Source organism: Oncorhynchus masou, chromosome 12, assembly GCF_036934945.1.
Source record: "Oncorhynchus masou masou isolate Uvic2021 chromosome 12, UVic_Omas_1.1, whole genome shotgun sequence".
In the NCBI taxonomy this organism is placed as follows: Eukaryota; Metazoa; Chordata; class Actinopteri; order Salmoniformes; family Salmonidae; genus Oncorhynchus; species Oncorhynchus masou.
Window position 1 is genome coordinate 63676534 of NC_088223.1, and position 72089 is coordinate 63748622.

The 72089-nt window shown below is 42.5% G+C and overlaps 3 protein-coding genes and 1 pseudogene across 5 annotated transcripts in view; 3 read left to right on the plus strand and 1 right to left on the minus strand.

Annotated features, from left to right (window-relative positions):
• Window positions 1-212: 212 nt before the first annotated feature.
• LOC135550648 (solute carrier organic anion transporter family member 2B1-like) lies at window positions 213-27431 on the minus strand. 3 transcript variants are annotated; one of them, XM_064981651.1, is made up of 15 exons: window positions 27308-27431; window positions 22115-22203; window positions 16333-16470; window positions 15916-16078; window positions 15572-15796; window positions 14963-15061; window positions 10448-10578; window positions 9768-9864; window positions 9352-9516; window positions 7955-8144; window positions 7703-7853; window positions 7085-7242; window positions 3567-3631; window positions 2361-2481; window positions 213-2099 (listed from the first exon to the last, which is right to left on the minus strand). In XM_064981651.1, exons 1-15 carry the CDS (start codon window positions 27357-27359, stop codon window positions 1913-1915), a joined length of 2031 nt encoding a protein of 676 aa, XP_064837723.1. In that variant the 5' UTR covers window positions 27360-27431; the 3' UTR covers window positions 213-1912. The 3 variants fall into 3 exon arrangements, with proteins under 3 accessions (XP_064837723.1, XP_064837724.1, XP_064837725.1); XM_064981652.1 differs by lacking the exon at window positions 22115-22203 and having other exon boundaries at window positions 27308-27414; XM_064981653.1 differs by lacking the exons at window positions 22115-22203; window positions 27308-27431 and having other exon boundaries at window positions 15916-15947; window positions 16333-16464.
• A 6360-nt stretch (window positions 27432-33791) lies between these two features.
• On the plus strand, window positions 33792-35023 carry LOC135549194 (uncharacterized; annotated as a pseudogene).
• Window positions 35024-54813: 19790 nt separating this feature from the next.
• On the plus strand, window positions 54814-55758 carry LOC135549380 (olfactory receptor 5K1-like). Its single transcript, XM_064979366.1, has one exon. It carries the CDS (start codon window positions 54814-54816, stop codon window positions 55756-55758), a length of 945 nt encoding a protein of 314 aa, XP_064835438.1.
• Window positions 55759-71393: 15635 nt separating this feature from the next.
• LOC135549195 (olfactory receptor 8G17-like) overlaps window positions 71394-72089 on the plus strand; it is a 939-nt gene continuing 243 nt past the window's right edge. The window contains exon 1 of the mRNA XM_064979232.1: window positions 71394-72089. This exon is cut by the window's right edge and continues 243 nt beyond it. Within this exon, the coding sequence (XP_064835304.1) occupies window positions 71394-72089 (696 nt within the window).

The following is a 72089-nucleotide window of genomic DNA, read 5'->3' on the forward strand; positions in this document are numbered from 1 at the left end:
ACATGAATTAGGCCTCTTTGCTCCGTGCCTTTGTAGGACATGGCAGAATTCTCTGGTGTTAAGTCAGATATTGTGAGATTAAGGTGCATATCACAAAATCTTAGGTAGGTCTGGGCAGGTCCCAGTTGAGCAACTCCACACAGTACATCAGCAAGAGACGGTTGCTCTCCTGGCATGATTCATTTACACAAAGTATGAGGCCTGAACATGTCTGTCTGCTGATAGACTTTATTAACCTGGGGTGTCATCACTCATGATGGCAGTTAGAAAATCATGGTTCAGTTATCACAACATCCTCCCTCCACTTTTAACTCCCTCCTCTAACTCCTCTCTGAGAGAACAATAACCTCTTCCATGTCACAAGGGTTCACATTAGTTTATAACATGCATGATTTCTTCCCTGTTTGGAAAGGAACTTTAAACTCACAATAGACGCGATAAAGAGGTCAATTGACCTCAACCAAAACAATGTAATTACCATGGAAATGCGTGGGGGAAAGATCTCGAGTCTCCTCATTGCCCCACAGCAAAATGATCCTACACTTAGGCTATTGTTTATATGTGTATTTCACACTGTTGAGGTCAAAATCAGAGTATAACGCTGGTATGGATGTCAACCCCAACACATGTTCATATCTTCATTGGCACCAATCAAATGCATTACAGTTGTAAACGACTTTGACTACCATCAACAATTTCTGTATGCTAACCAGCTTATACAAATAGCAGTTAGCATTTAGCAGTCACTTTATCTAAACCTGAAAAGATTTGCAACGAAAACAACCAAATATATCAAAATCGGACATAAGTAACCACATTGTGGGTCTGTTACAACACAAAAATCATGACAGATTTGACAAATATCCACTTTGTTAGATCAGATTTGTTGAATGTGCATCAATCTGGTGAATGGAACATCTGTGTTACCACATCTATGCTTGCCTACCATAACTCATTACATGACAAGAGCAATGGAGAAACAGATGCATTGTGCATAAATGTCCATCAAATAAAAATCCCACTGACAAGAATTGTAAGAATACTGTAAACTGTACGTAAAAATAGTTACATTGTTTCACATGATAAGATTCAAAGCATTATATCGTATTAGAGTTGTATAAATGTAAGGCGCTTGCTTACTGAATCTATAATGATTATTTTCTTTGAAAGTATACATTTTATATTGTTTACAAAGGCCCCAAAAACATTTTAAAAAACAAAGAAAAATATATGGTATATACATGTTTTCTAAAAACAACCAACACCTGAAGAGTATTGGCTTAGTGGGAGTTTGGTTTTCTAATGCTGTCTTTGGTCTGATTGCTTTGGTCTGGTGGCTCGAGTTGACAAGGTGAAAATTCTGTCAATGTGCCCTTTAGAAAGGCACCTGAATTTGCTCCAGGGGCGGCGTACTAATATGGCTGACCCTGTAAAACAACACATTTCACTGCACCTAATCGGTGGATGTGACAATAAAATTCCACTATAAAAAATGTCTAGAGATCTAGGATCAGTTTACAGCTTACCCTCCCCGTGTCCTAACCTTAAGCATAAGAGAGATGGAAAAAGATTTGACCATGTATCAGTGGAAAGGGGAGCCCTCAGACTGGTTCCAGAGAATGACACGCTATGTTACCATGGCTCAGATACAGCACTGGCAATTTGGGAGCAGTAATAGTGTAGAGATATTTAAACACTCCTCATTGGCAATGGGAGGAGAGAGAGAAACAGGTCCTCCCATGGACAAAATAGAGGACATAAAGTAAGAGATGGACTCTCCCTGAGAAAGATGCCCACGGAGCGCTTCTCATCTCTGTAGTCTTCATGATTCTCTAGAGAATTAGATTGATACATTTTTCTTCTCTGTCTACCCAGCTTGTAATTTAGTTCAATTATCTTTCTCAGTCCTCTCTCATGCTGGCATCCTCTGCAGTTCTTTGGAGGCGGTGTTGTTGTCTGGACTCTTTACTCCGTTTACCACAGTGTATCTCTGTTCTGCCTGCTGGCCTTGTTGTCCTGCCCTATGTCTCAGGATGAGGAGAGAGAGCAGGAAGCAGATGAACGCTCCGCAAACAAACAACACCTGCAGTCCCAGGAACCTGGCCATAAAAGAGATGGAAACTGTAAATATCATACATCCAAGATATTCTGTATTCTCTATAACAGACCCGCGTTTAATACATACTGTATGGCAAATACTTTTAAAAAATGGAGCTGCGCTTGATTTAGTTTGCCTGGTAAAATGGTCCCAAACGTGCAATGGAATGGTCCCAAAAGTGCAAACTCTAAGTATGGCTGAAATGGCTGACATGGAGGCATGAGTCATTGGGCAGGGGGAGGGTATATCTGCTGGTGCTTGCCTCTGTCTGAAGAGGTCCATGTTGTAGTAGTGACATGATGTGTTCCTCCCACACTTCTTCCCCCAGAGGATACAGGTGGTGTCTATGGCAATGCCATACAGGACTGGGGCTGGCAGGAATGCTGGAGACACACACATACACCAATTACAAATACACATCCACGTGAACACGCACACACAGACATGCATGCACGTACGCACGTGCACACACATACACAATTGTCTGAGAGGCTGTGAGATGATTCTTCTTGAGTGGCAGTGTTGATATGTGTCATTATCCCTCTAGAGATGTGTTTTCTGAGTTCACATGGTCCTGCTTCACGTCACCTAACAGGACAGCCAGAGAGGAATTTTGGGGATGGATTTTTGAAAAGGCACTTTTTCCAAGACGTTTGCTGTTAAAACCGTGGATGTCAAGCAGAAAGGTTGATAACTGTGAAAGTGAATCACTGTGCATTGGTCGTTTATCTACATTTCTCGGCTGGCCCTCGCTACATATTCGTCGCCATACCCACTGGCTCCAGGTCATCTACAAGTCCATGCTAGGTAAAGCTCCGCCTTATCTCAGTTCACTGGTCACGATGGCAACACCCACCTGTAGCACATGCTCCAGCAGGTGTATCTCACTGATCATCCCTAAAGCCAACACCTCATTTGGCCGCCTTTCGTTCCAGTTCTCTGCTGCCTGTGACTGGAACGAATTGCAAAAATCGCTGAAGTTGGAGACTTTTATCTCCCTCACCAACTTCAAACATCTGCTATCTGAGCAGCTAACCGATCGCTGCAGCTGTACATAGTCTATCGGTAAATAGCCCACCCATTTTTACCTACCTCATCCCCATACTGTTTTTTATTTATTTACTTTTCTGCTCTTTTGCACACCAATATCTCTACCTGTACATGACCATCTGATCATTTATCACTCCAGTGTTAATCTGCAAAATTGTAATTATTCGCCTACCTCCTCATGCCTTTTGCACACAATGTATATAGACTCTCTTTTTTTTCTACTGTGTTATTGCCTTGTTAATTGTTTACTCCATGTGTAACTCTTGTGTTGTCTGTTCACACTGCTATCTTGGCCAGGTCGCAGTTGCAAATGAGAACTTGTTCTCAACTAGCCTACCTGGTTAAATAAAGGTGAAATAAAAAATAAAAAATAAAAATGTGATAGTGTGGCTGTCTGTGAAATGTTGATCTAACTCACCCAGCATTCTGAAGAGCATGTACTGAACTCCCACAGCAAAAGACTTATCCTCTGTTCTCACTGTTCTGCAGGGTAGAGAGAGGGAGAGAGCGAGAAAGATGGAAAAAGTGAAGGAGAGGGTAAAGGGGATGAAGAGGGAAAGGATGGGAGCGGGTCAACATCAGTCACAGTAACCAGTTCTGGCGTGAAGAAGTTACTGACCAGCTGGATGGAGTTTGCGGTTAGCTCAGCGTGAAACAGAACAGCTGAACGGATGCAGTAAATTATGTCAGACGCATCATACACACACACACACACACACACACATCCTACACACACACACACACACACACACACACACACACACACACACACACACACACACACACACACACACACACACACACACACACACACACACACACACACACACACACACACACACACAAGCACAATTGTACACACACTGCGTTGCTTAAATATCAATATGCAAAAACTACCCCCATCCAATTTATCTTGAAATATTTGTTGTTGCATGTACAGTTGCTGTCTGATAAATGAGTCATCTTTAGCGGACTGTCTAAGTGTTACCCAGTGAGGAAGCAGAAAGCTCTGTTCTTTATTCTCTTATTATGTTTGCTATCATCCCCACAGGCCCAGTCATGCTGATCATAGACCAACCAACAGACACACACAGTGCTGACGTGTGTGTGTGTGTGTGATACCTCAGGCTTTACCATGGGGACACGACTGCACATGACTCTCTCTCTATCCCTGTAGGTAGGTGATTAGTGTGTGTTCAGATGTGTGTGTGTGTGTGTGTGTGTGTGTGTGTGTGTGTGTGTGTGTGTGTGTGTGTGTGTGTGTGTGTGTGTGTGTGTGTGTGTGTGTGTGTGTGTGTGTGTGTGGGCTCATACATGCTGAAACGAAGGAGGACTGTGTTAGAACCAACTGAGCCATCATGACGGATGATGATGTTATGATACAGTGGCAACTACTGCCTCGGGGCAAAGCAATAGAACGAGTGTCAGTTATTACAGTTTTTTTCGATTGCTAAACGACAGTGGACACAACTGGAGTCACATGTACAAAACTCTAACTACAGTCTGCACAGCAGCAGTTCATGTGGACCAAACTCTAGTTCGTTTTTCATTGCTTGAACACAGTTTTCAAAACTCTACACACTTATCCCATGACTTTAACCACAACCTGCACAACACTGTGGATTTACAGCACTTTGTTCAAATGCTAACACACTGCTGTCAAAACTGTGAACCACACATTCAAAACGGAATAGATTTCAGCCTTGTGCCTTTCAAACACTGCTGATTGCAATTTCAGCTGAAAGGCTAAGCAGGTGTCTTGTTTTAGACTTGTTAGTGAACACACACACATATTACAGTATATATAGGTAGAGCTCAGAAAGACTCATTTTGGAAATGGAACAAGGAAGATGGGTTCGTGGAGGGAGAAGGGTGGCAGGGAGAGGGCGGATGCGTGGAGGAAGACAAAGAAGACAAAGAGCTGTTATTTCAGATGAAATAAGGGCTACACTTATAGACCATGTCGTGAACCATGGTCTCTCATTGAGAGAGGCAGGGTTGAGAGTGCAACCCAATCTGCAAAGATCCACAGTGGCATCTGTAATGTGAATTTTCCATCATACAAACAGGTGAGAGTTACATCCTTACAGTAAATGAAAACATTACAGGAATCTATTTTGTATTGCAATTATAGAATATTTACACAGATATATATTACAGTAAGTTTGACTGTAAAATATATTTTTACAACAGGACCCAAAGGCTGCCCCCAACAGGGGAAGAGGAAAAGTATTTTCAGATGCGCAGGAAAATGCTACTGTTGACATGGTTGTTGTCAACAATGCAATAAAACAGCGGGAGATTCAAGATAGTGCTGGCTGATAATGATATATTTGAAAATGTTAATTCTGTCAGCACAACAACTATTGCTCGAGTCCTAAAGAAACACCAAGTTACAATGAAACAGTTATACACTGTACCGTTCGAGAGAAACAGTGAATGGGTAAAAGAGCAAAGACACCAATATGTCCAGGTAAGACGTCTGAGGTTACGTACACAGCTATACAAAATATTTACAGTCAAAAAAACACTAGCATTTCTACAGTAAAACTGTGCACTTACTGTTTTTCAGAGAGTAATGGAGGTGGAAGCACTGGAAAGACCACATTCATTTGTATTTATCGATGAAGCTGGATTTAACCTTGCCAAAACACGGCGCAGAGGAAGGAATATTATAGGTCAAAGGGCCACTGTGGAGGTTCCAGGCCAAAGGGGGGGAAATATCACCATGTGTGCTGCAATGGCCAATGATGGTTTGCTTCTCAACACACCACTCATTGGCCCATACAACACAGAAAGGCTTATAGCTTTCCTAGAACAGCTCTATGCTCAGCTAGTGCCAGCAGAACAGGGGGAGCCAGTAAGAATCCCCCAAGTTTTTGTCATAGTTTGCGATAATGTTGCTTTTCACCACTCTGCAGCTGTCACAGATTGGTTTGCAGCACATCACAGATTTATGGTTTTGTACCTGCCTGCATATTCACCCTTCCTCAACCCAATAGAGGAGTTTTTCTCTGCCTGGAGGTGGAAAGTGTTTGGTCACCACCCACATGACCAAATGTCTCTTTTGGAAGCCATGCGTGCCGGATGTGAGGACACTAGTCCAGAGGACTGCCAGGCACTCCAGAAGGTTCTTCCCCAGGTGCATGGCAAGAGAAAAGCTGTGGCCTGATGCTAGAGAGAGGCAGGATTAGCCCCTCAATTATTTGTTCGAATTACAGTATGTACTTTTAGTTTCTACCTTTTTTTTCTCATTACTGTAATTCCGTAAATTACTACAGACTATTGAAGCAAACTGTTAATTTTCATTTACCTTAAAGAATTGTTATGTTCTAAAAATTTTAATAAATCATGTGAAAGAATGTCACTCTTTTCTTTGAAGAAAATATTACTTTGTATGAAGTCACTGAAATTGTTCAAACTGTAAAGATGAAAAGTTTGTATTTTCTGTATTGGTGTTTGATGCTAGTGTTTTTACTCTCAGTGTGTTCTGAGTGACAGTGTGTGTTATCTCAGTAAGGGTTGTGCATAGTGTTTGGCTGCACTGAGCGTGTTTTTAGCCATGTGTTAAGAGTTGTGTTGCTTGGAATGAGTTTTGCCGGTGATGTGAGCTGTTTAGCTCAGGTGACTGTTGGTAGTGCAGACTGTAGTTCGAGTTTTGCACATGTGACTCCAGTTGTCGTTTAGCAATCGAAAAAAAACTGTATTGCAGGGACACAAAGGGAGAGCGTGAGAGAACTCAGATACCTCAGGCTTTACCATGGGGACACGACTGCACATGACTCTCTCTCTATCCCTGTAGGTAGGTGATTTGTGTGTGTGTGTGTGTGTGTGTGTGTGTGTGTGTGTGTGTGTGTGTGTGTGTGTGTGTGTGTGTGTGTGTGTGTGTGTGTGTGTGTGTGTGTGTGTGTGTGTGTGTGTGTGTGTGTGCTGTACCTCAGTATCATCATGTATGATGGCGTCTGTGAGAAGGATGCGATGAAGCAGGTGAGGGCAGAGAGAACCATAAAGGGCAAGAGGAGGTGTTCACAGTTGCTACCGCATGTCCCCGGCAACGCATGGGACCCGTTGATACAGCCACAGTTTGTGTAGTTCTGTCAGAGAAAGAGTCACATGATATTAACCACCAGCCAATCACCATTGCATCTGGCAGTAATTGTTGGCATAGTAAGTGTGAATGAGAATTACTCATCTCACAAAATAAAAGTACATTATCAAGAAACTGGCTTGATAGTCTCTCTGGCTTCAAGGAAAGGGAATATTCTTCTGCTGAGCTTTGTATGGTGGTGCAGTGTGTGTGAGTTTTCAGTCTAAATAATACTGGGTCTGGCTGTAAACCCTGTTTTCCATTGAGTAGACATCTGACAGTAAAGCAGAAGTGAGGCCCCTTTAGAGCTGTCTATATCTATGTATATATCCTGGAAATTCATAATTGTTGGTTTCTGCATGTTATGTGATTTAGTTTTCTCTCTGTGTTCTCTTTAACCTCAATATGATTGGCCTGGGAAAGTTAGGATTCAGCCTATTCATGAACAGGCAGGTGCAGTGGTTTACCAGGACTTTGATGGTGTTGTTGTCCTGTACTTTGGTCATGCAACCTGCATGACAAGGTGATATGAACTCCACCCCGTCTGAGCCACACACTGGGTTAAAAGTCTCGGTCGGACAGGAGCACCCAGCGCTACACCCCAAGGAACCATTCTGTCTGAGAACAGAGGAAGAAGAAAGAGGAATGGTACCAGGTGGAGTACACAATGGCAACTTAAGGCTTCAGTGCTGTTTTAAGGATAGGTGATGGTAACATACGTGGTGGGGTAGACGCCAGTGACACTCTGTGTGGAGCAGCCGAGGAGGAGGAGAGGCAGAGCGGTGAGCATACACATCAAGATGGCTGCCGTGCACATGAGGGCGGAGCCTCTAGTAGAAATACTCAACCTCCTCATCAGAGCCCCACCTAGCACGATGCCCAGCACCGCTAGAGGGATGCTCACCCCACCTACAGGCACACAGAGGTTAAGGATCCTTTTTTTCAATTTTTTGAGGATCCTTTTTTACCAATTTTTGCCTAAAATGACATACCCAAATCTAACTGCCTGTAGTTCAGGCCCTGGTACCATTTGGAAGGAAACGCTTTGTAGTTTGTGGAAATGAGAAAGGAGTGTAGGATAATATAACATAACAGATCTGGTAAAAGATAATACAAAGAAAAAAACAACCATTCTTTTGTATTTTTTTTTAACCATCATCTTTGAAATGCAAGAGAAAGGCCATAATGTATTAGTCCAGCTCAGGTGTAATTTAGATTTTGTCCACTAGATGGCATCAGTGCACGAGGATCGTTTTAGATTGATCCAATGAACCATTGCATTTCTGTAACAAAATGTCGTATCAAGACTGCCCAAATGTGCCTAATTTGTTTATTAAGAAAGCATAACAGTCACTCCGATTAAAGTTGTGAACACGTTCCAGGTCGTGTTTTTTTGCAGTCACCCTCTACACCTCAGAAGATAGATCTCAGAAGACAACATGGTTCCGGAGACATGAGCTCTGTGCTGCCTGCCTTTGAAAAAGAACCTGGAACGCAACCAGTGTTTCCCCTTACATAGGCGGGGTGGTTCCCCTCAGCCTAGCTCTGTTAACCCCCTCCTAATAATAGTTGGCCTTATTTTGTAGTCATGTAAAATGTTGATATTGGCAGCTTCAGGTGCTGACACAGGAGATTCTGCACCCTACCAAAGAACTAAAAAAAAAAAAAAAAGTAAATCCCATCCAGATGTTACCCTGCTATAAACAGTAGTGTGCGGCAGGGTTTTGATTGCCTGTGCTCTCACATACAATGGGGTCTTTGTCTTCTGGAATGATTACCTCCAGTTGCTCAATAGCTTCTGTTTCTGTGGTAAAATTCCATGCTCTCTGTGCTATTCATAGACCCCTGGAGAGTTGGAGCATTATCTATTATTAATCTCAGCTAGTATTAAGTGTGTATATGATGTGATATTACCCATTTTCTTATTCCCATCAGATCTGAGTCAAATACACATGCCAAATGTTTGAGTTTTGCAGATTTGATTTTAAAGTAATAACTCTCCATTGAGTGGAATTTTAACTTGGTCCATTGGTTCTATTTTTTCTTTATTAGACAAATTGTCTAACCTTAATCTAAATCAAGATGTTTCACAGAGATAACGAATAATGTCTCTCACCGATCATCATGTTGGAGAAGGAGGCAGTCTGGGTGAACTGGCGCTCTATGAACTTGGCCATAAAGGTGGCGAGGCCGGCTACCATCGCTGCCAGGTGGACCTGTGCCAGCACCACCAACAGGTAGATGGGGTTCCGCAGCGTCCGCAGGGCGATACGGGGGAAACCTGGGAGAAAGAGGGGGAGGGAGGGAGAGGGGGGCTAATGGCTGATGACCTCACTGCTTAAGACAATATTTACCACGGTGGTTGCAACAATAGAGGAAGAGAGAGGACACAATGTGACCACTTCTACGTTGTATATACTTTCAGTATGTATATCAGTGTCTGTCACCCTTAATGCCCTGTAATCACCCGTAGACACAGTGAAGATTAATGGAAATAAAACAGACGGATGTGGTTTTATAAAAGTGCCTCACTTCTGAGAAACTGTGTGAGGGTGAGTTCCAGGACGGGGTCTGGCAGTGGTTTCTTTTCCTCTTCTGCTCTGGGTTCTGTGGCATCGCTTCCAGTTTCCTAACCAGGGGAGAGAAAGAAGCACACCGTAATTATGCGCTGTACCTGTATTACAACAGATTAGAATTTGATCACGGCACAGCAAACACATAATCCTGTCAATATTGCATTAACTCTCTAATAGCCTTTGTCAGGTCTAGAGAACATGATGTGGGAAAGAGAGAGTTTTGCCTACAAATCTCTGATTGCGAAATGGTAACATTTAAAGTGTATGAAACACTGCAGTGCACTCAAGTTACACGCCAAGCTTCAGAGCTTTTAAAGCCTTGGCCAGCGTTCAAGAGGCTGTGTGTGTTTGTGTGTGTGTACGGCTATGCTATGCTATGCTATTGAGCAAGACCTGGCACAATGATTCTTCTTTGTGCCAGATGACTGATGAGAGAAACATGAAACAAAGACTCAACCTCTTTCGTAACATTCCCTTACAGAATGATAAATATCAGCCAGGACCTTATTCAACAAGGTCACTCTTTCTCTGAACCTGTTTTTCTATATGAGAAGATTGTTCAACTTTCATTACATTTTTTTAGTTCATGCTTAATTAGACATGTGACAACGTGTCAGCTTGTATCCCATACTACACCTCTTTGGGCATCTGCCGGGGGAAGAAGAGGTAGGGCAGGGAGGTGAGGAAGAGGAAGGAGGCTGCCACCAAGAAGCCTAGCCACCAGGCTCCCACCCAGCGAGGGTCTCTTCGCTCCAGACCTATCTGATCTGCAGTTAGGAGAAAGACATGTTACTGTATTAGTGGCAAAGTAAAGTATTCAAAAATAATAAAATAACAATATTCAATCAACTATTCAATTCAATAACCAATGCAATCAAAGGTACTGTATGTATTGAAGTGCACCCTGGGAAAGGTAAGTAAGTGAGTAAGTAAGTAAGTGAGTAAGACATTCACAAGGATGCGGGGCCAGATGGATTACCAGGACGTGTGCTTCGGGCATGTGCTGACCACCTGGCAGGTGTCTTCACTGACATTTTCAACACGTCCCTGATTGAGTCTGTAATAGCAACATGCTTCAAGCAGACCACCATAGTCCCTGTGCCCAAGAACACAAAGGCAACCTGCCTAAATAACTACAAACCCATGGCACTCATGTCCGTAGCCATGAAGTGCTTTGAAAGGCTAGTAATGGCTCACATCAACACCATTATCCCAGAAACCCTAGACCCACTCCAATTTGCATACCGCCCAAACAGATCCACAGATGATGCAATCTCTATTGCACTCCACACTGCCCTTTCCCACCTGGACAAAAGGAACACCTACAGTGGGGCAAAAAAGTATTTAGTCAGCCACCAATTGTACAAGTTCTCCCACTTAAAAAGATGAGAGAGGCCTGTAATTTGATTTGATTTTAGAACACTTCCTGGTTTAAAACGTTATAACCTTTTGAAAAAATGTTGATATTAAGAAAGAAAGTACATTTTTTTTCCCATGGCATTTTTCAACAGAACATTAAATCTCTTTCTAACTGACAGCAGCTTCCAGGAAGAAGTCATTTTCTTTTTCACTGTGAGAAACTCCACATTCATTCTGAATGACTAAAGTGAAAGACTGAGTGAATGAGGTCATACCAGCTGTTCAGAGAGACCGAGATTCCAGTCAAGAACATATTTTCCTCCAAAAAGAGAAGAAGCTAATTTCTATCACAGAAATTCATCTGATATCATGCACTTTTCTACAGAAGTAAATAACTATAGATATGCACCAACATACCCCCACACACGCCACACACACACACACGCACACACACACACACACGCACACACACACACACGCACACACACACACACGCACACACACATACATACTTCAGCAGGCGTTTGAACAGTTTGAACATGTCCCCAATCACTAACGATGCTCTCACACCTTGATAAATGAGATGCATCAAACTGGAAGGACGAGATCAATTACATGAAACTGGAAAGACAGGACAATGGTCCATGACCATGACTGGGCTAAATCCAGTTTCTGAGGTGTCTGAAGCATTGCAGGGAAAGCTGTGGTTCACACAGAATGAGGTGGATTGGAAAAGTCCTTGATGAAAACCTGCTCCAGACTGCTCAGGTCCTTATGACTGGGGCGAAGGTTCACCTTCAAATAGGACAACGACCCTAAGCACACAGCCAAGACAACACAGGAGTGACTTCCAGACAAGTCTCTGAATGTCCTTGAGTGGCCCAGCCAGACCTGAAAATAGCTGCAGCAACGCTCCCCATCCAACCTGGCAGAGCTTGAGAGGATCTGCAGAGAAGAATGGGAGAAATACCCCAAATACAGGTGTGCCAAGCTTGTAGCATCATAGCCAAGAAGACTCAAGGCTGTAATCGCTGCCAAAGGTGCTTCAACAAAGTACTTTTACTGAGTAAAGTGTGTGTGTGTGTGTGTGTGTGCGTGTGTGTGTGTGTGTGTGTGTGTGTGTGTGTGTTTGTGTGTGTGTGTGTGTGAGAGAGAGAGAGAGAGAGAGAGAGAAGAGGAGAGTGAGTCAGTCAGTGAGTGAATAAGTAAGAGACCTGGCACATTTGGTTCCTTGGAAGTTGTGGGAACGTGTTTTTTGGTTCCGGGAACGAAGCCCTAAGTTTCCTGACCGGTAAAACGGAACGTTTTTTAAACATTCTGAGAATTTAAGCTGTTTTTAAGTTGTAGTGAGGTTTTCCTGGGAGGTTTAAAAGCTCTGAGAATGGAAATTATCATATTTAAAGGTAAATACAGTTCCTTCAGAAAATATTTACCAACCTCGGCTTTTTCCTAATTTTGTTGTGTTACAGCCTACACCCAATACCCCATGTCAATGTGAAAGTGGAATTATGTTTTTCCAAATGTTTACAAATTCATTAAAAATGAAAAGCTTACATGTCTTGAGTCAATAAGTTTTCAACCCCTTTGTTATGGAAAACCTAAACAAGTTGAGGGTTAAACATCTCTACTTAACAAGTTAATAAGTAGCTTGGACTCACTCTGTGCAATTATAGTGTTTAACATTATTTTTGAATGACTGACTACCTCACCTCTGTATACCTCATAGATTGCAGTTACTCTGCAATACTAACGAAACCACAGATTGAAAAGAAGGAAACCCGTACAAAATATTCCAAAACATGCATCCTGTTTGCAAACAGGATGCATGTTTTGGAATATTTTTTATTCTGTACAGGCTTCCTTCTTTTCACTCTGTCATTTAGGTTAGTATTGTGGAGTAACTACAATGAGGTTGATCCATCCTCAGTTTTTTCCTATCAGGGCCATTAAACTGTTTTAAAGTCACCATTGGCCTCATGGTGAAATCCATGAGCGGTTTCCTTCCTCTCCGGCAACTGAGTTAGGAAGGATGTCTGTATCATTGTAGTGACTGGCTGTATCGATACGTCATCCAAAGTGTAATTGATAACTTCACCATGCTCTAAGGGATTGTTACGGATACAGTTATCCTGTGTGTGTGTGTATCCTGTGTGTGTGTTTCTTTTCTCTCCTTCTCCCCTCACAGGTGAAAATCATCACTCCCCAATCAGTCAACAACCAATCATCAATCAGAAGACACACCTCCTCATATTTCCTAAACCTATCACAGTTCCTTCCCCATGGTTTAAAAACCCCATTTGTTTGTTCTAGAGCCCAGCTCAGCTCAGCTCAATCTCTCTGTAAATGCCATGTCTGTAGGTCTCTGTGTTTCACTCTCGCTTTGTGTCGTAACCTCTCTTTTGTTTAAGCACCTCATAGCACTTTGTCATCACCTGTGAGTATTATTTTTGGTTATGGTGTTTGTGTTTGATTGCTGGTGGAAAAGGGGGAAACCAAGACAAGTCGCCCATGGGCATACACTACCCGTAGGTGAACTTTGTTAAATACACTAGTTAGAACTGGGCGGACCACCCACTGTATTTTTGGTTAGTTAGTTAGCTGTTGTTAAAGTAGGCTAGTCTAGCTTAGGGGTGTTTTTGAATACTTATTGTTTCTTTCCTTGGGTCCAGCTCAGCCCCTTTTCCTGCTCCCCCCATTACCGTGTGTTTATAAATAAACCTAGAGTTTGACGGTAGATTTCAGTTGTCGTGCTTATTTCGTTCACACTTTTCCTTTGTCACAATAATAATTTGCATGAGTTATGTTACGAGTCTCATTACCATCCCCCCTAGACTGTCGGGCCAAAAGGGATTCGTAACAGGGATATTCAATGTGTGATTTTTTTTACCAATAGGTGCCCTTCTTCACGAGGCATTGGTAAACCTCGCTGGTCTTTGTGGTTGAATCTGTGTTTGAAATTCTCTGCTCAACTAAAGGACCTTACAAGTAATTGTATGTTTGGGGTACAGAGATGAGGTAGTCATTCAAAAATCATTCTAAAAACACTATTACTGCATATTATTGCATATATACATGTATAGAGTGAGTCCATGCAATTTATTTTGTGACTTGTAAAGCATATTTTTACTCCTGAACTTATTTAAGCTTGCTATATCCCTTATTTAACATTTTTATTTAACCTTTATTTAATGAGGCAAGTCAGTTAAGAACAAATTCTTATTCAGCAACACTACATAAAGAGAGACCTTAGACAACAACATAGGATGGCAGCAACACATGACAACACAGCATGGTAGCAACACAACATGACAACAACATGGTAGCAGAACAGCATGGCAGCAGCACAACATGATAGCAGCACAAAACATGGTTCAAACATTATTGGGCACAGACAACAGCACAAAGGGTAAGAAGGTGGAGACAATAATACATCACGTGAATCAGCCACAACTGTCAGTAAGAGTGTCCATGATTGAGTCTTTGAATGAAGAGACGGAGATAAAACTGTACAGTTTGAGTGTTTTTTTGCAGCTCGTTTCATTCATACTGTATCAAAGTGGTTGAATATCTATTGACAAGACATTTCAGCTTTTCAATTTTAATGAATTTCAAGCAGAGTTCCACTTTGACATTATGGGGTATCATATCTCAAATCTCAATTTCATCCATTTTAAATTCAGGCTATAACACAACAACACGTGGGAAAAAGTCAAGGGGTGTGAGTACTTTCTGAAGGCACTGTAGAACTTACGGAAAGTGTCACAGTATGATGCATTTTGTGTATGTGCTCACCTTTGGACATCTTGTCGATGTCGACATAAAAGCGCAACATGAAGGAGCCCATCATGAAGCCAAAAGCAGGACCAATAGATGTGACAGCCAGGAGGATGCCTGCCGGGGGAACCACAGTCAGACATGTCACCCCAGTTGCGGGATCAATACAGTGGCATGGAAAATGATACTTATCGTTTGGTTTCTCCCCCAGATCATACTTCGAAGTTGATGAAAAGAAAATGAAAGATTGCCCATTGTTTGCTGATCTCAAGTATAATTTCATCAAAAAGATTACACACATGACACAGCCTTGAGACCAGCAAAACAATGAGTGGATACATAACATTCACTTTAGTTACTATTTTTCCACATCCTGCACCAGGGTTATGTGTGAAATTCTGAATCTAACTCCTTCTAATGTCCCTGCAAGTATTCTCAGAATTGGAGGGGATTGAGTGGAGCCCAAAATTGCGGGATCATTAGAGAAGAATGATGCAACTCTCCATTTAAAAAAAACAACAATGATACTATTGATTCCTAGTTAAAAACCCAAAAGACCTGCATCAGAATGTGTATTTCCTGTATTCCAAGAATTCCCTGTTTCCCAGTCACTCCCAGTGCTTATACCGAGGTAGAGAGGAGAGTTCCTCTTGCTGGCATAGTCATCAATGTAGGAGATTCCGAAGGGTTGGATGGGAACACCGCCGATTCCCAGGAGTAGCTGTCCTAGGAGCAGGAGTGGGTATACTCCCTGCTGGGAGTGACTCTCCTGCTGAGTGCAGCTATGATTGGACAAGGGTGATTGGAAAGAGCTCTCTAATTGGCAGAGGCCAGAGTCGTCATCCTTGGATTCTATGGAACACAGGTAGAGGTAGGAAGGAGTTAAGAGTTTGGTGATAACTACTATTTTTGTTTTGAGATTCAAAGAAATATATGTATGTACTGTATGTGTGTGTGTGTATGTGACTTACCACTGATGTGGTCTGTGTACTGGTAGGGGCCACTGATGAAATGAGACATGGCCATTATCAGAGCAGCCAGACTGACCAACAGTGCCCCTCCACCAATGAACCGTGGTCTGTGGACACGGCTACCAAAGAAACTAACAAACACTATCAGGACTATGTTCCCCACCTACACACACACATAAACACACACACACACACACACAGAATCAGGAGCACAACACACTCACGCAAACACAACCATTAACACACTCATGTGCCCACTCTCACATGTAAACATTTAAAGTATACCATTTTTTTCATATATAAATAAAAATAATAATCTGAACCGATATGGATCTGGAATTTATCAGTCAATCTTCCTGTTATCTTGATCAGCCCAAAATAGTGTTGGGATAGGGTCAGGGTTAGGTTTAGGCTTACCTCATTGAAGGATGCCAAGATGCCAGACTTCTGGCTAGAGAAGCCATAGCGTCTCTCTATGGTGGAGATGGAGCTCTTCAGATATCCAGACACCAACAGCTGGGCCAGCTGGAGCATGCCATGGCACAGCACAAATAACTAAAGGAGAGACAGGAGAGAGAGGACAGAGAGGGAAGGGAGAGAGAGTTTGAAAACCATGGTAGATCCTTTGTTTATGGTTTCATCATTATGCAGACAGACTGTATATACATGAAGTGTATAAAACATATTGTTCCCAGCTTACTCTAAGTAGAAAAAAAATATGATCTGATCAATTAACTACGGAGAGCTCAAAAGCCTGATTTAAATATTCAGAACTTCTTGTTCCACACGGGTCACTATGTCTGGCTGCACATTTGACACCTTTAAAACTTCGTAGTGATCCCTTCCCGCTCAGATCCTGGTAACGGGATTGATTTGACAACATCCAGTGAAATTGCAGCGTTCCAAATTCAAAAACAAAAATATTCATAATAGAAATTCACAAAACATTAATGTATAATACATCAAAATGAAGCTTAACTTCTTGTTAACCGAGCCTCAGTGTCAGATTTCAAAAAGGCTTTACAGCGAAAGCAGACCATGCGGTTATCTGAGGAGAGCATCCCGCATACAAACACATGAAAATCATATTTCAACCAGCCAGGTGCGACACAAAACTCAGAAATAACGATAGAATTCATGCCTTATCTTTGAAGATCATCTTCTGTTGGCTGTAAAAAATGTCCCAGAAACATCACAAATGGTCCTTTTGTTCGATAAATTCCTTCTTATATCCCCAAAATGCCCATTTATTTGGCGCGTTCAATTCAGAAAATACACTGGTTCTAACAAAGTATCTAATAAGTTACCTGTAAACTTGGTCCAAACGTTTCAAACAACGTTCCTAATCCAAACTTAGGTATCGTAAAACGTAAATAATCGATCAAATTTAAGACGGGATAAACTGTGTTCAATACCGGACGAAAACAAAGTGAAGCGCATTCCAGGTTGTGCGCACCAAACAACTAGAGTCCACCTGGAGTGACACATGGAAAGAACAGGGCTATGTCTTAATTTCTCAAAAGAAAAACATCAACCAATTTCTGAGACTGTTGCCATCTAGTGTATGCCATAGGAACTGCAACCAGATTCCTATTAAAAAGGGCGTACCATAGAAAAATAATGGAAAACAGATTGACCTCAATTTATTTTCTTCCCTGGATGGATTATGCTCGGGGTTTCGCCTGGCAAATCAGTTCTGTTATACTCACAGACATTATTCAAAAAGTTTTATAAACTTCAGAGGGCTTTCTATCCAAGTCTACTAATAATGTGCATATCCTAGCTTCTGGGCCTGAGTAGCAGGCAGTTTACTTTGGGCACACTTTTCATCCGGACGTGAAAATACTGCCCTCTATCCCTAAGAAGTTTGTAAAGAAAATATGTAATGCAACAAAACATATTGCTGCAGTAGTCAAGAGGGTCTGGAGGCCTATGAGTAACTTTATGAGGATTTTCACAACCAGAGCAAAATCTGTTACATACAGTACCAGTCAAAGGTTTGGACACAGCTATTCTTTTTCTTTATTTTTACTATTTTCTACATTGTAGAATAATAGTGAAGACATCGCAACTATGAAATAACACATGGAATCATATTGTAACCAAAAAAGTGTTAAACAAATCAAAATACATTTTAGATTTTAGATTTTTTACAAAGAGTGTGCACAGCTATCATCAAGGCAAAGGGTGGCTACTGTAAGAAATCTAAAATATATTTTGATTTGTTTAACAGTTTTTTGGTTACTACATGATTCCACGTGTGTTATTTTATAGTTTTGATGTCTTCACTATTATTCTACAATGTAGAAAATAGTACAAATAAATAAAAACCCTTGAATGAGTAGGTGTCACACACTGATCTGATTCACCTGTCTTTGTTTTTGTCTCCACCCCCCTCCAGGTGTCGCCCATCTTCCTCATTATCCCCAGTGTACTTATACCTGTGTTCTCTGTTAGTCTGTTGCCAGTTCGTTTTCTTTAGTCAAGCCTATCAGCGTCTTCTCCGTGCTCCTGGCTGGCTCTAGGTCATGGTTTCCTAGCTTTGACCATTCTGCCTGCCCTGACCCTGACCCTGACCCTGGATTTACTGAACTCTGCCTACCCTGAGCCTGCTTGCTGTTCTGTACCTTTCGGACTCTGCTCTGGACTACTGACCTCTGCCTGCCCTTGACCTGTTGCTCACCTGCCCCCTTGTTTGAGTAATAAACTTTTGTTACTTCAAAACTGTCTGCATCTGGGTCTCCTGAGCCTTGCCAGTAGGTGTGTCAATTTTTGACTGGTACTGCACCTGTAGTACAAGCTTCCTATCCCTCAACTTTAAAAAAAGTAATTCTTAATTTGCTGAGGTACAGTTTTCTTGTAATACAAGTGCATTCATGTGACAGTAGACTCATAAAACAGTGTAGTTAAACGAAACACAAAGAAGCATTTATGTGGTGTTATGATATGGGGGAAGGTTAGTGTTAGGACAGACTTTCCCTGGTTTAACGTTGCGTTATGCTAATGAGCTTGAGGCTATAAATAGGATCCCGGATCTGGGATTGCTCATCGCATTAAGTTAAGGAAAGGGAGATACCTTGTCAGTTGTACAACTGAATATCTTCAACTGAAAAATGTCTTCTGCATTTAATCCAACCCCTCTGAATCAGAGGTGTGGGTGTCTGCCTTAATCAAAATCCAAATCTTCAGCGCCCAGGGAGTTAACTGCCTTGCTCAGAATAACAGATTTTTAACTTGTCGGATCTGGGATTCTATCCAGCAACGTTTTGTTTACTGGCGCAATGCTCTAACCACTAGGCTATATATAAGCACATGTGCTGCCAGTACAGGTTAATGTCAGAGTACCAGCTTGGAGTCGTGAGGCTGTTGGTTGGTTTGGTGGCCATGAGGCCTTTAGTTTGGTTTTGTTTCTTTACTTTGGGCATGCTGTTTGTTTTCTTTTTGTATTTATTGTCAACATCTGTGCAAATCGAAAATCTGTTTTACTGCCCAACCAAGAGGTCAAGAGAGACAGAGCTGGCCCTAGACCAAGGTAAGGTTGCTGTCCCCCTGGGCACATGTACATTCAACAACTACGCACATAAACTGATTTCTCAAAAACAAACATCCTCTCACTGTCAACTGTGTTTATTTTCAGCAAACTTAACATATGTAAATATTTGTATGAACATAACAAGATTTAACAACTGAGACATAAACTGAACAAATTCCACAGACATGTGACCAACAGAAATGGAATAATGTGTCCCTGAACAAAGGGGGGGTTCAAAATGAAAAGTAACAGTCAGTATCTGGTGTGGCCACCAGCTGCATTAAGTACTAAATTGCATCATCTTCTCATGGACTGCACCAGATTAGCCAGTTCTTGCTGTGATATGTTACCGCACTCTTCCACCAAGGCACCTGCAAGTTCCCGGACATTTCTGGGGTGAATGGCCCTAGCCCTCACCCTCCAATCCAACAGGTCCCAGACGTGCTCAATGGATTTGAGATCTGGGTTCTTTGCTGGCCATGGCAGAACACTGACATTCCTGTCTTGCAGGAAATCACACACAGAATGAGCAGTATGGCTGGTGGCATTGTCATGCTTGAGGGTCATGTCAGGATGAGCTTGCAGGAAGGGTACCACATGAGGGAGGAGGATGTCTTCCCTGTAACGTACAGCGTTGAGATTGCCTCCAATGACAACAAGCTCAGCCCGATGATGCTGTGACACACCGCCCCAGACCATGATGGACCCTCCACCTCCAAATCGATCCCGCTCCAGAGTACAGGCCTCAGTGTAATGCTCATTCCTTCAACGATTAACGCGAATCCGACCATCACCCCTCGTGAGACAAAATCGTGACTCGTCAGTGAAGAGCACTTTTTGCCAGTCCTGTCTGGTCCAGTGGGTTTGTACCCACTGGGTTTGTGCCCATAGGCAATGTTGTTGCCGGTGATGTCTGGGGAGGACTGGTTTTACAGCAGGCCTACAAGCCCTCAGTCCAGCCTCTCTCAGTCTATTGCAGACAGTCTGAGCACTGATGGAGGGTTTGTGTGTTCCTGGTATAACTCGGGCAGTTGTTGTTGCCATCCTGTACCTGCCCAAAAGGTGTGATGTTCGGATGTACCGACTCTGTGCAGGTGTTGGTGCACGTGGTCTGCCACTGCGAGGTCGATCAGCTGTCCTTCCTGTCTCCCCGTAGCGCTGTCTTAGGCGTCTCACAGTATGGGCATTGCAATGTATTGCCCTGGCCACATCTGCAGTCCTCATGCCTCCTTGCAGCATGCCTAAGGAACGTTCACGCAGATGAGCAGGGACCCTGGGCATCTTTCTTTTGGTGTTTTTCAGCTTCAGTAGAAAGGCCTCTTTAGTGTCCTAAGTTTTCATAACAGTGACCGTAATTGCCTACCGTCTAAGCTGCTAGTGTCTTAACGAATGTTCCACAGGTGCATGTTCATTAATTGTTTAGGATTCATTTAACAAGCATGGGAAACAGTGTTTAAACCCTTGACAATGAAGATCTGTGAAGTTATTTGGATTTTTACTAATTATCTTTGAAAGACAAGGTCCTGAAAAAGGGACGTTTCTTTTCTTGCAGACCAGAGTTTTCTTGCAGACCAGTTAACTAGGCCTAAGACCCCTACACTTAGCGAGTGCAACAATATTAGCATGCTAGTTAATCGGTTTCATAAGTGTCTAGAAGCTTTCCCATGCATACCCCATTCCGAGGACATGTTTATGTGTTTCTAAATCTGGAAACAACACAAGGATGTGCTAAAAACACCAGGAAACACAACCCCACCTGGGACTATAGAGGAAAATAACAGTACAGGATGCCAAAACATCAATGTTTTCACTACAGTAAGAAATAAACTAAATTACAGATGGTAAAATAAGGAAGATTCACTCCCTTTCCTCTCTGAATATTTTTTTTCTCCAGTCCCAAAACATATCCTGTCAATGAAGGTAGGTTCATTTCCTTAATGTTAGCATGCTAGCATGCTCCTCTTACCCCATGAGGTCATCATGTCTGGATTCCTGAACAGCAATCTGTAGACACAGATTTTACCTCACTTCCTAGTATTGTCTCAGTTCTGTGACAACACAACCCATAAATCAGACCGATACATTACTTGGGCTTATTCTACATTACAGACTATCCTCAAATCAGCTTGCAACCAAAATAGCTACTCATTATTGTTTGTAGATCAATCAGTCAGTCAGTCACAATTTACCCACAAATTTTTGCAGATTTGATGCTCTCTAACATGGCCACTCACTGAGAGTTGGGAGTGATGATGTGAGGTGAGACAGGTAGATGAGGTGATAGACAGGAGCAGTATGTAATATTTAAGACATATATTAGATTTCTTGGTGTTTTTTTGAAAGACCCTGCTTAGAAACACCTAAAATTGCCTAGTACTGCTTTTTACCTTTTCATAATCCAAATAGCATCAGTTGCAGCAAGGATGTGAAGAGGTTTTGTCTTGTTAATGTTTTTGCTATTGTCAACCTCACAAACGAGAACCAATCATTTAGGAAGTTGTGCACAACAGCAACAGCCAGACGGTAAAATGCTAATTAGCAGCATCATGTGGCGTTCTAAAGAGTATGTTACTCTCATGGATTTCTATTCTGATGCTACTTCTGGTATTGAATTGACATTTGGAGCTAGTTACAGGTGAAAATGATACATGTAACTTTTGAGCCTACCTTGATGCTGTTGAAGGGGCCCCTGCATCTTGAGGGAGGCGTCGACCTCTGTGAATCAGAGTTCAGCTGGAGGTCGCTGGCTGTCATATCTGCAGAGACGGAAGAGGAAGCAAGACTTCACACTCACTATTTTTTTCGGGTTCATATACTGCCAATAAACTAAGCAGACCAGACCCAGCTGCTAACGCATTGGTACCTATGGAAGAGTCACCCCCTTAATAACTCCACCTACATATTACCTCAACTAAACTGTAAACCTGCACATTGACTCTGTACCCCCCTGTATATAGTCTCGCTATTGTTATTTTACTGCTGCTCTTTAATTACTTGTTACTTTTATTTCTTATTCTTAGTCATATTTGTTTTTAAACTGCATTGTTGCTTAGGGGTTCGTAAGTAAGCATTTCACTGTAAGGACCTGTTGCATTTGGTGCAATTGACTAATACAATTTGATTTGATGCCTACATATAACTACATCTAAAGTATGAACATACTGTATGAATAAGGTCTGACATTTCCCCACTGGACATTGACCATGTTAACATGAGCACAGCAGTCTGGATTGTAGCTCATATCCCACATAAGGTCTTTACATGCTCTTTACATGCACTTTTAATATCCCGCTCATGAGTATCCCTGTATCTATGAATAAACAGAATATTCCTCATTTAAGTGTATGGGTTAAATGGAATAGTAACAGAAATATGGACACTGACGGCAGGACTATAACCTCACATGTAATAAACTCAGCAATTAAAAGAAATGGCCCTTTTTCAGGACCCTGTCTTTCAAAGATCATTCGTAAAAATCCAAATAACTTCACAGATCTTCATTGTAAAGGGTTTAAACACATGCTTGTTCACTGAACCATAAACAATTAATGAACATGCACCTGTTGAACGGTCGTTAAGCAGACCGAATGTCAGGATTTGGCCAGGGTTGTTCCGGGTTTTGGTCACTAGATGCCCCCATTGTGCTTTTTGACCTTGTGTTTTTTCCCTTGTTCCCCATTATTATTTGCACCTGTGCCTCGTTTTCCCCTGATTGTATTTAAACCCTTAGTTTCCCTCAGTTCTGTGCTCTGTGTTTGTATGTTAACACCCAGCCCTAGTGTTCTGTGTTTTCTTGTCGATTCCAGTGGATGCTCTTGTGGAATTCTGTTTTTGTTTTTGAGTATCTCTTGAGGCTTTTTTGTGCTATTCCTACCACCTTTTGGATTTGCCATTTTTGTATTGAAGGACTTCTCCTTTTTACTTTATTAAATACACCGTCTTAAGTACTGCTGTGTCTGCCTCATCTTCTGGGTTCTGCTGACTATTCGTGGCTCAGTTGGTTAAGTGACTGTTTCTCACTCCGGAGACCCAGGTTCGTAACCGGGTCCTGACAGAAACACAGAGCCAAAAATGAACCCAGAGGCAGCCAGTTCCCAGGACCTTTTTGCCATGCTGTCCCACCACCAGGAGACTGTCCAACACCACGAAGCCGCCCTGGTTCAGCAAGAGGCCTTAATGGCTAGACATTCTCATCTTCTGTCGGAGATGCTGACTTCCATTAAGCAAATATCTGATCTTCTTACCCCGGCAACAGTTCCCGTCCCAGTACCTCAGATTCACGTACCCATGGCAGTTAACCCCCTGGCTGAACCTCGTCTTCCACCTCCCCAACGGTTCCCAGGTGATCCAAGTGCTTGTAAAGGGTTTCTCACCCAATGTTCTCTCTCCTTTGAGCTACAACCCTCGTCGTTTCCCACCGACCGGTCTAAGATCGCTTATATCATCACCCTGCTGTCGGAAAAAGCCCTGGCCTGGGCTACTGCTGTGTGGGATGCCCATAGTTCCTGCTGTGCCAGCTACTCTGCCTTTGCTGAGGAATTCAAACGAGTGTTTCAAGGCCCAAGCAGTGGTCCTGACTCAGCCAAACAGCTCCTGACTCTCCACCAAGGTTGGCGCAGCGTGACGGACTATGCCATCCAGTTCCGCACGGTGGCAGCAGCAAGTGGCTGGAACAACGAGGCGCTCACGGTGTGCTTTCTGAAAGGCCTTTCCGACACTATCCAAGATGAACTGGCCACTCGGGAACCACCGGACAATCTCGAGTCCCTGATCAAGTTGGCCTCACGCATTGACCAGCGTCTGAGAGAGAGAGAACTCAACCGTAGACCTCTAGCCCCTATCAGTCCCAGCTCCGAGTCCCCACCTTTATCCTCGCTGGCTCCATCGGAACCCATGCAGATTGGACGCATCTCCCAGGCTGAGAGAGACCGCCGGATGAGGGAGCGACGCTGTCTTTATTGCGGCAAACCGGGCCATTTCCGTTCCACGTGTCCCGGGCTCCAGGGAAACGCTCTGTCCCGTACAGACCGGGGGGAACTGTAACGGGAAACATAACCTCCTCCCATCCGTCCAACTCCCGTCTGCTCATTCCAGTCACCCTCTCCTGGGACAACCACAAGCTTCATCTTCAAGCCCTGGTTGACTCTGGAGCCGCAGGTAACTTCATGGATGGTGTCTGGGCGAAGGAGAATGGCGTTCCCTCTGAACCTCTAAGTGAACCCATGAGGGTCACTACATTGGATGGAAGCCCTTTGGGATCTGGACTTGTCACTCATGTCACTACCTCCTTGCGACTTTCAGTTTCACAACACCAGGAATTGATGAACTTTCATTTGATCTCCTGTTCCGAGTTCCCTCTCGTCCTTGGATACCCCTGGCTTCACAGCCATAACCCTCACATCGACTGGTCTGTGGGCACTATCAAGCAGTGGGGTCCTACGTGCCAAGCTACTTGTATTTTCCAGAATTCCCCGAGTTCTACTCCCGAGTCTTTAGAATCCATCGACCTGACCCGAGTTCCCGAGTGTTACCATGACCTCAAACTGGTGTTTAGCAAACAGAGGGCCACCATGCTACCACCCCATAGACCTTACGATTGCCCCATCGACCTGTATGTGAGGATGTGGGAGGCATGCTGAGAGAGAGTTTTTGGGAAGCCATTTAGTGCACCTAGCTGCACAATCTGTTCATCCAAATAAAATGCAACTTGATTATTTCATGGTAAATCAGTGTACTAGACTGTTTACGCTAGTCAACAAACAATGTGCGAATTCCAGTGGCCTTCATTAAAATACTATAGAAATTACACAAGAATTCCAGTCAGACTATATTCCTTGTACTCTGGTTACTGTGTATCCTCAATCTTTATACTCACTTTGTATCTCTATACTTTGAACTCCTGCTTACTTTAATCTCTGCTGGTGTTATGTATCTACTGCTGTTTAATGCAGATGTGCTTTTCATTTAAATCATATTGAGACACGATGCTTTGTGTTAGTATTCAGATTGAAGAGAAATTATCTGCATTTACATTAGAAAGGGAAAAAGAGCTGTGTTTCCCTGTGCGTGGTCAGGTTTCCTGTATACCCAGGCAGGCGTGTTATATGACTTGAGATGGGGAGTTTTAGGCCCTGTCAAAGTGCACGTCTGCAGCTACATGGTGTTTAACAGAAACAGCTGGAGATCGTCCGGGACTACAGATATAGGATTTTAATCTGCACCAGTTTTCTACATCATGTGCGCATGAGTTGCATGTGGTTGACTGTGTAGGAGAGAAATATCTCTGAATTACAGATATTAAGATAACCCTGACTCCCAAGTAACTCTCACTCACTCATATTGCAATGTGTGTGTGTATGTTTGTGTGTGTGTGTGGTTGTACATGTGTGAGATAAAATTAACACACCATTTTGATAGCCTTGACTCTAAGAAAATCCCCACTCCAACATATTGAATCATATTGAAATATGTGTGTGTATGGTACAGCATACTATTAAGGGGTAAATCCCCTTTGGACTGACTCTGCTAGTTTAGTTTTCCTGTCCAGGGAGATTCCTGGAATGTGGGATGTAGTGTGGTTGTCCATTCTCCCCCACAAATTGCACAATGCTGAGGAAGAGAGGGGGAGTGAGAGAGAAAGAACAAGAAAAAGAGAGAGGAGGGGGGACAGACAGACAGATAGATAGATACAGTAGGAGATAGTCAATTTGAAAGTCAATGAAAGGCATCACTCCTCCCCTCAAGACTCCCAAGCTGTAATGACATGCTTTCCTCTGAACTGTAACAGTTTGGTAAACAGTTTGGTAAAAGAGCAGAGGTTGCATAGCACTGGCCACTGAAACACACTATGGAGAAGCATTTCCAGATGTGTAACCTTCATTTAACTAGGCAAGTCAGATGCATGGTATCATCAACTAGATTCAGCCACGAGTCAATAATTACATATAATTTGTAAACTGGAAATTGACTGCAAGTAGCCCAAACATATATAATGTTTGACTAAAACATGATAATTTCAAACCTTGCTTACATTTGTATACGATCACATTGTGTTATGAGTGGGAATACTTGGGAACAGATTTTGTAAATTAAAATCACTTGGAGCTGATTTCCTGGTGTTTTTTTAATGTCCACCAATGAACATTTCAAACACAAAAAAAACATATACAGTACCAGTCAGAAGTTTGGACACACATAATCAATCAAGGGGTTTTCTTTATTTTACTATTTTCTACATTGTAGAATAGTAGTGAAGACATCAAAACGATGAAATAACACATATGGAATAATGTAGTAACCAAAAAAGTGTTTGAGAGAATGCCAAGAATGTGCAATGCTGTCATCAAGGCAAAGGGTAGATACTTTGAAGAATCTCAAATATAAAATATATTTAGATTTGTTTAACACTTTTTTTGGTTACTACATGTAACAGGAGTTGTTGCATCTGCTGTCAGCAGAGATAAGATGAGCGGGAGATAACTACCAATCAGATGTGGAATGTCATCAAAAACAAATTCTGAACCACGATAGCAGCATAGCAGCATAGCATAACAGCGGGATTGGAATTACAGGTCATGGAAATAACAACCTTCCTTTCAGACTCCTCAAATACATACGCACAAAAGCAATACCTTTAAGATGAGGTATTACTAACCCCCTGGTGTTAATTGTTAGGCGCATGCCCTAAATGCCAGAAGGACAGTTCATCCAAACACAAGCTCCAAACAGCAACCTTTCCTTTCACACATACGTTCTACACACTGCACACTAAATGAGATAACAGTGTCTGAGTCCTCACTACTAGAGTTAGTGGATCACAGTTAAAAGCAGCAGTACAGAACAGTACAGTTGTTCACTTACTCTGTAGATGGAGCTGTGGTGTAGGGGTGTTCTCTGTGTCCAATCCTGTCATAGAGCTATGATGTAGTGTTGCGTTTAGTATCCACTCCTCATTCACACAGAACACTACTGAGCTTGGAATCCCAGGAGGTAGCTCTCACTTGATGAAATAGGCGTGCTCACTGTTAAGGAATTCCATGACCAGAGGTGAGTGTGGCTGGGAGTGGGAATTCTATAGTAAACTGTAGTATCCCTCAATCATGTGTAGTACTTACTATTGAATGTTGTAATATACTATAGAATACTATAGTAAATGCTACAGTATTATCCACAAAAAAACACTGTTGTAAATACTACGGTAATGTTCGCAGAAACACTACAGTCTGCAAAAGCACTAGACTTTTTTAACTATAGTAAAAACTAAAGTATTTAATTTGCATGTACCCTGCCCATTCCCCTCTCCATTACCCAATATATGCCACCCATAAGTCAGAAACCTACATGCCAAGTATATGTCGTATATTGTGTTCACTAAAGGTTATAGAAAAGAGCAAAAGCTCTGAACTATCCTTTCAGACCTCAGTCCTACCTACAGGTTAAAGCAAATTTGCTCTTTTAGTATACCCCAGTAGGTTTCCTGAAGGAAAAAGCCTCCACTTCTATGTCAAAGATAATAAAACCAAAACACTATAGTAAATACTACAGTAATGTCCGCAAAAACACTACAGTAAATACTACAGTATACTACCGTTTGCACAAACACCACAGTAAATACTACAGTATACTAAAATCTGCAAAAACACTACATTAATTACTATATCCAATCAATCGCATTTTATTGGTCACATGCACATGGTTAGCAGATGTAAATGCGAGTGTAGCGAAACGCTTGTGCTTCTAGTTCTGACAGTGCAGTAATATCTAACAAGTAATCTAACAATTCCACAACAACTACCTAATATACACAATTCTAAATACCAGCAGGATACCACCCTGCATAACACAGCTGGTTTGCTTCTGAAGCTAAGCAGGGTTGGTCCTGGTCAGTCTCATGATGGGAGACCAGATACTGCTGGATGTGGTGTTGGAGGCCCTCTTTCCTCTGTTCTAAATATTATCTCAATACTGCAGTGCACTGATTAGGAACACTGCCCTGTGTAGGGTGCTTTCTTTTGGATGTGATGTTGAATGGGTGTCCTGGCTCTCTGAGGTCATTAAAGATCCCATGGCACTTATCGTAAGAGGAGGGGTGTTAACCCTGGTGTCCTGGCTAAATTCCCAATCTTCCCTCAAACCATCATTGTTACCTAAGAATCCCCAGTTTACAATTGGCTCATTCATCCCCCTCCTCTCCCCTGTAACTATTCCCCAGGTTGTTGCTGTTAATGAGAATGTGTTCTCAGTCAACTTACCTGCTAAAATAATGGATAAATAAATAAAATAAAGGAATGGAATAAGAATATGTACAAATGGATGTGTGATGACTGAGTGTCACAGGCAAGATGCAGTAGATGATATAAAATACAGTATATACATATGACTAATGTAAGATATGTAAATGTTATTAAAGTGGCATTATTTAAAGTGATTAGGGATCCATTTATTAAAGTATTAAAATTATTTGAGTCTGTATGTTGGCAGCAGCCTCTGTGTCAGTGATGGCTGTTTAACAGTCTGATGTCCTTGAGATAAGAAGCTGTATTTCAGTCTCTCTGTCCCAGCTTTGATGCACCTGTACTGACCTCGCCTTCTGGATGGTAGCGGGGTGAACAAGGTAGGGGCTCGGGTGGTTGTTGTCCTTGATTATCTTTTTGGCCTTCCTGTGACATCGGGTGCTGTAAGTGTCCTGAAGGGCAGGTAGTTTGCCCCCGGTGATGCGTTGTGCAGACCACGCTACCCTCTGGAGAGCCTTGCGGTTGGGGCCAGTGCAGTAGCCGTACCAGGCGGTGATACAACCCGACAGGATGCTCTCTATTGTGCATTTGTAAAAGTTTGTGAGGGTTTTAGGTGACAAGGCAAATTTCTTCAGCCACCTGAGGTTGAAGAGGCGCTGTTGCGTCTTCTTCACCACACTGTCTGTGTGGGTGGACCATTTCAGTTTGTCCGTGGATAGGGGACTGCTACCTCTGCTGTTTCCTGAAGTCCACGATCATCTCTTTTGTTTAGTTGACATTGAGTAAGAGGTTGTTTTCCTAATACCACACTCCAAGTGCCTTCACCTCCTCCCTGTAGGCTGTCTCGTCATTGTTGGTAATCAAGCCCACTACTGTTGTGTCGTCTGTAAACTTGATGATTTAGTTGAAGGCGTGCATGGCCACGCAGTCATGGGTGAACAGGGTACAGGAGGGGGCTGAAAACGCACCTTTGTGGGGCCCCAGTGTTGAGGATCAACGAAGTGGAGATGTTGTTTCCTACCTTCACCACCTGGGGGCGGTCCATCAGAAAGTCCCGGACCCAGTTGCACAGGGCGGGGTTGAGACCCAGGGCCTCAAGCTTAATGATGAGCTTGGAGGGTACCATCTAATAGTATATACTACAGTTGAATTTTACTATGGTATTTATTCTATAGTTAAGTGTAAATACTACAGTATACTACAGTCAATACCACAGTTCATACTGTAGTCCCGAAAAAACACTACAGTGAATACCACAATAAAGTCTACAAAGCAATACAGTGAGTACTGTATTGTTTGTGTGGGATGTGGGTATGTGAGTGTCTAAACATAACATCCTGTACTGGTTGTTAGACAGCTATGCACATTGTTTATCTGGCTTACAGTAAAGACTGAGCAGACTGAGTAAAGACTGAGCACAACCATTACATGGTTAATTCGGTGTGATATGTGTTCTGATATTGGCCTCTAGCGGTTTCATTGAATATCCCTAGGACTCTCGGCTACAATGGCATCATATTTCCAGCAGGTGGGGATACTGTGCTTTGTGGTAGCAGAGAGAACAGTCTATGACTAGGGTGGCTCGAGTCTTTGGCAATTTTTAGGGCCTTCCTCTGACACCGTCTGGTATAGAGGTCCTGGATGGCAGGAAGCTTGGCCCCAGTGATGTACTGGGCTGTACGCACTACCCTCTGTTTCCATACAAGGCGGTGATGCAAACGGTCAGGATGCTCTCGATGGTGCCGCTGTAGAACTTTTTCATGATCTTTGGACCCACAACAAATATTTTCTGAAGGGGAGCACACTACAGAAAATCCCAGAGAGAACCTGTACTAAACAACCAACAGCAAGACAAAACTATTTTGTCAGCAGTCTTCAAACATGACATTCCAGGCTTTGAGAAACAAAGAGGATTCTCTTGGTCTGAAGTGTTACATCTCGCTTATCTCAATATCTCAAGTGCTGCTCGTGGCAACATCATTTCATTGAGTCTACCTTTAATACAGTATAACTCAAGTAAAGGTGAAAGTCACTCAGTAAAATAATACACGAGTAAAAGTATAAAATATTTGGTTTTAAATATACGGAAGTATCAAACATAAATGCTATAAAATACTTTCAAATTCTTTATATTAAGAAAACCAGATGGCACAATTTTCTTGTTTTTCAAATTTACAGATAGCCAGGGGCACACCTCCAACCACTCCAACCACGTGTTCTCCTGAATTGGAAAATGTTCCTGTCCCGCTAAGCATTCGACATTTCGCCACTACATTTGTGTGTCAGGGAAATGTAAAAAAGTTAATACTGGGTGTAAATAGTTAATATTTTCTTTAGGAATGTAGTGGAGTAAAAGTTGTCAAAAATATAAATAGTAAGGTACCGGTTCCGGGTTGGAGCGAGTGGTCGCATCTACACTTCGGTCCGCAGGTAGTATAACTTTTCATTACATTTTCATTATAGTACAACGGTTTGATTTGTCTAATCTTAGCAATTTCTTCTTAGCTAGCTACATAGCCGTCTTTGCATCAAAGATAATTGCGTAATTATCGTATTTCGTCGTCCTAACGTAGTCTACACTGCTATCTGCCCAGCAGCTAGCTAACGTCCACTAGCACTGTAGAAACTATTACACTCAACTGAACGACTCGATTAGTGTAGTGTTAGCTAGCTACATAGTTGTCTTTGCTGTCTTCGTATCCAAGATAATTGTGTAGTTTAGAGTGTGTAGACTTAGAGTGATTATCTTAATTTACCGAGGTTAGCTAGCCAGCTATTTGTCGTCCTTAACGTAGGAGATACTGCGAGCTAGCTAGCCAACAGCTAGCCAACGTCTACCGAATTGAACCTAGCAACCCGGCCAACATTCCGCTTCGCTCCACAGGTAGTATCACATTTTCATTTCACTTCATTACAGTACAACTGTTTGATTTGTTTGATCGTAGCTAGCTAGCTACATAGCCGTCTTTGTATCTAAGACAATTGTGTAGTCTAGAGCGATTTTCTAGGTTAGCTAGCCAGCTATTGTCGTTCTTTTAATGTAACGTTACGTAATCAACACTGCTAGCTAGCCAGCTAGCCCCCGAATAGCAGCACTGTAGAAACTATTACACTCGACGGAACGACTTGATTAGTGTAGTGTCAACAACGCAGCCACTCCCAGCTAGCCTACTCCAGCAGTACTGCATCATTTCAATAATTTTAGTCAATAAGATTCTTGCTACGTAAGCTTAACTTTCTGAACATTAGAGACGTGTAGTCCACTTGTCATTCCAATCTCCTTTGCATTAGCGTAGCCTCTTCTGTAGCCTGTCAACTATGTGTCTATCTATCCCTGTTCTCTCCTCTCTGCACAGACCATACAAACGATCCACACCGCGTGGCCGCGGCCACCCTAATCTGGTGGTCCCAGCGCGCACGACCCACGTGGAGTTCCAGGTCTCCGGTAGCCTCTGGAACTGCCGATCAGCGGCCAACAAGGCAGAGTTCATCTCAGCCTATGCCTCCCTCCAGTCCCTCGACTTCTTGGCACTGACGGAAACATGGATCACCACAGATAACACTGCTACTCCTACTGCCCTCTCTTTGTCCGCCCACGTGTTCTCGCACACCCCGAGAGCTTCTGGTCAGCGGGGTGGTGGCACCGGGATCCTCATCTCTCCCAAGTGGTCATTCTCTCTTTCTCCCCTTACCCATCTGTCTATCGCCTCCTTTGAATTCCATGCTGTCACAGTTACCAGCCCTTTCAAGCTTAACATCCTTATCATTTATCGCCCTCCAGGTTCCCTCGGAGAGTTCATCAATGAGCTTGATGCCTTGATAAGCTCCTTTCCTGAGGACGGCTCACCTCTCACAGTCCTGGGCGACTTTAACCTCCCCACGTCTACCTTTGACTCATTCCTCTCTGCCTCCTTCTTTCCACTCCTCTCCTCTTTTGACCTCACCCTCTCACCTTCCCCCCTACTCACAAGGCAGGCAATACGCTCGACCTCATCTTTACTAGATGCTGTTCTTCCACTAACCTCATTGCAACTCCCCTCCAAGTCTCCGACCACTACCTTGTATCCTTTTCCCTCTCGCTCTCATCCAACACTTCCCACACTGCCCCTACTCGGATGGTATCGCGCCGTCCCAACCTTCGCTCTCTCTCCCCCGCTACTCTCTCCTCTTCCATCCTATCATCTCTTCCCTCTGCTCATACCTTCTCCAACCTATCTCCTGATTCTGCCTCCTCAACCCCTATCCTCCAGGCCGGCTCGGTCCTCCCCTCCCGCTCCGTGGCTCGACGACTCATTGCGAGCTCACAGAACAGTGCTCCGGGCAGCCGAGCGGAAATGGAGGAAAACTCGCCTCCCTGCGGACCTGGCATCCTTTCACTCCCTCCTCTCTACATTTTCCTCCTCTGTCTCTGCTGCTAAAGCCACTTTCTACCACTCTAAATTCCAAGCATCTGCCTCTAACCCTAGGAAGCTCTTTGCCACCTTCTCCTCCCTCCTGAATCCTCCTCCCCCTCCCCCCCCCTCCTCCCTCTCTGCAGATGACTTCGTCAACCATTTTGAAAAGAAGGTCGACGACATCCGATCCTCGTTTGCTAAGTCAAACGACACCGCTGGTTCTGCTCACACTGCCCTACCCTGTGCTCTGACCTCTTTCTCCCTCTCTCTCCAGATGAAATCTCGCTTCTTGTGACGGCCGGCCGCCCAACAACCTGCCCGCTTGACCCTATCCCCTCCTCTCTTCTCCAGACCATTTCCGGAGACCTTCTCCCTTACCTCACCTCGCTCATCAACTCATCCCTGACCGCTGGCTACGTCCCTTCCGTCTTCAAGAGAGCGAGAGTTGCACCCCTTCTGAAAAAACCTACACTCGATCCCTCCGATGTCAACAACTACAGACCAGTATCCCTTCTTTCTTTTCTCTCCAAAACTCTTGAACGTGCCGTCCTTGGCCAGCTCTCCCGCTATCTCTCTCAGAATGACCTTCTTGATCCAAATCAGTCAGGTTTCAAGACTAGTCATTCAACTGAGACTGCTCTTCTCTGTATCACGGAGGCGCTCCGCACTGCTAAAGCTAACTCTCTCTCCTCTGCTCTCATCCTTCTAGACCTATCGGCTGCCTTCGATACTGTGAACCATCAGATCCTCCTCTCCACCCTCTCCGAGTTGGGCATCTCCGGTGCGGCCCACGCTTGGATTGCGTCCTACCTGACAGGTCGCTCCTACCAGGTGGCGTGGCTCCTACCAGGTGACGCGCTCTCACCACTGGTGTCCCCCAGGGCTCTGTTCTAGGCCCTCTCCTATTCTCGCTATACACCAAGTCACTTGGCTCTGTCATAACCTCACATGGTCTCTCCTATCATTGCTATGCAGACGACACACAATTAATCTTCTCCTTTCCCCCTTCTGATGACCAGGTGGCGAATCGCATCTCTGCATGTCTGGCAGACATATCAGTGTGGATGACGGATCACCACCTCAAGCTGAACCTTGGCAAGACGGAGCTGCTCTTCCTCCCGGGAAGGACTGCCCGTTCCATGATCTCGCCATCACGGTTGACAACTCCATTGTGTCCTCCTCCCAGAGCGCTAAGAACCTTGGCGTGATCCTGGACAACACCCTGTCGTTCTCAACCAACATCATGGCGGTGGCCCGTTCCTGTAGGTTCATGCTCTACAACATCCGCAGAGTACGACCCTGCCTCACACAGGAAGCGGCGCAGGTCCTAATCCAGGCACTTGTCATCTCCCGTCTGGATTACTGCAACTCGCTGTTGGCTGGGCTCCCTGCCTGTGCCATTAAACCCCTACAACTCATCCAGAACGCCGCAGCCCGTCTGGTGTTCAACCTTCCCAAGTTCTCTCACGTCACCCCGCTCCTCCGCTCTCTCCACTGGCTTCCAGTTGAAGCTCGCATCCGCTACAAGACCATGGTGCTTGCCTACGGAGCTGTGAGGGGAACGGCACCGCAGTACCTCCAGGCTCTGATCAGGCCCTACACCCAAACAAGGGCACTGCGTTCATCCACCTCTGGCCTGCTCGCCTCCCTACCACTGAGGAAGTACAGTTCCCGCTCAGCCCAGTCAAAACTGTTCGCTGCTCTGGCCCCCCAATGGTGGAACAAACTCCCTCACGACGCCAGGACAGTGGAGTCAATCACCACCTTCCGGAGACACCTGAAACCCCACCTCTTCAAGGAATACCTAGGATAGGATAAGTAATCCTTCTCACCCCCCCCCCCCTTAAATGATTTAGATGCACTATTGTAAAGTGGCTGTTCCACTGGATGTCAGAAGGTGAATTCACCAATTTGTAAGTCGCTCTGGATAAGAGCGTCTGCTAAATGACTTAAATGTAAATGTAAATGTAATGTACAGATACCCCCCAAAATACACCACTGGACCCCCTTAGTATAACTTCTTTCAAAAATTCCTTCTGCAAAATCCAGCAGCATATTGTGTTGGGTAAAAGGTGACATTCTAATTCCAATATGGTCTGCAGATTCCCTAGCAAAGAGAAGAGGCTGCCACACACTGCTGACAAAAATGTCTAGTTTCATATTTGCTACCAGAACAAAGACATTGCATGTGATACTGACTGCATTTCCTATTCACCACTACGACCTCCAATCTAACCCTATAGTGGAACCAGCTCTACTCGTCAGCTTGTTTATTCTATTAGCATCACATTTGTGGATGTTTCCAGCCCACAGCAGCATAGAAAATTGAGAGAGAGAAGCAGTGGAAGAAGAGGGAAAAAAGCAAGAATGTTATAAGATAACCATACAGTACATTTACCTGTGTAGGAGATAGTGGGGTATGACATTTTGTTACATTCAGCGTCATTAGGTCAAGGGAAATATAGTATTCTTTCTGACAAAGATATCTACACATATTTCAGGATGTTGTGTATCTCTGGAAATAATCAGAATTCATGTAAACATAACAGTTTTGAAAACATAGCTTGTCTAAAAAAAGTGATCTCTTGACTCAACTTATCCCGGGTATGGGGTCAGTTGAGCATAGGGACAGGGGAAGTTGAGCCCCCTTGGGGTAAGTGGGTGTTAGTGTCCTGTGACGGTGGGTTTAATTCATGAATTGACGGTGTGGTATAATGTATATCTTAAATGTATGCCTACAATATCACTTACCCTTCCATTTCTTGACCAGTTGTCTGGGACAGGGATGTTGTTTAGATGTGCCAATTCGTTGGCAAGTTCTCTGCATTTGAGACTCCACGAGATTCTTGATATGGTTAGCAAGCTCAGACTCCATGTCATCAGATAAGAACCTATGTGCCTCTGCTACTCCATCTCAGTCTCTCTTTCACACAGTTATATGTTTATTTAGTTTTTTGTCAAAGTAACTCTTCACTGTCATTCAGTCTATTTTTCATCCCTTGCTGCTGTTCTTCCCTTTAATCACTTCCTTGGCTGCTCTCTCGAGAACATCAAGGGGGGCTAGACCCCTGCTTGTTTTCCGTTTCTATATACGGACACAGTCTGCTCTATCTAGAGTTCCTATGCATGACATAGTACACAAATACTATACATATTATACATAAAACTGACTAAATGTAATCATCATTTGTATGGGGTATGGTGGCCATGGGCTCAACTTACCTCAAGGCAAACATTTTGACTATATTAGCCCACACAGCTACAAGGATGCACTTTCATGCTAGGTTTAGGACCTCATATTGTAGCTTATAGAGACCCCAACTGATGTGGAAAACTATCTTAGCACAATCTACTTTGGTTTAGATACAAGCATCATGCAACCTATAAACAATACATTTATTTTACTTTGTGAAAATCTGTTTTTGGACCTAATTTGTCACTTTTTTCAAGTGGTTTCTTCCTTCACAGGACTCCATGAAATTATGACCTCTTGCTAAGTATTTGGTCACATGATTCATTTTGTGTATGATTTCCTAGAAACAAGTCGTGGCTCAATGAACCCTTTGGCTCAACCATTCCCCACTCTCCCCTACAGATTCCCAGCAGATGTGGCAAAATTGGCTACATTATGGACTTATTTTCAGATGGTCAAATTCTTGAGTTATGTTAAATTCTTATTCTCATGTGTTTGAGTTTCTATGACAACTAAGTATCACAAACACTTTGTTATTCACAATGGGCTCACGGAAACAGCTGACTCCCCTAATGCCTAATGCCATTTCATCACCCCTGACCCAGTCGCAACACCACCCATTTTAATAGCCATAGGCGCGACTGGAGGATCCATAATGAGGGGAGACTGTTGCACTGTCATTAATGAGCTCCACTGTGGGATTCAGCAAACACCTATTAACAGTGTCTGATTGTAATTAGTCCTTTGGGAGCCAGAGATTCACCAGGTAATTTGTGTTTATCCGATGGCTATGTTCACACTAATGAGATGAGGCCATAATGATGTCTCCTGGTATTTGAGGCCCAACGGTCACTAGACTGCTTGCTGTTTGGCCTTTGGGCATTAGGTTTTTCTGTATAATCTACTAAGGTGACATAGTTTAGACAATAGTTCAAACTTAGATTTTTGCTCAGTCAGTATTATATGTTTTCATAATGAATCCTACTCCTATTTCCGACAATAATAGGCCTACATAAAGTTGCATTATGTAAACTGACTTGCATTTCCTGTTTTCATTTTTTGTCTGTAGGTTTCTGTGTGACACGATTGTCTGTGTCCTCATTAGTATGCTGTATAACCCTGCAGAAGTGTCCAGTGGATATCCAGGCTGACAGAGGGCGAGAAAGGGGTATGTGCAGGGGAACAATGAGAGAGGGGGAGAGGGACAGGCCAAACTGAACAGTCCGTCCAGAGGGGCCAATCTATTCCCTGTCCCAAGCCTTGGAGGGTCATCACAGGGTGCATCACTTCACCTCCTCTAATTCAATTATCTCTGGGTCATCGTCAACACCTCTGAGGCCAAAGGGACTGCTCACTTCCTGCAAAACCACACACACCACCTCCTTCACACATATATACACACACACTCACACTGAACACATCAACCATAGTGCCTAAATTGGTACAGTGCAGTCAATTTATGAAGTAAAACTTTAGTTTGTTAGTCTAATTGACTGGACATTGAGTGAGTCTCTGCACAGTGCCATCACTACTGACTGTATGGAGGGGATAAATTAGAATTTTTACTGGGTTCCAACACATAACTAAAAAAAAACCATTTCAAACAATTAAAATACCTGACTGGTCATTTAACATTCAGTAAATGCTCTCTGGGAACAGAATCTGTCCAGTCATACGGTCGATCACATTAGATGTTCTCTTATTGTTTTCTTGAAGGTAGATTTACTTTTGAGGTGGTAAAGAATTCCATTCAGTGATTGCTCTGTATAAAACTGTAGATTTGAGGAGATTTGTCCTTGGCCTGTGGGATGTCAAATGCCCAGAATTTGCCTGTTTGGTTTAATGGTTATGTTTTCTGCTCGTATACACTTATTGGTCTGAAAAATACTGTGCTTCCTTGAAAAATATAGCATTTCTAAAGAAAACCCAAAGACTGGATTGTAAAATGTTTTCAACAGGAAGCCATGAGAGATTATGATGCATTTGGCTGACATTCATAGAAGAATGAAGAGCCAATCTGGCAGCCCTGTTTTGAGTGAGTTGGAGCTTTTTGTATATTGTTTTGCTGCAGATTACCATATGACTGGACAGTACTCTAGGTCTCATAGAACCAAAGATTGAATTACCTGATTCAGAGTGTTAGATGTTACATACTCAGAATATTTTCTTGAGGCTGTGTCCCTATAGAGGCCTCATTAACCCCCTGGTATTACATGGTGTGATTAGTGGCTTTGTGACTGTGATTGGGGTATTCATTAGTCAGACATGGCCTCTCTACTGTAGAAAAAAGTTGCAACACTGACAAACAAACAAACATGTGTGATGAAACAGCAGAGTCACTCTTACACACCAATATGCCTACACAGAGTTAGGGACAATTCCAATATAACCAATCAAGTAAACTGAAATTCAAATTTCTGTTGGCACTAATATCACTCCATAATCTTTCCTTTATTAAATTAAAATCTCTTCCTGAATTGAGTGAGCTTAATTTGAAATGACCCCTACCCTGCTTCGAACAACAAGAATATTAAGGAACACACAGAGCTGCATACACAGACATTTCTGGTATGTATTTGACATACTGTACAAACACAGACATTTCTGGTATGTATTTGACGTACTGTACACACACAGACATTTCTGATATGTATTTGACATACTGTACACACACAGACATTTCTGGTATGTATTTGACATACTGTACAAACACAGACATTTCTGGTATGTATTTGATGTACTGTACACACACAGACATTTCTGATATGTATTTGACATACTGTACACACACAGACACTTCTGGTATGTATTTGACATACTGTACACACACAGACATTTCTGATATGTATTTGACATACTGTACACACACAGACACTTCTGGTATGTATTTGACATACTGTACACACACAGACATTTCTGATATGTATTTGACATACTGTACACACACAGACACTTCTGGTATGTATTTGACATACTGTACACACACAGACACTTCTGGTATGTATTTGACATACTGTACATACACTGACATTTCTGGTATGTATTTGACATACTGTACACACACAGACATTTCCGATATGTATTTGACATATTGTACACACACAGACATTTCTGGTATGTATTTGACATACTGTACACACACAGACATTTCTGATATGTATTTGACATATTGTACACACACAGACATTTCTGATATGTATTTGACATATTGTACACACACAGACATTTCTGGTATGTATTTGACATACTGTACACACACAGACATTTCTGATATGTATTTGACATATTGTACACACACAGACATTTCTGATATGTATTTGACGTACTGTACACACACAGACATTTCTGATATGTATTTGACATACTGTACACACACAGACACGTCTGGTATGTATTTGACATACTGTACACACACAGACATTTCTGATATGTATTTGACATATTGTACACACACAGACATTTCTGATATGTATTTGACATATTGTACACACACAGACATTTCTGATATGTATTTGACATATTGTACACACACAGACATTTCTGGTATGTATTTGATGTACTGTACACACACAGACATTTCTGATATGTATTTGACATATTGTACACACACAGACATTTCTGATATGTATTTGACATATTGTACACACACAGACATTTCTGATATGTATTTGACATATTGTACACACACAGACATTTCTGATATATATTTGACATACTGTACACACACAGACATTTCTGATATATATTTGACATACTGTACACACACAGAGACATTTCTGATATGTATTTGACATACTGTACACACACAGACATTTCTGATATGTATTTGACATACTGTACACACACAGACATTTCTGATATGTATTTGACATACTGTACACACACAGATATTTCTGATATGTATTTGTAAATCGAGACACAATAATGGGGTTTCAGTTATTAAATCTGGGATCCGCAGTTTCTACATACATTTTTGGACTTGAATGATATACAAGCTCCATGAGCTCCACCAGAAGCCAAAATATAAGCTTGTTTTACTCCAATGTTTAAACACTGTAAACACTGTAAATGTAAACAAACACTGTCCCAGTGAGCCCTGTCTCACTCAGACGTCCGTGGACATTGAACATACAGGGCATTTGGGAAGTATTCAGACACCTTCCCTTTTCCACATTCCTTTATGTTACAGCCTTATTCTAAAATGGATCAAATAAAACATGTTCCTCATCGATTTCCACACAATAGCCCATAATGACAAAGCTGTCACGGCTCCTCCCGAATGTCGTCGTCACCGGCCTACAAGCTGCCACTGATTTTTTTCCTCCCCCCTCCTTGTCTGTTTATTGGTTACACCTGTTGTTAATTTGGTTATTAGTTGGGCTTTATTAGCCAGCCGGCCCGCCTGCTCTTTGTGCGGGATTGTTCTATGTGTACTTGTCGTGCACACATGTATGTCACGGCTGTTTCGTGTAGGTGAGCTGTTTTTTGGATATAGTTTAGTTCCCCTGTGGTTTGGGGTATTTGTGTTGAGTGGCGTCTGCTTTTTCACCTGGTCAGTGTATTAAAGATGTGCCTACTCTGAACTCTCTGTCTCCTGCGTCTGACTCCCTTCTCCACTAAACCCCGGACATTACAAAAGCGAAACAGGTTTCTAGACATTTTGGAAAATGTATAATTAAATAAATATGTAATACCTTATTTACATAAGTACAGTGCATTCGGAAAGTATTCAGACCCTTTGACTTTTTCCACATTTTGTTATGTTACAGCCTAATTCTAAAATGGATTAAGTTAAAAACATTCCTCATTAATCTACACACAATACCCCATAATGACAAAGCAAAAACAGGTTTTTAGAAATGATCACATTTTTATACGAGCCCCTTTAAAAAGAAATTCAAGTAGATCTATAAAGACATTTTATTGATCTGCCAGGATTTTCATTTAGAGATTCTGGTAAACTCTTTGATGTTTCCTTTCATATGTCCTAACAATTATTATTGGATTATTCACCATGGCAACAACTTGTTAGTATATTAAACACATCTTATTTCTCAGATGGTTGGCTCTACGTGGAGATCTGACCATTTTCATTTGCAGGGATATTTGTGCGTTTTTGTCCAAATATCAAATGTATACTCTGTTTCATCAATAAACTCCTAGACTAGGCTTCTGTGTCTGTCATCAGACAGGATAGGCAACCGGACTGCACTTGACCAGAGTGCAGTCCGGTTGCCTATCCACACATTAGAGAGCACCAGACTTCGTTTTAAATGTTTTAAAAATAAAACACAAAATCACCTTATTAACACAGGTATTCAGACCCTTTGCTATAAGACTTGAAATTGAGCTCAGGAGCATCCTGTTTCCGTTGATCATCCTTGAGATGTTTTCTACAACTTGATTGAAGTCCACCTGTGGTTATTGAAATTGATTGGACATGATTTGGAAAGACACACACCTGTCTATACAAGGTACCACAGTTGACAGTGCATGTCAGAGCAAAAACCAAGCCATGAGGTCGAAAGGAATTGTCTGTAGAGCTCCGAGACAGGATTGTGTCGAGGCACAGATCTGGGGAAGGATACCAATTTTTTTGGTTCAGCATTGAAGGTCCCCAAGAATACAGTGGCTTCCATCATTCTTAAATGGAAGAAGTTTGGAACCATCAAGACTCTTTCTAGAGCTGGCCACCCGGTCAAACTGAGCAATCGGGGGAGAAGGTCCTTGGTCAGTGAGGTGACCAAGAACCCAATGGTCACTCTGACAGAGCTCCAGTTCCTCTATGGAGATGGGAGAACCTTCCAGAAGCACTCCACCAATCAAGCCTTTATGGTAGAGTGGCCAGACGGGAGCCATTCTTCAGTAAAAGGCACATGAGTTTGCCAAAAGGCACCTAAAGGACTATCAGACCGTGAGAAACAACATTATCTGGTCTGATGAAACCAAGATTGAACTGTTTGGCCTGAATGCCAAGCATCACGTCTGCTCCAGAGTGCTCAGACTGCCAAGACAACACAGGAGTGGTTTCTGGACAAATCTTTGAATGACCTTGAGTGGCCCAGCTATAGCCGGACTTGAACCCGATCTAACATCTCTGGAGACACCTGAAAATAGCTATTCAGCGATGCTCCCCATCCCACCACAAAGTGAAAACGTGTTTCAAAATATTGGCATATTTATTGAAAATTAAATACAGAAATATTTACATTACGTGTGTATTCACACCCCTGAGTCAATACTTTGTAGAAGCACCTTTGGCGGAGATCGCAGCTCTGAATCATCTTGGTATGTCTCTATCAGCTTCGCACATCTGGATTTGGGGATTTTCTCTAATTCTTCCTTGCAGATTTTCTCAAGCTCTTTTAGATGGGTAGCGGGGGTGAACAGCAGTCTCCAAGTTTTAACACAGATTTTCAATGGGTTTCAAGTCTGGGCTTTGGCTGGGCCACTTACTGAGATTTACATACATTATTGTACTGAAGCCATTCCAGCATTGCTTTGGCTATATGCTTGGAGTCAATGTCCTGATGGAACGTAACTCTTCACTCCAGTCTAAGGTCATTTGCACTCTGAAGCAGGTTCTCATCAAGGACCTGGCTCCATTCATTGTTCTCTGTAAAAAGTGCAGCACAGGAGGTGCCTACTCAGAACACACATGCTTTAGAGACAGGGATTGAGAGAGAGAACTATGTACTGTCCACTAGTTACATAAAAACTATAAGATGATATCATGACGGACATTAAAGATCACATATATCACCTTTGACTTTATTTCACTTTTACTGTGATCTCAGTTGAGTTTGCCCAATGCCTTGCCGATCCATCGAGGTGTGTATCTGTCCGTCGAGGTGTGTATCTCTTCCTGTCTTCGCAGATGTCTTTGTTGGGGAAGATGCGACTGTCCTTTATACAATTATTGCCCCCTTTAGTAGGAGTTAATCCATCCTTATATCCTTCTATGTATCAGAGGTCACTCTGAGAGTTATGTAGAGCAAACTTTAAAATAATTCCAGATATTCACTATTCTGGTTTTGCCTTCTAGTGGAAAAGGGATATAAGCCACAAGAAAGGTCATGTAAATTGAGGTCTTGTGGTAGGTAGGACAAGTAGGCCCATATTCCTTCCTCCAGGGTTCCCTGCAAGCACTTACCCTCTCCATTTGCTTAGGAGTAGTACACATGTCTCATTTCCTTGATGGATCTCTGTCCGTAGGTACACAGTGAATTATATGGCCAACTGTAGGCCAAAGTCTGATTTTATGGTGTCTGGAGAACCCTTCTGGCAAAGTGTTGCAAAGCAGTGGAATAGCTTTGCTTATTATAAATGTGGGTCTTTAACGACCAGTATGGATAATGCTCTCTGTGATCAGCCAGGCAAAAACAATGTAATCTCAATATTGACACCCTGGGAATCCCTGTCAGGAGAATAATCATAATCTTCCGCCTCCTGCATGTTACTGGATTATAGCCACCGATTTGCTTAGGATCGTAGCATCAGCTCAATGGATTCCTATGGACACTCACATTATCACATTATGAGACCAGAAGTATTGGCTCAGCTTAAAAGAGAAAAGGTACCGATTGTTTTCCTACAGGAGACCCATCTGACTGACTTGGAACATGTGAAATTAAAGCGAGACTGGATAGTGTTTTCCTCGTCCTATCCCCTCAGCTATCTATAGGTTAGGCCTACTATATTTGTTTCTCAACTTTCCTAGTGTTAAGCACATTGCTTATCTTTACAACAGGGGCACCACAAAATAATATTTATAGAGTGGTTATTTTCCGAATAAACTCTTAAAGTCCTAGTAACATTTTACATCAATAGCAGTCAATATTAATCGTCACCTTAATTCAGTCTCATCTGAAAGTTGTAAATTCTTGGTTATCTTCATAAACCCTGGCTAACAAGTTGAATCAGCAATACAAAATTGGTTTTAATTATTTATTTACTAAATACGTAACTAATCACACAGAATTACACATACACATAATTAATCATACCTTGATTACAAATGACATCATAAAGGAAAACGTCAGCTGGTTACACAAAAGAAAAGGGTCTGGATTTGAGTGAAAGAAAGGGACAAAGGGAGAAGCTGTGCTATTGTTCATACAGTATCTTATGCATTCTAAATTACCGCCCATTTGGAAAAGGAAAATGCAATAAATATTTACTCTGAGCTGCGCTTCGGTAGGTTGGTGGTAGATGTAAAGCCGTGTTACCAAACCGAGTCCTTTGTCCTTTGGAGAATGTCTCTGGTGGTCAATTAGATACGTAGTAGTAACGTCATTGTGTGGTAGACGGGATACTCTGTCTGTTCTTTCCTAGCCCGCGTTTGCAGCTGCTGTGGCTAACTCAACGGCTAGAAGGTATCACTTATGTAGTGAATAAGAGTTCAACGTTCATATCATTCGAAACCAAAGCTCACGCTGAGGTTGGCTTAGTTCTGTAGTTGACATGTTAGTCCTTTTTACGCAGAGGCTGCAGACCTCACGTACTTGGAACAGGAGGTTATATTGTCGTCAAGGCTTTATATAGGAAGGGAGAGGAGGGCGTGTTTGAAAAGTTTTATTACCCATGTCCCTTCACAGGGGTGGGCCACTGATTGAGCAGAGCCCTAACCTTATGAAAACCCAAATCTCTCATTTGGAAGCTAAAATTACAGTTCCCTGTGAATCCAATAACTACAATGTGCAGACTTTCCACTGTAGAGTTTATGTAATCTTATCATTGATGAGAATGTCTCAGATGACAACCGAACTGACGTCATATTCATTAAGTACCACTGCATATGTTCAATTGGTCGGATTACCAGAATATAGTTAATTTCTCCCCAACTTCTGATGTTCCCAGAATCTCTATGTTACCCAAGGGGTTTTCAAACGTCACATCAGTAGGGTAGAGAGAGGAAACAGGGGGGAGAGGTATTTATGACTGTCATAAACCTACCACCCAGGCCAACAACATGACACTACCCCATACCTGGGTACCAGTCTGTTTCTGCTTCATCCATTATGCATTATCTTGTTTCCTGCGTCCTGGTGCAGTCACAATAACCTGGAGCTGAACACTCAAAACTGTGAAGGTACTTGACTTCAGGAAGCGTCACTCACGACCTCTCCCCCTTGAAATCAATGGCACAGCTGTAAGCATTGTGAGACATTTTAATTTTAATTCCTGGGGACCATCATCTCCCACAACCTCAAGTGGGAGGATAACTTCACAGCCATCAAGAAGGTACACCAGTGGATGTACTTACATCAGCTGAAGAAATTAAAATTCTCATTGACAATACTGATTCAATTCTACACTACCATCATCAAGTCCATCTTCACCTCCTCGATCACTGTGTGGTTCAGGAATAGGTCTGCCTGGTCCATGGGCAAACTGCAACATATTGTCCGTTCTGCTGAGAGGGTTATCGGCTGCCACCTACCCTCCATCGAGGTCCTGCATGACTCCAGCGCAAGGAAGCGTGTGGGAAAGATCATCGCCTCCCTCTTCCATCCTGGATACCCCCTCTTCCAAAGACTTGCCTCTGGCATACAGTTTAGGTAAATTACGATCAAAACCTCCTGCCACCTCTTCTTCTTCACCATGGCCCCCACAAACCGGCCACCTGATCCACAATGATCTTCTCATCAACGGACTATGCACCCTGCACCAGTGGTGTAAAGTACTTAGGTAAAAATACTTTAAAGTACTACTTAAGTAGTTTTCTTTGGTATCTTTTACTTTTACTTCACTATATTCCTAAAGAAAATAATGTACTTTTTACTCCAAAAATGTTCCCTGACACACATAAGTACTCGTTACATTTTGACAGGAAAATTATCTGCTGTGGAAATTCATACCAAGGAACACTCAAAGTCAATCTTAAATTAATCATTGTTCATTGTCAAAGCTCTGGAGAGGTTCCAACCAACTCAATGCACCAAGTACACATGTCGATCAGGATCTCCAACGGGACAGTCCCATTAGTTTTCTTACATACGTACACAGAAAGTAATATTTGCATGATTTAGTGTATTAATCAGTCATAATTAATTAATCATTAACGTTTGGTTCATGCATGTGACTGACCAATACTGGTTCATGCATGGCAGACCAATACCTGACAAGGCTTCTTCTCTCCAAGCTGAGACCTTGAAACTGAGATATCCCTTTCATTCTCAAAACAAGTTTCTTGGCATACTGCCAAATTGCAGATACTGATAGTGAGGTGTTCAATCGGTCACTTGCATGAACACAGAAATTGGTTATTATAAAAGCATAAACAGAACACAGAAATTCTTTATTACAAAAGCACAAACGTAAAAATGTCCATTACATTCCATCCTCTTATCAGTTGTAGTTTCTGGCGCCGACTGAGATGGCCGCCTCTTTTTGCGTTCCTAGGAAACTATGCCGTATTTTTTTAATGTATTAATTCTTACATTGTTACCCCAGGAAATCGTAAGTTTTATTACATACAGCTGGGAGGAACTATTGAATATAAGAGCAACGTAAACTTACCAACATTACGACCAGAAATACGACTTTCCTGAAGTGGATCCTCTGTTTGGTCCACCACCCAGGACAATGGATCGAATCACAGCCAGCGACCCAAAACAATGGCGCCGCAGAAGGGACAGACGGAGCGGTCTTCTGGTCAGGCTCCATAGACACCACATCGCGCACCGCTCCCGAGTATACTACTCGCCAATGTCCAGTCTCTTGACAACAAGGTAGACAAAATCCGAGCAAGGGTTGCCTTCCAGAGGGACATCAGAGATTGTAACGTCCTTTGTTTCCCGGAAACATGGCTCACTCGGGATACATTATCAGAGTCGGTACAGCCACCTGGTTTCTTCACGCATTTCGCAGACAGAAACAAACATCTCTTTGGTAAGAAGAAGGGCGGGGGTGTATGTCTTATGATTAACGAGACGTGGTGAGATCATAACAAAATACAGGAACTCAAGTCCTTTTGTTCACCTGACCTAGAATTCCTTACAATCAAATGCCAACCTCATTATCTACCGAGAGAATTCTCTTCGATTATAATCACAGTCGTGTATATCCCCCCCCAAGCAGTCACATCGACGGCGCTGAAAGAACTTCATTGGACTCTATCTAAACTGGAAACCACATATCCTGAGGCTGCATTTATTGTAGCTGGGGATTTTAACTTAGGGCTGCAATCCCGTTAACAACAGAAATCTCATAATTAAAATTCCTCAAACATACATGTATCTTATACCGTTTTAAAGGTAATCTTGTTGTTAATCCCACACAGTGTCCGATTTTAAATAGGCTTTACAGCGAAACCACCACAAACGATTATGTTAGGGTACCACCAACTCACAGAATACTTTTTCTGTGGCGCCATTTTTCCAGCCAAAGAGAGGAGTCACAAAAAGCACAAATAGAGATAAAATGAATTACTAACCTTTGATGATCTTCATCAGATGACACTCATGTCAGGACCCGGTTACAAACCCGGGTCTCCGGAGTGAGAAACAGTCACTTAACCAACTGAGCCACGAATAGTCAGCAGAACCCAGAAGATGAGGCAGACACAGCAGTACTTGAGACGGTGTATTTAATAAAGTAAAAAGTGAAGTCCTTCAGGAAAACATGCAACTCCACAACCTCAAAAGGAATTCCACAAGAACAAGGTAATCCACAAGGTGGACAAAAGGTAAAAAGGTAAATCCACAAGGTGGTAGGAATAGCATAAAAATCCTTAAAAGATACTCAAAAATAAATAAACAAGAACAACAAAAACAGAATTCCACAAGAGCGTCCACCGGGATCAACAAGAGTTCACAGAATACTAGGGCTGGGTGCTAACATACAAACACAGAGCAAAGAACTGAGAGAAACTAAGGGTTTAAATACAATCAGGGGAAACGAGGCACAGGTGCAAATAATAATGGGGATCAAGGGAAAGCAAAAGGTCAAAAAGCACAATGGGGGCATCTAGTGACCAAAAACCGGAACAACCCTGGCCAAATCCTGACAACTCATAGGACTTCATGTTACACAATACATGTATGTTTGTTTGATAAAGTTCATATTTATATAAAAAATCTCAGTATACATTGGCGTGTTACGTTCACTAGTTCCAAAAACATCCAGAAATATTGCAGAGAGCCACATCATTTTACAGAAATACTCATTATAAATGTCGATAAATACTATTGTTAAACATGGAAATATAGATATACCTCTCCTTAACCTCTAGCGTCGAGCAATCCCGTATCCGTTAGCGTAATCATAGCCTCAAGCGCATTACCATAACGCAACGTTTCCTATTCATGAAAATCGCAAATGAAATGAAATAAATATATTGAAACACAAGCTTAGCCTTTTGTTAACAACACTGTCATCTCAGATTTTCAAAATATGCTTGTCTAGCGTTGGCTGTAACACATTTGTGTAAGTTTAGCATGGCATAATGCTATGCTAGGTTGTGCTGGCAGCAGGCAACATTTTCACAAAAATAAGAAAAGCAACCAAATTAAATCATTTACCTTTGAAGAACTTTAAATGCTTTCACTCAGGAGACTCCCAGTTAGATAGCAAATGTTCCTTTTTTCCAAAAATAATATTTTTGGAGGCGAAAAACGTCACGTTTGTTCATCCTGCTTGGCTGAGAAATCGACCGAAAATACTTCAACTATAACGCCAAACTTTTTTAAAAATTTGCTCCATAATATCGACAGAAACACGGCAAACGTTGTTTAGGATCCATCCTCAAAGTGCTTTTAACATATGTATTCATTAATATATCCGTGGAGGGAGTTGGTTTCTCATAAGAAACTATTGGAAAAATGGCTACCTCAGTATTTTACGCAATGTTTTCTCCGGGAGACACCATGCGTCCACTCGCCCTATATGGTCTCTTACAGCCATTCTCCAATGGAAATGCCTAAAAAGACGTCACAATGCTGCAACACTTTGGGGAAAACATGGAAAACATAAGCTGACTCCTAGCTTCTTCACAGCCATATAAGGAGTCATTGGCATGAGGCTGTTTCAAAAAATGTGGCACTTCCTGATTGGATCTTTATCTGGGTTTCGCCTGTAACATCAGTTCTGTGGCACTCACAGACAATATCTTTGCAGTTTCGGAAACGTCAGAGTGTTTTCTTTCCAAAGCTGTCAATTATATCCATAGTCGAGCATCTTTTCATGACAAAATATCTTGTTTAAAACGGGAACGTTTTTCATCCAAAAATTAAAATAGCGCCCCCTATATCCAAGAAGTTAATGCAACCACTGTGTCAGATTTTAAAAAAACTTTACGGAAAAAGCATACCATGCAATAATCTGAGACGGCACTCAGAAAATAAATTATCCGCCATGTTAGAGTCAACAGAAATCAGACATCACATTATAAATATTCCCTTACCTTTGACCATCTTCATCAGAATGCACTCCCAGGAATCCTAGTTCCACAATAAATGCTTGATTTGTTCGATAATGTCCATTATCCTTTCATCCAAGCTACTCAATACTGCCCCTGCAGCCATAAGAAGTTAATAAGGCTAATCTGAAAACAAGGCCCCCTAAAATTTTATCAGCATTAAGAATGTGCGACCCGGGCTGGCAAAACCCTGGATCAGTGTTACTCTAACTTTTGTGACGCATTAAAAGCCCTACCCCTCCCTCCTTTTGGAAAATCTGACCACGACTCCGTCTTGTTGCTCCCAGCCTATAGACAGAAACTAAAACAGGAAACGACCATGCTCAGGTCTGTTCAACGCTGGTCCAACCAATCGGATTCCACACTTCAAAATTGCTTCGATGACGTGGACTGGGATATGTTCCGCATAGCATTGGACAATAACATTGATGAATATGCTGATTCGGTGAGTGAGTTTATTAGCAAGTGCATCGGTGATGTTGTACCCACAGCAACTATTAAAACCTTCCCCAACCAAAATGATGGCAGCATATGCACAAAACTGAAAGCGCGTACCACTGCTTTTAATCAGGGCAAGGCGACCGGAAACATGACCGAATACAAACAGTGTAGCTATTCCCTCCACAAGGCAATCAAACAAGCTAAGCGTCAGTATAGAGACAAAGTAGAGTCGCAATTCAACGGCTCAGACACGAGAGGTATGTGGCAGGGACTACAGTCAATCATGGACTACAAAAAGACAACCAGCCCTGTCGCGGACCACGATGTCTTACTCCCAGACAAACTAAACAACTTCTTTGCTCGCTTTGAGCACAATACAGTGCCACCGACACGGTCTGCTACCAAAACCTGCAGGCTCTCCTTCACTGCAGCCAGCATGACCAAAACATTTAACCTCTCTGGGATCGTTCGGGACATGAGCGTCCCACCTCTCAACAGCCAGTGAAACTGCAGGGCTCCAAATTCAAACAACAGAAATCCCATAATTAACATTCCTCAAACATGGAAGTATTTCACACCATTTAAACTTCTCGTTAATCCAATCACAGTGTTCGATTTCAAAAACGCTTTTCCGCGAAAGCACAACATGTTAGGTCAGCAACTGGTCACAGAAAGCATTCAGCCATTTTCCAACCAAAGAGAGGAGTCACAAAAAGCAGAAATATAGATAAAATTAATCACTAACCTTTGATGATCTTCATCATATGACACTCATAGGACTTCATGTTACACAATATTTGTATATTTTGTTCGGTAAAGTTCATATTTATATCCATAAATCTGAGTTTACATTGGTGCGTTACGTTCAGTAGTTCCAAAACATCCGGTGATTTTGCAGAGAGCCACATCAATTCACAGAAATACTCATAATAAACATTGATAAAATATACAACTACTATGCACGGAATTATAGATACACTTTGTAGCGGTCTTCTTACTCCTCTGATGAGGAGTAGTAGGAAGGATCGGAGGAACAATGCACAGTGTGGTAAGTGTTCATGATATTTTTAGTAGAACACAGAAAAATACAAAATAACAACGTGAAATAACAAAAACCGAAACAGTTCTGTGTGCAACACACAGACACAGAAAATAGGAAACAATCACCCACAACTCAAGGGTGAAAACAGGCTACCTAAATATAGTTCTCAATCAGTGACAACGATTGACAGCTGCATCTGACTGAGAACCATACCAGGCCGAACACAGAAATCCCAAATCATAGAAAAAAGAACATAGACTGCCGACCCCAACTCACGCCCTGACCATACTAAAACAAAGACAAAACAAAGGAACTAAGGTCAGAACGTGACACACTTCTCCTTAATGCAACCGCTGTGTCAGATTTCAAAAAAACTTTACAGAAAAAGCACACCATGCTATAATCTGAGTACAGCGCTCAGAGCCCATACATATATCCTCCATGTTGTGGAGTCAACATTAGTCAGAATAGCATTATAAATATTCACTTACCTTTGATGATCTTCATCAGAATGCACTCCCAGGAATCCCAGTTCCACAATAAATGTTTGTTTTGTTCGATGATGTCCATCATTTATGTCAAAATAGCTCCTTTAGTTAGCGCGTTCAGTCCAGTAATCCACATTCATGAGGTGCGTTCACTAGTTTCAGACGAAAAGTCAAAAAAGTTCTGTTACAGTCCATAGAAACATGTCAGACGATATATGGAATCAATCTTTAGGATGTTTAATAATAATCCAACCGGAGAATTCCTTTGTCTTCAGAAATGAAGCGGAACGCAGCGCTCGAGACTGAGCTTGTGGCTGCTGGCAGACCTCTGACTCAATCCCCTCTCATTCCTCCCTCCTTTATAGTAAAAGCATCAAACAACTTTCAAAAGGCTGTTGACATCTAGTGGAAGCCTTAGGAAGTGCAAAATGACCAATATCCCACTGTGCATTCGATAGGGGCACGATAGTTAAAAAACTACAAACCTCAGATTTCACAGGGTTTTGCCTGCCATATGAGTTCTGTTATACTCACAGACATCATTCAAACAGTTTTAGAAACCTATACTAACTATGCATTTGCATATTCTAGCTTTTATGGCTGAGTAGCAGGCAGCTTAATTTGGGCACGCTTTTCATCCAAAATTCCCAATTCTGCCCCCTACCCCAAAGAAGTTAAAAGTGTTAACCCTCGGCATCCCTAGCCGTGTCCTCAGAGCATGCGCAGACCAGCTGGCTGGTGTGTTTACGGACATATTCAATCAATTCTTATCCCAGTCTGCTGTTCCCACATGCTTCAAGATTGTTTCTGTACCCAAGAAATCTAAGGTAACTGAGCTAAATGACTATCGCCCCGTAGCACTCACTTCCGTCATCATGAAGTGCTTTGAGAGACTAGTCATGGACCATATCCTCTCCACCCTACCTGGCACCCTAGACCCACTCCAATTTGCTTACCGCCCCAATAGGTCCACAGACGACGCAATCGCAATCACATTGCGCACTGCCCTAACCCATCTGAACAAGAGGAGTACCTATGTAAGAATGCTGTTCATTGACTACAGCTCAGCATTTAACACTATAGTACCCCCCAACCTGTGCAACTGGGTCCTGGACTTCCTGACGGGCCGCTCCAGGTGGCGAGGGTAGGAAACAACATCTCCACCCCGCTGATTCTCAACACTGGGGCCCCACAAGGGAGCGTTCTCAGCCCTCTCCTGTATTCCCTGTTCACCCATGACTGCGAGGCCATGCACGCATCCAACTCAATCATCAAGTTTGCAGATGACACTACAGTGGTATGCATGATTAACAACAACGACGAGTTGGCCTACAGGGAGGAGGTGAGGGCCCTCAGAGTGTGGTGTCAGGAAATTAACCTCACATTCAATGTCAACATAACAAAGGAGATGATTGTGGACTTGAGGGAGCAGCCCTCTATTCACACATCGACTGGACAGTAGTGGAGAAGATGGAAAGTTTTGTACACATCACGGACAAACTGAAATTGTCCACCCTCACAGATAGCGTGGTGAAGAAGGCGCAGCAGAGCCTCTTCAACCTAGGGAGGCTGAAGAAATTCGGCTTGTCACCAAAAACACTCAAACTTTTACAGGCCTCCATCATTCTTAAATGGAAGAATTTTAGAACCACCAAGACTTATCCTAGAGCTGGCCACCCGGCCAAATTAACCAATCAGGGGAGAAGGCCCTTGATCAGGGAGGTGACCAAGAACCCGATGGTCACTCTGACAGAGCTCTAGAGTTCATCTGTGAAAATGTGAGAACCTTCCAGAAGAACACCAATCTCTGCCGCACTCCACCATTCAGGCCTTTATGGTAGAGTGGCCAAATGGAAGCCACTCCTCATTAAAAGGCACATGACAGCCTGCTTGGAGTTTGCCAAAAAAGCACCTAAAGACTCTCAAACCATGTGAAACAATATTCTCTGGTCTGATGAAACGAAGATTGAACTCTTTGGCCGTCTGGAGGAAACCTGGCACCATAATAAATATATAAAAAGATCCTTGATGAACACCTGCTCCAGAGTCCTTAGGACCTCAGACTGGGGGGAAGGTTCACCTTCCAACAGGACAACGACACTAAGCAGACAACCAAGACAACCCAGGAGTGGCTTCGGGACAAGTCTCTGAATGTCATTGAGTGGCCCAGCCAGAGCCTGGGCTTGAACCCGATCGAACATCTCTGGAGAAACCTGAAAATATATGAAATAGAAGTAAAGAATTAATTAAAGAATTAAGAAAATAGCTGTGCAGCAATTCTCCCCATCCAACCTGATAGAGCTTGAGAGGATCTGCAGAGAAGAATGGGAGAAACTCCCCAAATACAGGCGTACGAAGCTTGTAGCGTCATACCTAAGAAGACACGAGGCTGTAATCGCTGCCAAAGGTGTTTCAACAAAGTACTGTAAATGTAACATTTTAGTTGTATTATTTTTATAAATTCGCAAAAATTTGTAATAAACAGTTTTTGCTTTGTCATTAGGGGGTAATGCACCCAGATTGTCGAGGGAAAAAACAATGTAATACATTTTAGAATAAGGCTGTAATCTAACAAAATGTGGAAAAAGCTAAAGGGTCTGAATACTTTTCAAATACACTGTATACTGGCACTAGGCCAGTGCGTTAATGTTGAACCCTGGCAGGTTAGGGTTATAGACTGTAGGTGAGTTACTGAACCTGAGAGATGAGACAAATTTAGAGCCTGTTGCTTGGCAACGGTTTCCCCACGGAGTACTGTGACCGAACCTACGGTACATACCCCAGCATTAGAGATACGACTCCTAACCTAATAAAAGGTGGTGGTGTTGCTTTTTCTGGCTGGTGTTTCAGATAGGGTGAACTGGACACAGAGGAATCTAGTGAATAACTTCTCACTCTCTCTCTGTCAATGTTATGAGATGTTAGAATAACGCCTGTATGTTTATGTAGCAGGGGCCGTTTATTAAATTAAGTGAGTGGCGTCTATGTATACACATTTTCTTTAACTTTGACTAAGTCATTCCATGTTTCACATGAAATTGGTGGCAGTGTCGGGATTTGATCATAATATAATACATTTTTTGATTGATTGGAACTGTATTTTATGTGTTTTTCTATTAATTATCTTCTCTGTTTCAGGTCTCTCTGCCCCTCAGATGGAGAACCATACATACAATGAAAATGTTCTCCTCCTAGAGGGGTTAAACATCACCCACCAGTCCTCCTACCCTGCCTTCATCATCCTCTTTGTTATCTACATCTTCTCAGTGGTGGCCAACACCAGCCTCGCAGTGGTGATCTGCATGGAGAGGAGCCTGCACCAGCCCATGTACTTCCTCCTTTGCAACATGTTTTTCAACGATGCTCTCAGTATCACCACCTTCATACCTCGAGTGCTGAGTGATCTTTTCAAAGCAAGTGCAGAAAGAGATATTACCTATGTTGAGTGTGCCATACAAGCGTTCTGCGGTCACATGTTTGCTACGACCGGACATACAATACTAATGATCATGGCTTTTGACAGGTATATGGCCATCTGCAACCCTTTGCGATACGCCACCATCATGAACAACAAAATGCTGGTAAAACTGTGTGTGTTTGCCTGGGGTGTGGCATTTCTCTTTGTGGCGGTCCTTATAGGTCTCTCAGTCCGCTTATCACGCTGCCGGTCAAAAGTTTTCAACCCTTTCTGCGACAACGCTTCGTTATTCAAGCTCTCCTGTGAGAGTGTGTTTATAAATGACATATACGGACTCTTTTTCACTGCGCTCCTTTTTATCGCCTCCATTGTGAGTATGTCTCTGACATACATTAGGATCACCATGGTGTGTGTGCGGAGTAAGAGCAAGTCGCTGAACAGCAAAGCCCTGAACACTTGCTTCACACACCTGGCTGTATACCTCATTATGCTGATGACAGGTTTCATCATTGTCTTTCTTCATCGGTACCCACAGTGGTCAAATCACAGGAAAGTGGCGTTCATTATATTTCCTCTGGTTTCTCCTTGTCTTAACCCAATTATCTATGGGCTTCAGTCCAAAGAGATTTACAAAGTGGTAAAGAATATATTCCAGTCCAAGATTATGTCTCTTCGATTGTAATATACTTTTTAATGTGTAAAAGTGAATAAAAGGTGTTTGTCCCTATTGAAATGCCCCACTAGTAATGCTGTCTTTGTAAACTAGGGTCAATGTTAATAAGGATCACCTTTTTTTCAATTTTTGCCTAAAATGACATACCCAAATCTAACTGCCTGTAGCTCAGGACCTGAAGCAAGGATATGCATATTCTTCATACCATTTGAAAGGAAACCCTTTGAAGTTTGTGGAAATGTGAAATTAATGTAGGAGAATATATCACATTAGATCTGGTAAAAGAAAATACAAACAAAAAAACATGAATTAGTTTAATGCATTTTTTGTTATATCATTTTTGAAATGCAAGAGAAAGGCCATAATAAAAAAAAAATCAGTTTAGACGCAATTTAGATTTTGTCCACTAGATGTCAGCAGTATATGTGCAAAGTTTCAGACTGATCCAGTGAAGCGTTGCAATACATCAGAAAATGTTGTATCAAGTGTGCGCAAATGGTCAATTGATACATTTCCAAGTACATAACTATAGAGAACATACAAAAATGATATGGTAATAAAACATTTTCAGTTTACATACCCCCAGGAAGGTTCTACATGATGGAAAATTAGCTTCCTACAGAAAAGACACACGGTGGGGGGCCAGAAACAGCAGGGGTGTTACATCTGGCCAAGATAAAGCAAAGCAGTGTGACAAAAAACATGCAGTCAATAACACAATAGAAAAATCTATGTACAGTGTGTGCAAATGTAGTAAGATTAGGGAGGTAAGGCAATAAATAGGCCATAGTGGCGAAATAATTACAATTTAGCATTAACACTGGAGTGATAGATGTGCAGATGATGATGTGCAAGTAGAGATACTGGGGTGCAAAGGAGCAAAAAATAAATAATATGGGGATCAGGTAGTTGGGTGGGCTATTTACAGATGGGCTGTGTACGGGTGCAGTAATCGGTAAGCTGCTCTGACAGCTGATGGTTAAAGTTTGATACCATGCTTGTTTCAAATGTTCAAGTTTATGAATGCTTCTGAACACACCATGTTTCAGCCTGCGCATACCACATGATAAATGTTAGCCAATTGTAAACTGACCACGTCATTGACACAACTCTGCAATAAAGGGCCCTGGAGTCTGATGCTCAGGCCAAGGTCAAGCTTTCTTTTGAAATTCATGGAAGCTTCTGAGCGCTATGGAAAAAACGGGGAGTTCGCATCAAATTTAAAAAAAATTGTTAACTCATTTAACGCAGCATTTCCAGTAAACCCAAATTTGTTCTTTGAAGTTTCCACATCATTCGTTAGGTCACGGAAAATGTTCTCATAACATAAAACTGTCCTGTCGTAATGATGATTATAGAATGTTTGTAAAAAAACATTCACCTGGTGTTGCAGAAATGTTCCTAGAAAAGGTTATCAGAATGTTTCATTAGGTTGAGGGAACAGTCTGGTGGGAACATTGTGAGGTGTATTAATTATGAAATATATTAATTCAAACTATTAATTATGAAAAATATGAATAACATTCCACCATTGCGACCACTCATTTGACTGCAGGAAAGGGCTACAGGTTTCCAGAACATTTCATTAAGTTATGGGAGTTGTCTGTGGATGTTGCCAGAATATTCTTGTGATATTCATATAAGTTGCACAGAACATTCCCTCAATGTTGCACAATGTTCTAAGATTTCCAAATAAGTCTGTATATTTCGTTCATGGGCATATTTGTTTTTGGTTTATCATAATATTCCATAGTTGTTCAAGCAATATACATTATACCTTGTCTTAGAGATCCTCAGAACATTGCAAAAACTTTTTTAATTTTTTAAAGTTTTACATAATATTAAATCAATTTGAATTTGATTTGTTATACACCTGTTTAGCAGATGTTAATGCAGGTGTAGCAAATCAAATCAAATTTATTTATATAGCCCTTCGTACATCAGCTGATATCTCAAAGTGCTGTACAGAAAGAAATCCCAAACCCCAAACAGCAAGCAATGCAGGTGTAGAAGCACGGTGGTTAGGAAAAACTCCCTAGAAAGGCCAAAACCTAGGAAGAAACCTAGAGAGGAACCAGGCTATGTGGGGTGGCCAGCACTCTTCTGGCTGTGCTGGGTAGAGATTATAACAGAACATGGGCAAGATGTTCAAATGTTCATAAATGACCAGCATGGTCTAATAATAATAAGGCAGAACAGTTGAAACTGGAGCAGCAGCACGGCCAGGTGGACTGGGGACAGCAAGGAGTCATCATGTCAGGTAGTCCTGGGGCATGGTCCTAGGGCTCAGGTCCTCCGAGAGAGAGAAAGAAAGAGAATTAGAGAGAGCATATGTGGGGTGGCCAGTCCTCTTCCGGCTGTGCCGGGTGGAGATTATAACAGAACATGGCCAAGATGTTCAAATGTTCATAAATTACCAGCATGGCCGAATAATAATAAGGCAGAACAGTTGAAACTGGAGCAGCAGCACGGCCAGGTGGACTGGGGACAGCAAGGAGTCATCATGTCAGGTAGTCCAGGGGAAAGGTCCTAGGGCTCAGGTCCTCCGAGAGAGAGAAGGAGAGAATTAGATAACGCACACTTAGATTCACACAGGACACCGAATTGGACAGGAGAAGTACTCCAGATATAACAAACTGACCCCAGCCCCCCGACACATAAACTACTGCAGCATAAATACTGGAGGCTGAGACAGGAGGGGTCAGGAGACACTGTGGCCCCATCCGAGGACACCCCCGAACAGGGCCAAACAGGAAGGATATAACCCCACCCACTTTGCCAAAGCACAGCCCCCACACCACTAGAGGGATATCTTCAACCACCAACTTACCATCCTGAGACAAAGCTGAGTATAGCCCACAAAGATCTCCGCAATGGCACAACCCAAGGGGGGCGCCAACCGAGACAGGATGACCGCATCAGTGACTCAACCCACTCAGGTGACGCACCCCTTCCAGGGACGGCATGAGAGAGCCCCAGTAAGCCAGTGACTCAGCCCCTGTAATAGGGTTAGAGGCAGAGAATTCCAGTGGAAAGATGGGAACCGGCCAGGCAGAGACAGCAAGGGTGGTTCGTTGCTCCAGAGCCTTTCCGTTCACCTTCCCACTCCTGGGCCAGACTATTTTATTTAGTGATTTATCCGGGTAGACGGAAAGTAGAGCATTGCATTAGTCTAACCTAGAAGTGACAAAAGCATGGATTAATTTTTCTGCATCATTTTTGGACAGAAAGTTTCTGATTTTTGCAATGTTACGTAGATGGAAAAAGCTGTCCTTGAAATGGTCTTGATATGTTCTTCAAAAGAGAGATCAGGGTCCAGAGTAACGCCGAGGTCCTTCACAGTTTTATTTGAGACGACTGTACAACCATTAAGATTAATTGTCAGATTCAACAGAAGATCTCTTTGTTTCTTGGGACCTAGAACAAGCATCTCTGTTTTGTCCGAGTTTAAAAGTAGATAGTTTGCAGCCATCCACTTCCTTATGTCTGAAACACATGCTACTAGCAAGGGCAATTTTGGGGCTTCACCATGTTTCATTGAAATGTACAGCTGTGTGTCATCCGCATAGCAGTGAAAGTTAACATTATGTTTTCGAATAACATCCCCAAGAGGTAAAATATATAGTGAAACAATAGTGGTCCTAAAACGGAACATTGAGGAACACCGAAATTTACAGTTGATTTGTCAGAGGACTAACCATTCACAGAGACAAACTGATATCTTTCCGACAGATAAGATCTAAACCAGGCCAGAATTTGTCCGTGTAGACCAATTTGGGTTTCCAATCTCTCCAAAAGAATGTGGTGATCGATGGTAGCACTAAGGTCTAGGAGCACAAGGACAGATGCAGAGCCTCGGTCCGATGCCATTAAAATGTCATTTACCACCTTCACAAGTGCCGTCTCAGTGCTATGATGGGAATAAGGAATAACTAGGATAGGATAAAGTAATCCTTCTCACCCCCCCCCCCTTAAATTATTTAGATGCACTATTGTAAAGTGGCTGTTCCACTGGATGTCATAAGGTGAATTCACCAATTTGTAAGTCGCTCTGGATAAGAGCGTCTGCTAAATGACTTAAAAGTAAATGTAAATGTAATGTCTAAAACCAGACTGAAGCATTTCGTATACATTGTTTGTCTTCAGGAAGGCAGTGAGTTGCTGCGCAACAGCCTTTTCTAAGATTTTTGAGAGGAATGGAAGATTCGATATAGGCCGATAGTTTTTTATATTTTCTGGGCCAAGGTTTGGCTTTTTCAAGAGAGGCTTTATTACTGCCACTTTTAGTGAGTTTGGTACACATCCGGTGGATAGAGAGCCGTTTATTATGTTCAACATAGGAGGGCCAAGCACAGGAAGCAGCTCTTTCAGTAGTTTAGTTGGAATAGGGTCCAGTATGCAGCTTGAAGGTTTAGAGGCCATGATTATTTTCATCATTGTGTCAAGAGATATAGTACTAAAACACTTGAGCGTCTCTCTTGATCCTAGGTCCTGGCAGAGTTGTGCAGACTCAGGACAACTGAGCTTTGAAGGAATAAGCAGATTTAATGAGGACTGTAATTTGCTTTCTAATAATCATAATTTTTTCCTCAAAGAAGTTCATGAATTTATCACTGCTAAAGTGAAAGTCATCCTCTCTTGGGGAATGCTGCTTTTTAGTTAGCTTTGCGACAGTATCAAAATGGAATTTCGGATTGTTCTTATTTTCCTCAATTAAGTTAGAAAAATAGGATGATCGAGCAGCAGTAAGGGCTCTTCGGTACTGCACGGTCTTTCCAAGCTAGACGGAAGACTTCCAGTTTGGTGTGGCGCCATTTCCGTTCCAATTTTCTGGAAGCTTGCTTCAGAGCTCGGGTATTTTCTGTGTACCAGGGAGCTAGTTTCTTATGAGAAATGTTTTTAGTTTTTAGGGGTGCAACTGCATCTAGGATATTGCGCAAGGTTAAATTGAGTTCCTCAGTTTGGTGGTTAACTGATTTTTGTCCTCTGGCGTCATTTGGTAGACAGAGGGAATCTGGAAGGACATCAAGGAATCTTTGTGTTGTCTGTGAATTTATAGCACGACTTTTGATGTTCATTGGTTGGGGTCTATGCAGATTATTTGTTGCAATTGCAAACGTAATAAAATGGTGGTCCGATAGTCCAGGATTATGAGGAAAAACATTAAGAGCAGCGAAATGCTTGTGTTTCCCGCTTCAACAGTGCAGTAATATCTGACAAGTAATATCTGAAAATGTCACAACAAATACCTAATACACACAAATCTAAGTAAGGGAATGGTATTAAGAATATATAAATATATGGACGGGCAATGTCAGAGCGCCATAGACTGAGATACAGTAGATATTATAGAATACAGCATATACATACTGATTGAGATGAGTAATGCAAGATATGTAAATATTATTAAAGAGACATTATTTAAAGTGACTAGTGTTTCATTTATTAAAGTGGCCAATGATTTCAATTGTGTGTATGTAGGCTGCAGCCTCTCTGTGCTCGTGATGGCTATTTAACAGTTTGATGGCCTTGAGATTGAAGCTGTTTTTCAGTCTCTCGGTCCCAGCTTTGATGCACCTGTACTGACCTCGCGTTCGGAATGATGGCGAGGTGAACAGGCAGTGGCTTGGGTGGTTGTTGTCCTTAATGATCTTAATGACCAGGTGGTGATACAGCCGACAGGATGCTCTCAATTGTGCATCTGTAAAAGTTTGTGAAGGTTTTATGTGACAATCAAAATTTATTCAACCTCTGTGTGGGTGGACCATTTAAGTTTGTCGGTGATGTGTAAGCCGAGGAACTTAAAACGTTCCACCTTCTCCACTGGTGTCCTGTTGATGTGGATTGGGGGGTGCTCCCTCTGCTGTTTCCTGAAGTCCACAATCATCTTTTTTGTTTTGTTGACATTGAGTGAGAGGTTATTTTCCTGACACCACACTCCCAGGACCATCACCTCCTCCCCGTAAGCTGTCTCATTGTTGTTGGTAATCAAGCCTACTACTGTTGTGTCATCTGCAAACTCACTGATTTAGTTGGAGGAATGCATGTCCACGCAGTCATGGGTGAACATGGTGTACAGGAGGGGGCTGAGCAGGCACCCTTGCGGGGCCTCAGTGTTGAGGATCAGGGAAGTGGAGGTGTTGTTTCCTACCTTCACCACCTGGGGACGGCCAATCAGGAAGTCCAGGACCTAATTGCACAGGGCATGATTCAGACACAAGGCCTCAAGCTTAATGATGAGCTTGGAGAGTACTATGGTGTTGAATGCTGAGCTGTAGTCAAATTAACAGCATTCTTACATAGGTATTCCTCTTGTCCAGATCGGATAGGGCAGTGTGCAGTGTGACAGCGATTGCATTGTCTGTGGACCTATTAGGTCAGTAAGCAAATTGGAGTGGGTCTGGGGTGACAGGTAAGGTGAAGGTGATCTGATCCTTGACTAGTCTCTCAAAGCACTTCATGATGACAGAAGGCGATGGTCATTTAGTTCAGTGACCTTTGCATTCTTGGGAACATGGACAATGGTGGCCATCTTGAAGCATGTGGGGACAGCAGACTGGGTTAGGGAGAGATTAAATATGTCTGTAAACACACCAAACAGCTGGTCTGCGCATGCTCTGAGGATGCGGCTAGGGATGCCGTCTGGGCCGGCAGCCTTGAGAGGGTTAACACGTTTAAATGTCTTACGTCGGCCACGGAGAAGGAGAGCCCACAGTCCTTTGTAGCTGGCCGCGTCGGTGGCACTGTGTTATCCTCAAAGTGGGCAAAGAACGTGTTTAGCTGTATGGGAGCAAGGCGTCGATGTCAGCGACGTAGTTGGTTTTCCTTTTGTAGACCCTGCCACATACGTCTCATGTCTGAGCCATTGAATTGCGACTCCACTTTGTCTCTTTACTCACGTTTCGCCTGTTTGATTTCCTTGCGGAGGGAATGACCACTCTGTTTGTATTCTGCAATATTCCCAGTCCCCTTGACATGGTTAAATGCGGTGGTTCACGCTTTCAGTTTAGCGCGAATGCTGCCATCTATCCATCAATTTCTGGTTAAATAAGGTTTTAATAGTCACAGTAGGTAGAACATATCCTATGCACTGCTTGATAAACTCAGTAACCGTCTCGGTGTATACGTCAATATTATTCTCCGAAGCTACCCGGAACATATACCAGTCCGAGTGATCAAAACAACATTGAAGCATGGATTCCGATTGGTCAGACCAGCGGTGAATAGTCCTTACTTCCTTTCTGCCTGTAGGAAGGGAGGAGCAAAATGGAGTCGTGGTCAGATTTGCCGAAAAGAGGGCGGGGGAGGGCCTTGTACGGAGTAGCAATGGTCGAGTGTTTTTCCAGCGCGAGTGCTACAATCGATATGCTGATAGAATTTAGGAAGCCTTTTCCTCAAATTTGCTTTGTTAAAATCCCCTGCTACAATAAATGCAGCCTTAGGATATATGGTTTCCAGTTTGCATAAAGTCCAGTGAAGTTCCTTGAGGGCCGTTGTGGTAAGCAGCTTGAGGGGTATATACATTGTGACAATAACCGAAGAGAATTCTCTTGGGAGATAATACGGTCAGCATTTGATTGTGAGCTATTCAAGTTCGGCTGAACAAAAGGACGCGAGTTCCGGTATGCTATTACAATTACACCACGAGTTGTTAATCATGAAACATACACCCCCTTCTTTTTCTTCAAGAAGAGATGTTTAATCCTGTTGGTGCGATTGCCTGAGAATCCAGATGGCTGGTCCAACTCTGACAGTATATCCCGGGAGAGCCATGTTTCCGTGAAACAGAGTATGTTACTATCCCTGATGTATCTCTGGAAAGAAACCCTTGCCCTGATCTCATCAACCTTGTTATCCAGGGACTGAACATTAGCGAGTAATATACTCGGAAGTGGTGGGTGGTGTGCGCGCCTCCTAAGTGACTCGAAGACCACTCCGACTACCTAATCTCTGCCGGCATTGTTTTGGGTCGGCCTCTGGAATAAGTTTAATTGCCCTGGAACAAAGGATTCGCTTTGGGGAAGTCGTATTCCTGGTCGTAATGCTATTAATACTGGTGAGTTACCACTGTTCTGATACCCAAGAGTTATTCCCGGCTGTATGTATTAAATCAGTCACATCAATAATTTAATATATGTTGCATAGTGTGGGATACATTATCTACAGCAATTTACCATCCCTAAGAACTGAAACTTATTTACTTTCATAAATAATCTTAATGCTTATAAAATCACTATTTTTCTATCTCAATGTATTTTCCTGTCCTGTTTACTTAAAATAATTGCTGTACTTTGTGAACTGCTTATCTCTCCACCTCTCTGAGCTCGGCTGCTCGCCCCCACCCTACTAAGTACTGTTTAATGGGACGGCTTATCTCGGGACGCATTCCACTGAGGAAAGCAATTTTTAATTGTTGACTATACGGGGCCTTGACTCCCTCCACTGCTGGGGATTCTTCTAACCCAATATTCTCACGGAGCGATATATACTACTACTGTTCAAAAGATAAAACTACATTTTCAAATAACATGACCAGATCACAGTTACTTCTCTGGAACCCTCCACCAAGAGAACTTATTGTACCCTTATGGCCATCGGAGGAGAGACACAAGAAAGTATGCCCTTAGTCCAAGGCTATGCCATTTCTTTCTTTTCATTGGTTCAAATTACAACTATGTCAAGGAACTATAAACTCGTGCATAATTATCAGTTACTCAATTTACCAGTCGTGTTCCATACTATATTAGACAAATTAAAGAACCCTTTATCTAAAGAGGTCACGTGTTTAGTGAAAAACTCAGAAAACAAAACTTCCAATATTCTATATGTGAGTGTATGTATCCCTTTAAGATATCTTGTCGCTGGGCTGTACTAATGAAATCCCCTCAAACCCAAACGTTTACTACAAACAACACCTAATAATTATCATAATTATATTGTACTCCCTCAAATAATTAGTTTTACATTTCCTTAATGGTTAGATTTAAAACCCATTCAGTCTCTCTTCAAACAGTTTCCCCAAAATGCTTGATAGGAATACCCCGATAAAGCATCTATCTCCCCCTTTCTTCTGACTTGTATCTATCCACTTTTCTCAACTTTCTATCCACTTTCCTCGACTTTCTCAATAAGTTTGCTGAATCCTGTCCTAGTTCGGTTAAATCTTTCCTGACTTTCCCTAGGGTAACTAGCCCTATCCTTTTCTCCTCCTGCTCTACCCCTCCCTCGGCTCCAGAAGGTTCCCCATATGGGACTGGTGGGGGTGTGACGGGAAGCCCTGGCTGCCGTCGTCTCACCACCACCGTTTCATCACCGGGATTCTCTCTCCACACCTGATCTATCAGGGTTGGGTACAATTTATGCTTATGAGAGACCTCCAGAGGAGCCGTGGGAGTTATGGTTCCTCTGTCCCCTGCATCCTGTCGCTTGTTCATCCTACGTCCTAGTTCCTGGCTACTTACATCTCCCCTCTTTTTTACTTCCTTTTTCTTTCCTAGTTCCTGGCTACTTACATCTTCCCTCTTTTTACTTTTCTCTCTCTGCTCTCTTCCTCGCTTCGGCTAACCATACCCTTGCTGTGTCTAGCCCCTCTGCCTGCTGCTTATCTGCCTTGTCTCCACATGTCTTACATATTCGCCGTACCATCAGTTCCAACTTTTCTACGTCCAAACCCCCTTCAAATTCCGGAACCTCCATTGAGGAAAACAAAACTTCTATGCTTATTCTCAAACTCACTGTAGGTGTATCTATTTCTAAGATCTATGTACAGTATGTGCTTTTTACCATTGTCCAAGTACTATAGGAGCTCTTCTGAACCTATGTTGAGAAATACCCCATTAATCTTTCCTAGAATTTTACAATAATTAATTGTATGTATCCTGATACATGATTTAGATCTTACAATTTATACAACTATAAGTTCTCATTATGACTTTTGACCGATAAATCTTCTATGTGTGTGCTTAAAACTCTGATCTCTTATGTATTTTGCTATCTCTTAACCTCTGTGTTTTTTCTGTCCTGAAACTTTATCTATCAAGGTGTCTTTTGATCGGACATTAGGTCTCACCCGTATGCAACTGCCGTTGCTTTTCCATTTGATGTTAATATCTCGTATCTCACTCCGCTATATTAGGTTGCTATCTCTCTTCTTTAGTTTATACAGGAAGTGTAGTGTCAACAGAAAGTCTTGGTGTCACTAGTACCTCGCGTCATTTACGGACCTTCTAATATAATAAAATCGAATATTCTTTAGTTTAGTTAGTACTGCAGATACCCGGTGTCGTCTCAGACCCACTACTGCTACCTAGGTGGCTCTACACCCAATTCCTACCTTCCATTTGTATAGAATATTTGGTTAGCTTTAAAACATTTTTCTCTACAAAAATTTCTAAAGATATGTCACCGGGTAAGAATGCCCTGCTAAGGAATTTAAAATCAACACCCAAACTACACAAAAGCAATCAAATATTTCTGAATGTAGCCCAAGCGTCAATTCCCCAAATGCCTGAATAAAGATTTACTGACCTCGTCTCGTAGACTGGGAATAGCAATCTAGTTTGGATCTCGTCACCACCTCTGTCGTGCACCAGTTCACCCACTGGCCTGAAATAAACCCTCAATTCAGATGTCAAGTCTTTGCCTTACGGATCCTGGATCCGCCCGTGCACAGTTCTCAGCAGTTCCTTGGGACAACAGAGGCAGATTTTGAGATCCGGCTCGAAGGACCAATTTGTCAGGAGAATTCTGTACTCCTGTTTATTTACCAATTCAATTAGGTTACCCTCAGTCTGTTATATCAGGATTTGTAAGATACTGATAGAAACGAACACAGACAGAGGCCCAGTCTAGTCAAAGTTAAATGTTTATTCACGGGAATGTTCTGAAGTCAAGATTACAAATCAATTAATTTTATACTGACTTCTCACGCACACACATACACACAAACATACGCACACACGTACACACAAACATACGCATACACATGTCCTGCTATGCACACACTGTCTGTCTCACTTCCCAGCAGACAGAGATAGTGACTTTGTCCTTGAGACGTACTCCCCGTTCTCTCCCAAGTCTCTAGTCAGGTCTGCACCAAGCTCAGACAGTCTGTGTTTAGAATACCATAAAGTCATATTGTTTTACCCTAATTCTGACTAGGACTACACATTTATTGATTATGATTTCATACATTCTAGTCAATTCCATACAATTATATGTTTCAGGGCGGGATATTCTAATAATTCAATTAACAGACAATTTTCATCTATCACTGTGCTAATGACTAAATTTGAAGAGTACTTTGTACCAAGCCAGAACGTCACGTTTGAGAAATACACGTTTTTCTCTCATGATCAGAAACAGGGAGTCGGTTTTGACCAGTATTTGAGCTGAGCTGAACACACTGAGCAAAATGTTTGAATTTGAAAATCTGAAAGACTCACGAGTGAAAGACAGGATAGTCTGTGACATACTTGATAATGAAGGAGAGATTGCTGTGTGAGCAAGATTTAACTTTGGATAAAGCAGTGAATATGCGTCGAGCAGTTGAAACCACCAGAGCACAAGCTAAAGAGCTGTGCAGGGATGAGACATCAGTGCATGCAATAAAAAGAGAGGAGCACCACACACAATGTATTACAAAACAAAAACAAGCAAAAGAGAGAAATCAAAACACTACATGTGGATTTATCCACAAGCCAAAAAATGCCTGGCATATAGCAAATCATGTAACAACTTTGGGAAAAATAATAATTTCTCAAAATGCTGCAAAGCTGAGGCTACAAAGCAAAAGGTTCACACAGTCGAGGATGTTGAAGAATTCTTTGTTGTTTCTGTGGAAATATGCAATGCAGTAAATGCTGAATGGATTGCGCCATTGACTGTGAATGAAACTATAATACCTTTCAAGCTTGATACTGGAGCACAGGTAAACCTGTTGTTGCTGGATGACTACACTACACTGAAAGCGAAGAGCAAAATACACCCGGTGAAAATGAAGGTTACTGGTTATACTGGGGAGAACATACCAGTCAAAGGTAGCTGCATAGTAACTTTACAGCACAAAGGAAAACAGTTCAGAGCACAGCTGCTGATTGTGGAAAAGAGTGTACAGCCTATTCTAGGAATCAATGCATGTGAAAAGCTCAATTTGTTGAAAAGAGTGTATGTAGTGACGTCACAGACTGAAAATGACCAAGAATTGCTACTGGCTGAGTATGAGGATGTGTTTGAGGGTCTTGGATGTTTACCAGGAGAACACAAAATATGTACTGATGACAAAATTACTCCAGTTGTGCATGCATTGCACTGAGGAAAAAGCTCAAAGAGGAAATGGCAACCATGGAAAAGATGGACGTCATCACAATAATGGATGCACCTACAGACTGGATAAGCTCACTGGTTATCGTGGTGAAAAGGAACAGTGGTCTCAGGAAATGTCTAGACCCGAGAGATCTCAACGAAGCAATCAAGAGAGAGCATTTCAAGTTGCCAACCAGAGAATAATGTCGCAGTTTGCTGGAGCGAAGTGGGTCAGTAAGCTTGATGCCTCATAAGGATTCTGCCAAATGAAGTTAGATGATGCAAGCTCAGGGCTATGCACATTCAACACACCTGAGGGCAGGTACACATTTCTTCATTTACCATATGGGATTCTCTCAGCGCCAGAGGTCTACCATAAGACAATCCACATGATCTTCAAGCACATTCCAGGAGTGGAGACTATGATGGATGACATCATCATCTGGGGGTCCACGAAAGAAGAACATGATGTGAGAGTGAGACAAGTGCTGGACCTGATACGGAAAGTAAACCTAAAACTAAACAAGGACAAATGCGAGTTTGGTGTGAAAACACTTACCTTCGTGGGAGACGTACTTTCAGAGGACGGAGTCAAACCAGACCCGAGGAAAACATCAGCCATCAACAACATGCAGTGCCCGAAGAACAAGGACGATGAGAGATGCTTAATGGTCATGATCATCTACCTTGCAAAGTTCATACCCCAACTGTCAGCACAGTCCGCGCCACTCAGATGTCTTCTGGAACAGAAAAAGGAATGGGAAGGGTCACATGAACAGGAAAACTGCTTCAAAAACCTAAAGAAGACAATCACAGAAGGGCCAGTGCTCAGGTTCTATGATCCAGAGAAAAGCACAAGGATTTCTGCAGACGCGTCACAGTTTGGCCTGGGAGCAGTCCTTCTGCAACAGCATGACGACACACGGCAACCTGTCGCTTATGCATCCAGAGCCTTGACAGGTGCAGAGACAAGGTATGCGCAAATAGAGAAAGAACTACTGGCGAGCACATACATTTGCGAAAGTTTTCACCAATACATCTATGGACGAAACTTCGAAGTAGAAACCGACCACAAACCTTTGGTGTCAATCATGTCTAAGCCACTGAATGATTGTCCAATGAGAATCCAGAGAATGTTGATCAGACTGCAAAAGTATGATGTGAAGATTATCTATACCCCAGGAAAGTTCATGTTCGCCGCAGACACTCTTTCTCGAGAAGTCGACAAGAAGGAGAGCTTCGACACACAGAAAAACACTGAAATTCAGACCTACATCAACATGATCGTAGCATCACTTCCTGTGTCTTCTGAGAGAATGGAGCAGATCAAAAGAGAGACCACAGCTGAGCAAACAATGACAGAGTTGAAAGAAACAACAGAAAAACAACTGTCCATACAAGGATTACTGGATGTGCAGAGCCGAGCTCACCGTTGTGGATGACACAGTGTTCAAAGGCAACAAGATTGTCATTCCCATGACACTATGCACAGAAATGCTACAGAAAATACACGAGGGCCACTTGGGTGAGAAAAAATGCAAACGGCGAGCACGAGAAGTAATGTACTGGCCAAGAATGAACCAGGAAATCAGCCAGACCACTGCTTCATGTGAACTGTGTTTGACCTCCAGGCCAAAGCAGCAAGCACAGCCGCTAATGCCTCATCCAGTACCCAACAGACCCTACTACAAAGTTGGAGTTGACCTTTTTGACTGCAGTGGCAAAAGTCACGTTGTTGTTACCGACTACTACTCAAACTACCCTGAAGTAGCAACACTGCCAACTACCTCCAGCAAAGCTGCAATCACCTACCTGAAATCAGTCTCTGCAAGACATGGGGTTGTGTCTGAACTGTACTCGGACAATGGCCGCAGTTCCGAATTCCAATTCCGACGCAACACCTCCAGCCCCAACGGCTTAGCAGAGAGTTCACTCAAAATTGTCAAAGGTCTGATGAAAAAGGCACACGATGGAAAGGAGGATCTCCTAAGAAATCTGATGATCTACCGCAGCGCACCGCTGCAGAACGGACTTTCACCTGCACAAATGTTGATGGGACGTCGCATCAGAACCTACCTAACCATCCACGAGGACTTGCTAACACCCAGAGGTGCTCACAAAGTCAAACTCGTGAAGGAAAAACAGAAAGACAAACAAAAACAGCGACACAACAAAAGTTCAAGACACTTACCTGAACTGAAACCTGGAAATCATGTACGACTCCGAGACATCACTACAGGAACCTGGATGCAGCAAGGGTGTGTGCAGAGAGAAGTTGCACCTCAATCCTATGAGATGCAAATGGAGCATGGATCACAACTGAGATGAAACAGAGTGGATATAAGGCTTCAGCCATTCACTCAAGTGACTGAGGATCATCAAGAAGATACTGCTGAAGCGTCAAATGCCTTTAGAAATGGACAATTCAGTCAGAACACCCTGACTGACGATGAACGCTGTCCAACTATTTCAGGAAGCACTTTAGTGATCACAGGCCTCTCTCATATTTTTAAGTGGGAGAACTTGCACAATTGGAGCTGACTAAATACATTTTTTGCCCCACTGTATATGTTCATTAAAAGTAGTTAAACCTACACCCCGGTTTGTCATTATATAAGGAACAAACATAACAATCCTTGACTGGCCTTTTCTTAGCAAGATAACAACAAATTGATTGACTTTCTGTTGGTTATAGATTCAGTCAACACCATAAAACCCACATTGGACTGACTGTAATGGGAGGTACTGTAAACAGACAACAGATGAGTTGCAGTACCTGAGAGATGAGACAAACTGAGAGCTTGTTGCTTGGAAACGGTTTGCCTCAGAGTGCACAGGATGTGCCCCAATGTTAGAGATTCAACACCTAACCTAATAAAAGGTGGTGGTGTTATTTGACTGGCCTCAGTTGTGGGGTTGTGTGTCAGACCGGGTGAACAGGACACACAGACAGTCCAACTGTCTCTTTCTTTATCAATGGTAAGAGATGTTAAAATAGTATTACAGTATGATCAAATAAGGATATTTGATTTATTGGTGCTGTATCTGGAGTGTTGTTGACTGTGTGGTTGACTGATTCATATTGTCGTATTTTCTCTAGGCTCTCCATAGCCTGGAATACACTCCTGTTCACTACTGTTCCTGCTCCAATTGAGAAGGACTTGGAATCAGCAAAAGAATTGCAGGTTCAATTAGCATTACTTCAGAAACAAGCACAAAACCCCAAATGCTGAACAAACTGTTTCAGTGAAGGTATGCATGGACGGAATCATTGAGGTGAAACAATAGTGTAACGGAGCACATTTCAGTTGGTATTTCAGTCTCGGCTCTCCGCCCCACAGATGGAGAACCACACATTCAGCATGGACCTTCTCAAGCTAGAGGGGGTTAAAGTCATCTATCAGTCCACCTACCCTGCCTTCATACTCCTCCTTATCATCTACATCTTCACAATGGTGGCCAACATCGGCCTCACAGTGCTAATCTGCATGGAAAGGAGCCTGCACCACCCCATGTACATCCTCCTTTGCAACATGTCTTTCAACGATGCTCTCAGTATCACCACCATCATACCTCGAGTGCTGTTCGACATTTTAACACCTAGATCAGACAGATATATTACCTACAATGAGTGTTTCACCCAAGCATTTTTGGGTCACTGGTTTGGTTCAAACTTTCATACGATACTGATGATCATGGCTTTTGACAGGTATTTGGCCATCTGCAACCCTCTGCGATACGCCACCATCATGAACAACAAAATGCTGGTGAAGCTGTGTGTGTTTGCCTGGGTGGTGTCCCTTGTCTTTGTGGCTGTCCTCCTGGGCCTCACCCTCCGCTTGTCACGCTGCAGGTCAGAAATCATCAACCCTTGGTGTGACAATGCCTCATTATTCAAGCTCTCCTGTGAGAGTGTGCTTATAAATAACATTTATGGACTATTTTTCACCACTATCTTCTTCATCGCCTCCATGGGGAGTGTGGCTCTGACATACATTAGAATCACCATGGTGTGTGTGAGGAGTAAGAGCAAGTCG

What these genes read in the sequence shown, in the direction of transcription:
- LOC135550648 (XM_064981651.1), bottom strand. Translation starts at nt 27,359, where the DNA reads ATGACAGGATTGGACACAGAGAACACCCCTACACCACAGCTCCATCTA. An exon ending in GAACTCTCCTCTCTACCTCG is followed by an intron (nt 15,062 to 15,571) that starts GTATAAGCACTG and finishes TTCCCCCGGCAG; the next exon opens with GCATCCTCCTGGCTGTCACA. An exon ending in CTTCTCCAACATGATGATCG is followed by an intron (nt 8,145 to 9,351) that starts GTGAGAGACATT and finishes GTGTGCCTGTAG; the next exon opens with GTGGGGTGAGCATCCCTCTA.
- LOC135549380 (XM_064979366.1), top strand. Translation starts at nt 54,814, where the DNA reads ATGGAGAACCATACATACAATGAAAATGTTCTCCTCCTAGAGGGGTTA.